This window comes from Brienomyrus brachyistius, unplaced genomic scaffold, assembly GCF_023856365.1.
Source record: "Brienomyrus brachyistius isolate T26 unplaced genomic scaffold, BBRACH_0.4 scaffold73, whole genome shotgun sequence".
NCBI classification, from domain to species: Eukaryota; Metazoa; Chordata; class Actinopteri; order Osteoglossiformes; family Mormyridae; genus Brienomyrus; species Brienomyrus brachyistius.
Window position 1 is genome coordinate 660,231 of NW_026042348.1, and position 52,168 is coordinate 712,398.

General features: G+C 48.9%; 1 protein-coding gene and 1 long non-coding RNA gene across 9 annotated transcripts; one reads left to right on the forward strand and one right to left on the reverse strand.

Moving 5' to 3' along the window:
• The first annotated feature begins 1,713 nt into the window (after window positions 1–1,713).
• Window positions 1,714–24,646, forward strand: LOC125726504 (NACHT, LRR and PYD domains-containing protein 12-like). 8 transcript variants are annotated; one of them, XM_049002887.1, is made up of 11 exons: window positions 1,723–1,769; window positions 3,240–3,277; window positions 7,250–7,407; window positions 8,955–9,061; window positions 9,277–9,359; window positions 11,649–11,916; window positions 12,062–12,103; window positions 12,342–14,052; window positions 22,835–23,008; window positions 23,385–23,558; window positions 24,266–24,646. In XM_049002887.1, the coding sequence occupies exons 5-11, from the start codon at window positions 9,336–9,338 to the stop codon at window positions 24,486–24,488; spliced, it is 2,616 nt and encodes an 871-aa protein (XP_048858844.1). In that variant the 5' UTR covers window positions 1,723–1,769; window positions 3,240–3,277; window positions 7,250–7,407; window positions 8,955–9,061; window positions 9,277–9,335; the 3' UTR covers window positions 24,489–24,646. The 8 variants fall into 8 exon arrangements, with proteins under 8 accessions (XP_048858843.1, XP_048858845.1, XP_048858844.1 ...); XM_049002886.1 differs by lacking the exon at window positions 3,240–3,277 and having other exon boundaries at window positions 1,714–1,769; XM_049002889.1 differs by lacking the exon at window positions 7,250–7,407.
• Window positions 9,508–10,359, reverse strand: LOC125726522 (uncharacterized). Its single transcript, XR_007388224.1, has 3 exons — window positions 9,989–10,359; window positions 9,686–9,786; window positions 9,508–9,584 (listed from the first exon to the last, which is right to left on the reverse strand). It is a non-coding gene; the product is annotated as an uncharacterized LOC125726522 (long non-coding RNA).
• Window positions 24,647–52,168: the final 27,522 nt, after the last annotated feature.

Sequence of the window (52,168 nt, forward strand, 5' to 3'; positions counted from 1 at the left end):
TTCAGTTTTCCAGTCCTGCATTACATACCTCTGTACCAGTGACAATATTGGATCTTTTGCTGTCCACACTGGTTTGCTTTGCCATCACTGGAGAATTTGACAGTCTCCAATTTATCCTGCGGCCCTCTCATCCTTTCCCAGAAGAAAAGTCATTCCCAGGAAATATCAGACCCATCTGCTAAGGTGTGGCGGTTACATTTACCCACAACCCCCCCCAGCCCTTTGTTTCACTCAACAAGCCAACTTAGAGCAGGTGGGAAGTGAAACTACCCAGGAGGATAGATATGTGGACACTGACAACCTTCCTCAGACTGAAGAAGCTGCTTGGATAAGCAGTGAAACTTTCTACCTTTCAGAGAGAAGTCCAGTTGCCATGGCTTAACCACTAGACAAGCAGTTCACATTTGTTCACATTGACCGTGAGACACATACTCCGCCCCTAATAGATGTAATCTCACTTGAGACTTTTGAAGTAACTTGAAGGTTCTGGATTTGGCTGCTTTTACCAAACACATAAAGACACACTGTATGACTATGTAATGTGTCACTTTTTTTCTGAAAGAGAGGATAAGCTTAATTTTCCATTTGAATAAGGTGGACAGGAACTCCCTCGGTTTCATGTACCCCATCCTGCTCTCTGTGTAAGAGACAGCCTTTGGGGTCAGAGCCCAGGGTTGGCCAGCATGCAGCATCCCTGGGGCAGCTGGGATTGAGACTCAAAGGTTCAGCTTTTATATGATTACTCAGATAGCCACAGGATTCAATCCCACAACCACCTGGGCACTGACATAGATCTCAGTCCTGCTTTCTATGTGAGACACAGCCTTTGGGGTCAGAGCCCAGGGTTTGTCAGCATGCAGCACTCCTGGGGCAGCTGGGATTGAGGCTCAAAGGTTCAGTTTTTATATGATTACTCAGATAGCCACAGGATTCAATCCCACAACCATCTGGACACTGACATAGGTTCCAGTCCTGCTTTCTGTGTGAGACACAGCCTTTGGGGTCAGAGCCCAGGGTTTGCCAGCATACAGCACTCCTGGGGCAGCTGAGATTGAGGCTCAAAGGTTCAGCTTTTATATGATTACTCAGCTGGCCACAGGATTCAATCCCACAACCATCTAGGCACTGACATAGATCCCAGTCCTGCTTTCTGTGTAAGACACAGTATTTGGGGTCAGAGCCCAGGGTCGGCCAGCATGAAGCGCCCGATGAGCAGCTGGGATTAAGGCTCAAAGGTTCATCTTTTATATTATTACTCAGCAGGCCACAGGATTCAATCCCACAACTTTCTGGACACTAGCACTAATCATGGTCCTGTTATCTGCCCCCCCACTTTTCCTCACAGCTGCAGACCCTTTGCTGGACAGGCGATTGGGCCAGAGACAGATAATGTGACCCCTACAAAACTGCTCATTTCAGCCAGTTGTTAAGTTTTTGTAACATACTAAAATAAATTGTATCTCATAGCAAAGTAAAGCATTTTTTTTCCTTCAAGTATAAGAAGAGCAGCTCTATAAAGCAAGACAAAATAAAGTACAAAAAGAAAGCAGTACAAAGTAAAGTATAAATTCGAAATATAACTTTTTTAAAAATTATTTTATTATTAAAATAAAAAGTATTTTAACTTTTTAACCCAATAGTGTTTGTTGCTGCTCCGCCCCTTACCTGCAGAATAAGGAAATCGCTGCACCTTAACAGTTGTGATTCTCTCTACAACGCCAGTCACCTACATACTGTACATCTGCCTCCCCAGCTGGTTACCATTCAAGGTAAGACTTAATTAAGAAAATTTTGCAAAATGACATCAGTTATTTTAATAGCCTTTATTGTTTTTAATTTGAGGGCTAGAAGTGTGGAATGCTGAAGATTCAAGTAACAAAAATGTTGAAAACTTTTATGAATTTATTTTAAACGACTATAATTAGTCAGATAAGAATGTTCCTATTAGCCATAACTCTCTTTGCGTGTGTGTCTCAGTGTTCCTCTGACAGCTGATTTGTAGGGTATTCTTACTTACACAGTACATTACTACATCAGGCAGTTCTAGACCCTATTTATGGGGGGTGCAGGTTCAGCTGCCTTGTGTTTTGTCTTAGCCCCCCCTTAAAAACAGTGATTCCTGTACAGAGTCTCGTATTTCTTCAGGATGGCTGAGCCCCCCTGAGTCAAATCCTTGAATCGCCCCTGAATAGAACAGTGTGCTGATAGTGACAGACAGAGGGGTTTCTTTTCTTCATGCTTATACATGTCACACATATATCCGTTGATAGAGAGCTTGCTGGACATGTCTAAACAGCCTGAGCACAGAATCCCAGCACGTAAGAGGACAGATGGTAGCAACAATGCATCAATCTATGTGTCATTCTGTCTGCCAGTCAAATTTATTTGTTTTTACCTGCCCTCTAAATTAAGGGAGTTCCCTTTAAATCCTCACACGAAACAACATACCTAAGTATCTGTATATACTGAGCGTTTAAACTTTGCGTTAATATTGTTGTCTTTATCCAGTATTCATGAATTATAAGAAAATGGTGAGATTTTCTTATAATATATAAATGGTGACATTCCGTTTAGGGGTTCTGCCATTAATGTATAGGGATTTGCAGTCAGTAAATGGTAACATAACTTTAAATATTGGTATTTTACAGTTTTTCTTAATTGCTTCGACAAAATTTTCACATCAGGAATGGTAAATGTACTGCATTTATATAGCGCTTTCGAGTACTCAAAGCGCTTTACATTTTATGCCTCACATTCACCCATTCACACACCACATTCACACATATCAGGAATGTCATTCTCCTTACTTTCCTTACTCTTAACAATTTTCAAAGCAGTTATGCATTTCCTCACCCAAATTAGCATTTCACATTGTGTTTTTACACACTAAAGATGTTTTGTTATTGTGTTGTTGCATTACTTATCCTACTCATGGAAACAGGTTGTATTTTGGTCAGTCATAATTACAGATCACTCAGTCATCTTAATACTGTCCAGCATTGCAATGGTGTTTTTAAATAAATCACTTTAAACTGTTTTCAGATACGAATGTATAAGCAAAGCCAATTACACACTATCAGGGTTAGTAGTAAATTGTCCTTCGATTGAAAGAAAACAGAAGCAGAACAGGCGTAAATGAAACCAAAGGAAGCACACACTCTGAATCTTGTATTACTGGTGACTGTCATGGCACTGCAGTAATTACACAGAAGCTAATATGACGCTCATGTTTAACCCAGGGAACAGTGCAGAATATGGAGCAGGAGGAAGGTGTCAGGTAAAGAAGCGAGATTTGTGAGAGGACGTGGTGTCTGAATGTGTGGTATGTCAAGGGGGAGAGGAGCACACAGAGAACATGGGGCTCAGGGGCAGGAGTAAAGGGAGAGGAGCACACAGAGAACATGGGGCTCAGGGGCAGGAGTAAAGGGAGAGGAGCACACAAAGAACATGGGGCTCAGGGGCAGGAGTAGAGGGAGAGGAGCACACAGAGAACATGGGGCTCAGGGGCAGGAGTAGAGGGAGAGGAGCACACAGAGACCATGGAGCTCAGGGGCAGGTGTAGAGGGAGAGGAACACAGAGAACATGGGGCTCGGCCAGGAGTAGAGGGAGTGGAACACAGAGAACATGGAGCTCAGGGGCAGGAGTAGAGGGAGAGGAGCACACAAAGAACATGGGGCTCAGGAGCAGGAGTGGAGGGAGAGGAGCACACAGAGAACATCGGGCTCAGGGGCAGGAGTAGAGGGAGTGGAACACAGAGAACATGGGGCTCAGAGGCAGGAGTAGAGGGAGAGGAGCACAAAGAGAACGAGGGGCTCAGGGGCATGAGTAGAGCGAGAGGAACACAGAGAACATGGGCCTCAGGGGCAGGGGTAGTGGGAGAGGAGTATACAGAGAAAATGGGGCTCAGGGGCAGGAGTGGAGAGAGAGTAGCACACAGATAACATGGGGCTCAGAGGCAGGAGTAGAGGGAGAGATGCACAAAGAGAATGAGGGGCTCAGGGGCATGAGTAGAGGGAGAGGAACACAGAGAACATGGGGCTCAGGGGCAGGTGTAGAGGGAGAGGAGCACACACAGAACATGGGGCTCAGGGGCAGGAGTTGAGGGACAGGAACACAGAGAACATGGGGCTCAGGGGCAGGAGTAGAGGGAGAGGAGCAAAATAAGAACATCGGGCTCAGTGGCAGGGGTAGAAGGAGAGGAGCACACAGAGAACATGAGGCTCAGGGGCAGTAGTTGAGGGAGAGGAACACAGAGAACATGGGGCTCAGGGGCAGGAGTTGAGGGAGAGGAAAACAGAGAACATGGGGCTCAGGGGCAGGAGTAGAGGGAGAGGAGCACAGAATGAATATGGGGCTCAGGGTCAGGGGTAGAGGGAGAGGAGCACACAGAGAACATGGGACTCAGTGGCAGGGGTAGAGGGAGAGGAGCACACAGAGAACATGGAGCTCAGGGGCAGGAGTAGAGGGAGAGAAACACAGAGAACATGGGGCTCAGTGGCAGGGGTAGAAGGAGAGGAACACACAGCAAATATGGGGCTCAGGGGCCGGGGTAGAGAGAGAGGAGCACACAGAGAGTATGGGGCTCAGGGGCAGGAGTTGAGAGAGAGGAACACAGAGAAAATGGCGCTCAGTGGCAGTGGTATAAGGAGAGGAGCACACAGAGAACATGGAGCTCAGGGGCAGGAGTAGAGAGAGAGGAGCATACAGCGAATATGGGGCTCAGGAGCAGGAGTAGAGGGAGAGGAGCACACAGAGAATATTGGGCTCAGGGGCAGGAGTAGAGGGAGAGGAGCACAGAATGAATATGGGGCTCAGGGGCAGGAGTTGAGGGAGAGGAACTCAGAGAACATGGGGCTCAGGGGCAGGTGTAGACGGAGAGGAGCACACAGAGAACATGGGGCTCAGGGGCAGGAGTTGAGGGAGAGGAACACAGAGAACATGGGGCTCAGGGGCAGGTGTAGAGGGAGAGGAGCACACAGAGAACATGGGGCTCAGGGGCAGGTGTTGAGGGAGAGGAACTCAGAGAACATGGGGCTCAGGGGCAGGAGTTGAGAGAGAGGAGCACACAGAGAATATGGGGCTCAGGGGCAGGAGTAGAGGGAGAGGAGCACCTGTGCCGCCTCTGTCACCTGCCTGCGGGAACGATCTGCCGCAAACTCCAAACCTGAGAAGGTCATGCAGGCTGTAGATGTTGTCGGCTCGGCAAAATGTAGGAGAAGTAGCAATACTATCACACACTTCCACATGAAACACTGAAATGAAGAGCACCGAGCCACTGCGCCCATGTGTGCCTGGTGGGAAAACTGCAGGGGGTCCAGCGGGTGTCCTGAGGCCTTCTTCAGATGGGCCAACACCAGACGTTCAAGCGACTTCATGAGCAGTGATGTCAGGGCGACAGCTCTGTAGTCATTCAGTCCAGTGATGAAGGCTTTCTTGCGAACCGGGATTGTGGTGGAGCGTTTGAAGCAGGTGGGAACTTCATACAGCTCCAGGGATCTGTTGAAGAGCTGAGTGAAGACTCTCATCGTTGGTATTATTCCGGATAACACTTCACTTGACATGGAGCGAATCATATACAGGGTTTCTGTGGGTCCATAAAAAGTCTGTAATCTAATCCTCTGAATTTTAGGCCTTATGTGCCAAATATGGTATTCACAGGTATTAAAATTCACTGCATTATTAATTTAGAGTTACAGTAGGGTCCATGGTTTCAATTATCTGCAGTTTACTGCAGTTTGAAAAAAAGTTACAAAATTTCAGAGCAGATCATAAGTTTAAAATCACGTGCCTCAAGTACAGGTTGTAAGTCAGTGAGTACCTACTAAAGGCTACCAGGCTATAAGCCAGTGAGTACCTATTAAAGGCTACCAGGCCGTAAGCCATTGAGTACCTACTAAAGCCTACCAGGCCGTAAGCCATTGAGTACCTACTAAAGGCTACCAAGCCGTAAGCCATTGCGTACCTACTAAAGGCTACCAGACTGTGAGCCAGTGAGTACCTACTAAAGGTTACCAGACTGTGAGCCAGTGAGTAGATATTAAAAGCTACCAGGCTGTGAGCCAGTGAGTACTTACTAAAGACTACCAGGCTGTGAGCCAGTGAGTACCTACTAAAGGTTACCAGGCTGTGAGCCAGTGAGTACCTACTAAAGACTACCAGGCCGTAAGCCAGGGAGTACCCACAGTACTAAAGGCTACTAGGCCGTGAGCCAGTGAGTACCTACTAAAAGCTACCAGGCTGTGAGCCAGTGAGTACTTACTAATTGCTACCAGGCTGTGAGCCAGTGAGTACCTACTAAAGGTTACCAGGCTGTGAGCCAGTGAGTAGCTACTAAAAGCTACCAGGCCGTATGCCAGTGAGTACCTACTAAAGGCTACGAGGCTGTGAGCCAGTGAGTAACTACTAAAGGCTATCAGGCTGTGAGCCAGTGAGTACCTACTAAAGGTTACCAGGCTGCTTTCTTATTTACAAAATCCATTCCACCTTAAATGGACATAATGCCTTATTCACAGCTGCTAAGAAAAATTTCACATTCATAAATTTACATAATGGAGCCAAAAAAATTACTTTTGCCAAATAATCTATAAAATGAGTTTTATATAATTTCAGCTTCGACGTCCTGCCAGGGTGCAGAAGGCAGGCATGGCTCCATGTTCATTGGTCTGTTTCAAGAAAGATGCTGCACTAAAAAAATACAGGTTGCACAGAGGCAGGCTGACGGTGTGGGGCTTGATCAGGGAAACATGGATCGTAGGATGGATTTGACACATGGACACTGGCACCTTCAGATGCACTGCAGTGGGGCTGACAACCTTCGTAATGGGGAATGGAACCACGAGACAGGGAGCCAGCTTGATATGACAGCAACGACTGATATGTGAAGGCAGGTTCCAAACCCACTGACCCACCCGAAAGGAGGGTTCCTGTGACAGGTCCCTGATGCAAAAGCTGCCATTTGCTGCTAAGAGAGCAGCAGTGACCTCCAAGCCAGTGTCCAGGTCCATTGATTGCAGTGCAGGAATTGATGAACTGACGGGACCATGACCTCCTCCTCCAATGCAGGGAACAATGGGGACTGGTAACCCAGACAGCACTGAAATGGGGACAGGCCTATAGAAGACACTGAGAGTGAATTATCTGCATATTCAGCCCAACGCAAGCAGAGATTCCGGGTGCTTGGAGAGTGGGAGGCCAGCCATCGTAGCATTCTCCCTAAATCCTGACTGACTCGCTCTGTTTGTCCATTAGTCTGAGGGTGCGACCCTGAAGAGAGACTGAGGGAATCACGAACAGTCTACAAGATCCCCTGCAAAACTGCGGACCCCTGTCAGAAACGACATCCGTCGGCAGACAAAGGAGTCGGAAAACATGATCAAGAAGGAGCTGAGCTGTCTCCTTACCTGAAGGTAACTTAGTTACACAAACTGTACAGCCTTTGAAGAGTGGTTCACCACTGTGAGGACCCCAATAATACCCCTGGATGGAGGCAATCCAATGATGAAATCTAGGGCAATATGGAACCACGGGAAGTGAGGTGCAGGAAGTGATTGCAGCAACCCGGCTGGAGCTCGACAGGGATTCTCATTTTGCACATAGATAGAACAGGCAGCAGCAAAGCTGCAGATAACCTGGAGCATGGTGGTCAACCAGAGACACTGTTCAAGCAGGGTTCAGGTTCACTGGATCCCGGGATGACAGGCGAAAGGGGAGGAATGTCCCCACTGGAGAGTCTGGATATGCAGGAACTCAGGAACGAAAAGCTGGTTTGGTGGGAATCCCACAGGAACCATGACAAATGCTGCACTGCCTTAACGGCTTCCTCTTTCCTCCAAGTGACATCTCCAGTGAAACAGCTGGCAGGCAAGACTGGACCTAGATCTTCTCCTCCGCCATCATCCTCAAACTGCCTGGCCATATGCATAACTTTCCATGTATGAGGGTCATTATGACTTAACAAGAGATGCAAAAGTCGAGGTTTAATGGGTTTGTCTTACTGAGTACTGTACATGCAAACTGAAAAACACAAATACGCAGATATTGACTTACATGTTTTATTTAGGAAATTGATTTGATCTGCTGTACTGGGACTGAACCTGCTCCTTTTTAAACTAATGACAACTTTTGAAAAGATACGGACACAAAGCACAGAGGTTGCTGGTAGAGCTAGATATCTATGGGCCAGTGTATGGAGATGGGGGATGTGCTTGCCAGTACACATAACCTTCATGGGCGGTTGTAAATGGAAATGCTCTCATACTGGAGACCTGGGTCTCTTGCTTACATTTTTCATATTTATGTACTGAATAGCTGTAATATCAAACACTATCGCAGTAAAAGCAACCAACGAAACAGCTGGAAGTACAAGACAGACTTATTTTTTACGTGGGAATGTAACTGAAACAATACAAAGGTGAAGGGCACTGTGTAAATAAGCACAGCATGCTTTATTATATGAGTCACCCTCCAAGGTAAAGCTCAGTGTGGGGCCTCCAAGCACTATTGCTTTGAAAACTCGACACGTGATTCAACATGGTGTATCGAGCAGCCCGTCCATAATGTACCCTCAAGTAAAATGTTACCGACTAATGTTCCTGATATACCATGCTTGATAACGGTGGGCTTCTAAATATTTAGTATAGTAAAAATCTGAGTATCAAATGAGTTCTTCTATCCCAAGCCACAGTCTAAAAGCAATGATACTGCCACCGATTACATCTGTTCTAGGGAGATGCACTCCTATTCCCACTAGGGGAGCTGTCACCTTCTCTCAGTCCTGATAAATAATGTAATGCCGTCTAGGAAACCAATTCAGTTGAATTAGATGCGAGAAAATGTGAGAAATGTTCTGTTAGACAACAAAGTTCATTTAAGAAGAATGATTCGTTTTCAAAATTTTAGGTGTGTGGAACCACTGTACATGATTCAAATGAGAAAAAATAATTTTTATTTTCAGTGTGGTTGGTTGAAACAAAATCGTCTGGATTTGTACATTGTGGACCTGCATCTTCCACCTCTGTTTGTAATGGAGTACTTTTGTGAGTATCTTCCCCAACACATAAGGTGAGTAATGAAACAGACAGGTGCAAACAATTCAAAGAACAAGGGAATTTCAAACTCAGATGAAGACAGGAGCAGTCTGGGTAATGTAGTCTGTTAATCCTGGCCTGTGACATATACAGCCCTACAGACCATATAGTTGGAAGGCTGCTATGGTTGACAGTTGGTGAACTGACTATTGAATATAAAGCTAACATTACTTTTGGTTTTTATTACAGAGTCAGATTGTGAAACAATCTGTGGAACCGGTTTATATACAACCATAATCATCTAAGCGATGGATCACCATTCCCATGGAGAGGTTTGGCTATAACATTTCAGTCTGTGATGCATGTTGTCCATGAATACCAGACACTGAAAGGCAGGAGAACTTAAGCTCAGTAACTGTTTTCAGCTGAAGGTTCTTGCAAATAACAGACAAAAAGTTCACTCTTTACAGTGCTCTTCCTCCAGCTACTTCCTTACTGCACTGCACCAAATGTTACAGATGGACTGTAACAGAACAGAATATCTTAGCAGACAAAACCTCACTCTCTACAGTGCTCTTCCTCCAGCTACTTCCTTACTGCACTGCACCAAATGTTACAGACGGATTGTAACAGAACAGAATAACTTAGCAGACAAAACCTCACTCTCTGCAGTGCTCTTCCTCCAGCTACTTCCTTACTGCACTGCACCAAATGTTACAGATGGACTGTAACAGAACAGAATATCTTAGCAGACAAAACCTCACTCTCTACAGTGCTCTTCCTCCAGCTACTTCCTTACTGCACTGCACCAAATGTTACAGATGGACTGTAACAGAACAGAATATCTTAGCAGACAAAACCTCACTGTCTACAGTGCTCTTCCTCCAGCTACTTCCTTACTGCACTGCACCAAATGTTACAGACGGATTGTAACAGAACAGAATAACTTAGCAGACAAAACCTCACTCTCTGCAGTGCTCTTCCTCCAGCTACTTCCTTACTGCACTGCACCAAATGTTACAGATGGACTGTAACAGAACAGAATATCTTAGCAGACAAAACCTCACTCTCTACAGTGCTCTTCCTCCAGCTACTTCCTTACTGCACTGCACCAAATGTTACAGACGGATTGTAACAGAACAGAATAACTTAGCAGACAAAACCTCACTCTCTGCAGTGCTCATCTTCCAGCTACTTCCTTCCTGCACTGCACCAAATGTTACAGACGGACTGTAACAGAACAGAATATCTTAGCAGACAAAACCTCACTCTCTGCAGTGCTCTTCCTCAGGCTATTTCCTTACTGCACTGCACCAAATGTTACAGACGGATTGTAACAGAACAGAATACCTTAGCAGACAAAACCTCACTCTCTGCAGTGCTCTTCCTCAGGCTACTTCCTTACTGCACTGCACCAAATGTTACAGACGTACTGTAACAGAACAGAATAACTTAGCAGACAAATAGCTCACTGCAGTGCTCTTCCTCAGGCTACTTCCTTACCATATCGCACTGCACCAAGTGTTACAGACGTACTGTAACAGAACACAATAACTTAGCAGACCAAAAGTTCACTCTCTACAGTGCTCTTCCTTCAGCTACTTCCTTACCATACCACACTGCACCAAATGTTACAGACGGATTGTAACAGAACAGAATAATTAAGCAGACAAAACCTCACTCTCTGCAGTGCTCTTCCTTCAGCTACTTCCTTACTGCACTGCAGCAAATGTTACAGACGGACTGTAACAGAACAGAATAACTTATCAGACAAAAAGCTCACTCTCAGCAGTGCTCTTCCCCAAGCTACTTCCTTAGCATACCGCACTGCACCAAATGTTACAGACATAATGTAACAGAATAACTCAATAATAAATATGTATAATAATATAGGATGCTGTGTTAGTGTATATTAGTCTATGCTGATTTTGCCATGGGGGCGGCATGGTGGTGCAGTGGTTAGCACTGTCGCCTCACACCTCTGGGACCCGGGTTCGAGTCTCCGCCTGGGTCACATGTGTGCGGAGTTTGCATGTTCTCCCCGTGTCGTCGTGGGGTTTCTTCCGGGTACTCCGGTTTCCCCCCACAGTCCAAAAACATGCTGAGGCTAATTGGAGTTGCTGACTTGCCCGTAGGTGTGCATGTGTGAGTGAATGGTGTGTGAGTGTGCCCTGCGATGGGCTGGCCCCCCATCCTGGGTTGTTCCCTGCCTCGTGCCCATTGATTCCGGGATAGGCTCCGGACCCCCCGCGACCCAATAGGATAAGCGGTTTGGAAAATGGATGGATGGATGGATGATTTTGCCATCATTGTGTTAATGTGATCTGTTGGGTCTTAAACTATTTTTCTTGCTGTCTATCTTGGACGCGTCTCTCTTTCAAAAGAGATTTTGAAAATCAGTGAGTCTAACCTGGTTAAATAAAGGTTTAATAATGATTCAGAACATAAACACACACATGTGCTTCTTATAGTGATGAATGAATCATAGCAGGTGTCTCCAGCAGCCACATAAGACTGTGAGCAGGAAACCTGCCTTCTGTTAACAGAAAGGACAGTGTATGTGTGGGAGTGACCATGTACAGGTTTGTGACATCTCACAAACACATCTCCAACTTCTGCAGACCCAGACCTCGCTCACTGACCTCTTGCTGGATTATCTAAAGGATCTCAGTGATGAAGAGTTGAAGGAGTTTAAATTGCGTCTCCCAGTGAATAAAGAGTTAAAGCCCCTTCCCAAGGGTCAGATGAAAACCTTGGGCAGAACAGACTTCGCCGAAATGATGATGAATTCCTACAGTAAAGCCGGGGCTATCAAAGTCATGCTTGAGATCCTGAAGAAGATGAACTTGAATGACCTTGCTCAGAGACTGAAGGAAGACCTGCAGAAGTGTAATGATATTTTTAACATTTCATGTAAAATGTAACATTTTTTAAGCTCTTGATAAACTAATATATTATATAGAGAAATGATGAAGAGTTTGTTTAATACTGATGTTGAAGAAAGAAATTAATTTGAAGTTCTTCCTTATTTCAGGTAAGCAAGCAGGAAGTGAGCAGAGTGACATGTTGGAGACGAGTAAGAGCTTTATGCTGTTCAGTGCGTGTATGTGGTGTTTCAGAAAGAAATATGTATGAGGTGAAGTTTCATTTATCACAGTGAAATAGTGCGTGTGTGTGTTTGTGTCTGTGTGTATGCGTGTGTGTGCGTATGTTTGTGTTTGTGTGTGTGCGTGTGTCTGTGTGTTATATATCCTTCCTCCCATTCTGGTCAAGATCGCGGTGAAAATTTGCATTTTCCTCTCATTTTTCTTCAGGGCAACTCATGTTGCACAAAATAAAATGTTCCTTGAAAGAGAAATTTGAGTGTGTGTATGAAGGGAAAGCTAAGGAAGGACAGCGAATACTTCTCAGTGAGATTTACACAGAACTCTACATAACTGAAGGTGGGACTGGAGCAGTCAATGAGGAACATGAAGTGAGACAGATTGAAACAGCATCCAAGAAAAGGCGAACAGAAGATACTACAGTCAAGTGCAATGATATATTTAAACCCTTATGTGGGCGTGAGACACCTATCAGAACTGTACTCACTAAAGGGGTGGCAGGTATCGGGAAAACAGTCTCTGTGCAGAAATTTATTCTCGACTGGGCAGAAGGAAAAGCAAACCAGGATGTTCACTTCATATTTGCTCTTCCTATCCGGGACCTGAATTTGATTAAGGGTGAATACAGTCTGATTAAACTGCTTCACCGCTTTGTCCCAGAACTGAAATCACTTGATTCCACTGAGCTGTTTAGGTACAAAGTCTTGTTCATCTTTGATGGTCTGGATGAGTGTCGCCTTCCTCTGGATTTTCGGAACAATGAGAGCTGGTTTGATGTAACAACAAAAATGTCACTGGATCTGTTGTTGACTAACCTCATTAAGGGGAATCTGCTCCCATCCGCTCTCCTCTGGATAACCTCCCGGCCAGCAGCAACCAATCAGATACCTGCTAAGTATGTCCATCAGGTGACAGAGATACGAGGGTTCAGTGATGCCCAGAAGGAGGAGTATTTCAAGAAGAGATTTAATGATCAGAGCCTGGCCAGCAGGATTATCACACATGTGAAATCATCAAGGAGCCTCTTCATCATGTGCCACATACCTGTGTTCTGTTGGATTTCAGCCACTGTGCTTAAGAGGCTTTTTACTGAGAATGACAGGGGAGAAATTCCAAGGACTCTGACTGAAATGTACACACACTTCCTGATTCATCAGGCAAGTTTTAAAAAAGACAAGTATATGAAAAACTATGAAAGCAAGCTAAATGAAAACAGCAAGGAATTCCTTTTGAAACTTGGTAAATTGGCTTTTGACAACCTTGAGAAAGGCAATCTCATATTTTATGAGCAAGATCTGACAGAGAATGACATTGATGTTACTGAAACTTCAGTTTACTCTGGAGTGTGCACAGAAGTCTTTAAAGAGGAGTATGGGTTGTACCAAGAGAAGGTGTACTGCTTTGTGCATCTGAGCATCCAGGAGTATCTCGCTGCTTTATATGTGTTTCTGTCAAACTCATCAGCTGACCTGCTGAAGACTGCAGTGGATCAGGCATTAGAGAGCAAGAATGGACACTTGGACCTCTACCTCCGCTTCCTGCTGGGCCTCTCAACAGACTCCAGTAAGACTCTGTTACAAAGGCTACTGGGGCCGACAAAAACCAGCTCACATAACATTAGGAGTACAGTGAAATACATCAGGGAGAAAATAAAGGAGAATTTATCTCCAGAAAGGACCATCAACCTGTTCCACTGTCTGACTGAACTGGGTGACAATTCTCTAGTAGAGGAAGTACAAAGATACCTGAATTCAGGAAACATTTCAGCAGATGACCTCTCACCTGCACAGTACTCAGCTCTGGCCTTTGTGATGCTGATGTCAGATGAGGAGCTGGATGTGTTTGATCTGAAGAAATACATCAGATCGGATAAACAGCACTGCAGGCTGCTGCCTGTGGTCAAGAACTCCAGGACGGCTCTGTAAGTGACATGGGGATGGGAAATCATGTCTGGTCTGGCAGTAATACATGAATATTGTTTGAAATGTGTAATATATATTATATATTTATCCTCATGGATTAATAAGTGGGTTTTATTTTGATAATCACAGCTATAGCTGTTTGTATAGCAGTAGCTAATCTTGACCACAGACTTTATAGTGACTGAAGGTAGTGATGTCACTTTTTGTTTGTTACTACATTTCCATTCCCATCCAGTCTGCCTTCTGATCACAGGCACAGCATCCTAACCTGTATAGAAACAGTGAGGGCTCTTTATCCACAGGGTGTATAAGTGGTATGTGAGTGTTATTGTCAGCAGGCGTGTTCATGTGATGGAGCCCAGAGCTGGGAGCTTCCGTATGACTGCTGTCTCTGGCTGCTCACTGGCGCCCTCTGCTGGCCTCAGCTGCACCTGGCTGAGGATGTGATGACACATCTAGTCCGGCAGACATAGAGAAACATTGTTTAAAATATAAAATTAATATGTATACATGTAATTTATTTCCCCTCTTTTATCAACAAGGTTCCTTTTTAATCTAGTTTATATTAACTGAAGGTAGTGATGTAGTAAAAACAAAAAAGACAAGATTTCCACGACCATCCTTTGTGTAACAAATAACCAAAGATACAGCATCATACAGAATGGTCCAGTTTTCATTAATAGTGGGAAAACCACTCATATTTGTTTCAGTTCTGGATGCTGTAGGAAGCATTTCTGTAAATACTGGGTGTGGTGCGTGACTCTTTGGGTTCGGACTCTGTGTCCATGAGCGGAAGGTTGCTGGTTCAGATCTCCTGGCCGGCAGAGTGATGTCATCGCTGAGTCCTTGAGCTGCAGGGGTGCTGGATGCTGGTCGATCCTGCGCTGCGACCCCCAAACTTCCTCTCACCTGAATATGTGTCGGCGTGTCTCTTGGAGAGCAAGATGGGTGGGGCGAAAAGACAATTTCCCCATGGGGGTGAATGAAGTATCAATATTCATAAATCATTCAAACAAACAATTTTTCTAAAAGCCTATTTCACAGGACTGATAGCTCTCCGATTAGTGTATTGTTGATTTGGGCTGGGCAATAAGTAAAAAAATGTGTATTTAGTTTAAACATATCGTAATAAATAATCATTTTGCCCCCCCCCCCCCCCCCGAACATTGTGGGAATGGAAATGAATGGAAATTCAGTTCAGTTCAGATTTATTTGTGTACTGTGTTTTCACAACATTGCATCACCTCAAAGCACTTTACAGCATCCCTGCCCAAAGCCCCCAGTGAACAAGTCAGGGGGGAGAGTGGTAAGGAAAAGCTCCATAGAAAGAAGAATCCTTGGGAGGAACCAGACTCAAAGGGGGAGCCCATCCTCCAGGGGGCAGCAGAGGAAGCCCTAACCCTAACCAGACTCAAAGGTGGAGCCCATCCTCCAGGGGGCAGCAGAGGAAGCCCTAACCCTAACCAGACTCAAAGGTGGAGCCCATCCTCCAGGGGGCAGCAGAGGAAGCCCTAACCCTAACCAGACTCAAAGGTGGAGCCCATCCTCCAAGGGGCAGCAGAGGAAGCCCTAACCCTAACCAGACTCAAAGGTGGAGTCCATCCTCTAGGGGGCAGCAGAGGAAGCCCTAACCCTAACCAGACTCAAAGGTGGAGCCCATCCTCCAGGGGGCAGCAGAGGAAGCCCTAACCCTAACCAGACTCAAAGGTGGAGCCCATCCTCCAGGGGGCAGCAGAGGAAGCCCTAACCCTAACCAGACTCAAAGGTGGAGCCCATCCTCCAGGGGGCAGCAGAGGAAGCCCTAACCCTAACCAGACTCAAAGGTGGAGCCCATCCTCCAGGGGGCAGCAGAGGAAGCCCTAACCCTAACCAGACTCAAAGGGGGAGCCCATCCTCCAGGGGGCAGCAGAGGAAGTCAAATGATCAAGATGGCAAAGTCCTAATTCACATTATCACTATCTTAACATTTCAGTCACGGGGGGCAGAGAGGTGATGACAGGCAAGTGCTGGAGCTGCTTCAGATGGAGGGTGAACAGTAATACGGCAGCAGGGTAAACAGGGAAGATGTCACAGGCAGAAGGGTAGGTAGGATATCTGGCAGGACATGGCAGCATAAGTAGGAGGGAGAGGCAGGTGGGAACGCAGGCATGGGGAGTCCCTGAATGTCAGCACTCCAGTTCCACAAGGGGGTGTGAAGCTAAAGTGACAGACTGACAGTTCAGTTTATCCAAAGCCAATGGCACCGATCCCCACCCAGCTCTACACCTCACACTATAGGTCTGACTGGGAGTGAGCAGTTATCTAGAGCTAGAACTAGTGTCCCTATAAGCTAAACTGAACAGGAGTGTTTTTAGTCTAGACTTGAATATTGAGAGTCAGCCTGAATCCCGCTCATCCACTGGAAGACTATTCCACAGCTGAAGAGCTCTATAAGAGAAAGCTCTGCAGCCTGCCGTAGCTCTTTCTACCCTGGGTACTAACAGATATCCTGCTCTTTATAATGTAAGAAAGCGAGGAGGGTTGTATAAGGCCAGCAGGTTACTAAGGTATTCTGGTGCAGGGCCATTCAGTGTTTTATAAGTCAATAGCAGTATTTTGTAGTTAATCTGAGACCTAACTGAAGCCAGTGAAGGGAGCATAGAACAGGGCTAATATAATCAATTTTTTTAGTGTTTGTAAGAACTCTGGCTGCTGCATTTTTTTTCAGCTGAAGTTTATGTGAGGATCCAGATGGGCACCCAGAAAGGAAGGCATTACAGTATCCAGCCTGGAAGTTATAAAGGTGTTAGTGTTTCCACTTCATGAAAGGAGAGCATCTTCCGAAGCTTGGCGAGGTTCCGTACAGGATAGAACACAGCTTTAGTGATGCTTTTTATGTGAGCATCGAAACATAAATCTGAATCAACCAGAACACCGAGATCTCTGACCACTGTGTCAGGTTGGGTAGGAAGACCACCAAGGTTGAGGTTGTCAAACTTATTTCGAGCCGCCTTTGGACCAGTTAACAGTACTTCTGTTTTTCTGTCTTTAACATAAAGAAATTATTTGCCATCCAGCACCGGATATCTAGTCGACAGTCTTCTAACCGAGAGCTGTGATGCATCATCCGGCTTAACAGATATATATAACTGTGTATCATCAGCAAAACAATGAAACCCAACACCATGATTTCTGATAATGTGACCAATATATACAGTGTACAGTAGCGGGCCCAGAACTGATCCCTGTGGGACACCATTGTAGGAATTATTAGCTCAGGTAAATTTTAATATCTCCACCAATATGTTTTGAAATCAATTACATTTGAATTAATCATTATTTAATGATGTTTATTACCTAAATGTTATGCTGAATGGTTGGTTCCTCCAAACTCAATTGTGAATCCCCGTGAGTCGGTTAATGTGAGACTTACATGGGATTCACTAGTTACCAGTATCGCTTAGTAACCTGGGTTAGAAGGTTCGTCCAGAGAGCTGCATCACCAGGTAATGTAAACGATCGGTAGCGAAGCTCCCCTCACGGCCAATGACAGGGACCCTCGCGATATTTCAGGCGAGTTAGAGGTTTTAGAGCTCAGTAGCCAAATCGCACAGAGGCAGGGACTATTGTGAGCACTCAATGAACAGAGGCTGAAGTGGTGTAAAACTGGAGTGATTTTCTATCGGTTTGATACCAAACATGCCATACCAGCCTAGTGGTTCACACCGAATACCATCTGTAATGATTAATTAATGATTACTTATATTATGTCATTATGTTATATTACTCACACCAGTCCCTGGTCTAAGTGGTCTAGGTTGCACCTCAATCAGAGGTTACCCTTTATACAGACATTATATGACATATTCTCATGTCATCAGCACATCTTACCCTTAGATAGGCATGGTAGAATACAAAGATCAGATAAGGGCTGCTGAAGAATGTGGAAAAGAAAAGGGGGGGATGGTTTGTCAGTCAAAGAAAAAGAATCTTTGAAAGTTAGGACACATCACAAACATAACCTGTCTGTATATTGAGACTAGTAGTCATGGGTAAATAAATATACAGATATACAACAGCCAAACTTAAAAGAAACTTTCTTTAGGGTGTTGGGTGAGTGGTATGTAAGGCAGGATGTCTGGGGAGGGGGTTGTGTGCCAAGTCGAGGGACCCCTGTCCTTGAGGTCCACTCTGCTGTCTATAGGTCATTAAAACTTTGAGCAATAAAAGTTGGAGTGCTGGCCTCCCTTCTTATCTGTGTGTGTTTAAGTGTGTCTGTGTGTGTGGGGTCACTAACCCCCCTTTGATGCCTAGGCCAGCGAGTACCTCTGGTACCAGGGTAGGCCTTGTCTCAGGCCACCTGGAATTTAAGCTCTGTGCTATGTGCATGTGTGATCCTACACCAGATTTAAAATGAGTAACCTTAAAAGGGAAATACTGTTCTGCAAAGCAAGCACAGTTTGTGGAAACACGACCATAAAGTCATAAAGCAGGTTAACAGAACTGCTTAGGTTGTTAGAATGAAAGGAAGTTGGTTTACTTGTTTGCAGAGTGGAGGGGGTCTTGGCAGTATTAAATAATACCTGCTTATGTTTCTAGTAGAATAAATTACTGTAATGCCCTCTTGTCTGTTTCACATCTACTGTTTCACATCTACAACGGGCCCAGAATGCCGCTGGCGGAGTGTTAACACGCACCAGTCACAGGGATCACATCTACAACGGGCCCAGAATGCCGCTGGTGGAGTGTTAACACGCACCGGTCACAGGGATCACATCTACAACGGGCCCAGAATGCCGCTGGCGGAGTGTTAACACGCACCAGTCACAGGGATCACATCTACAACGGGCCCAGAATACCGCTGGCGGAGTGTTAACACACACCAGTCACAGGGATCACATCTACAACGGGCCCAGAATGCCGCTGGCGGAGTGTTAACACGCACCAGTCACAGGGATCACATCTACAACGGGCCCAGAATGCCGCTGGTGGAGTGTTAACACGCACCGGTCACAGGGATCACATCTACAACGGCCCCAGAATGCCGCTGGCGGAGTGTTAACACGCACCGGTCACAGGGATCACATCTACAACGGCCCCAGAATGCCGCTGGCGGAGTGTTAACACGCACCGGTCACAGGGATCACATCTACAACGGGCCCAGAATGCCGCTGGCGGAGTGTTAACACGCACCAGTCACAGGGATCACATCTACAACGGGCCCAGAATGCCGCTGGCGGAGTGTTAACACGCACCAGTCACAGGGATCACATCTACAACGGGCCCAGAATGCCGCCGGCGGAGTGTTGACAAGCACCAGTCACAGGGATCACATCTACAACGGGCCCAGAATGCCGCCGGCGGAGTGTTAACACGCACCAGTCACAGGGATCACATCTACAACGGGCCCAGAATGCCGCCGGCGGAGTGTTAACACGCACCAGTCACAGGGATCACATCTACAACGGGCCCAGAATGCCGCTGGCGGAGTGTTAACACGCACCAGTCACAGGGATCACATCTACAACGGGCCCAGAATGCCGCCGGCGGAGTGTTAACACGCACCAGTCATAGGGATCACATCTACAACAGGCCCAGAATGCCGCCGGCGGAGTGTTAACACGCACCGGTCACAGGGATCACATCTACAACGGGCCCAGAATGCCGCTGGTGGAGTGTTAACACGCACCGGTCACAGGGATCACATCTACAACGGGCCCAGGATGCCGCTGGCGGAGTGTTAACACGCACCAGTCACAGGGATCACATCTACAACGGGCCCAGAATGCCGCTGGCGGAGTGTTAACACGCACCGGTCACAGGGATCACATCTACAACGGGCCCAGAATGCCGCTGGCGGAGTGTTAACACGCACCGGTCACAGGGATCACATCTACAACGGGCCCAGAATGCCGCTGGCGGAGTGTTAACACGCACCGGTCACAGGGATCACATCTACAACGGGCCCAGAATACCGCTGGCGGAGTGTTAACACGCACCAGTCACAGGGATCACATCTACAACGGGCCCAGAATGCCGCTGGCGGAGTGTTAACACGCACCAGTCACAGGGATCACATCTACAACGGGCCCAGAATGCCGCCGGCGGAGTGTTGACAAGCACCAGTCACAGGGATCACATCTACAACGGGCCCAGAATGCCGCTGGCGGAGTGTTAACACGCACCAGTCACAGGGATCACATCTACAACGGGCCCAAAATGCCGCTGGCGGAGTGTTAACACGCACCAGTCACAGGGATCACATCTACAACGGGCCCAGAATGCCGCTGGCGGAGTGTTAACACGCACCAGTCACAGGGATCACATCTACAACGGGCCCAGAATGCCGCCGGCGGAGTGTTAACACGCACCGGTCACAGGGATCACATCTACAACGGGCCCAGAATGCCGCTGGCGGAGCGTTAACACGCACCAGTCACAGGGATCACATCTACAACGAGCCCAGAATGCCGCCGGCGGAGTGTTAACACGCACCGGTCGCAGGGATCACATCTACAACGGGCCCAGAATGCCGCTGGCGGAGTGTTAACACGCACCGGTCGCAGGGATCACATCTACAACGGGCCCAGAATGCCGTTGGCGGAGTGTTAACACGCACCAGTCACAGGGATCACATCTACAACGGGCCCAGAATGCCGCCGGCGGAGTGTTAACACGCACCGGTCGCAGGGATCACATCTACAACGGGCCCAGAATGCCGTTGGCGGAGTGTTAACACGCACCGGTCGCAGGGATCACATCTACAACGGGCCCAGAATGCCGCCGGCGGAGTGTTAACACGCACCGGTCGCAGGGATCACATCTACAATGGGCCCAGAATGCCGCTGGCGGAGTGTTAACACGCTCCAGTCAGAGGGATCACATCTACAACGGGCCCAGAATGCCGCTGGCGGAGTGTTAACACGCACCGGTCGCAGGGATCACATCTACAACGGGCCCAGAATGCCGCCGGCGGAGTGTTAACACGCACCGGTCGCAGGGATCACATCTACAATGGGCCCAGAATGCCGCTGGCGGAGTGTTAACACGCACCAGTCACAGGGATCACATCTACAACGGGCCCAGAATGCCACCGGCGGAGTGTTAACACGCACCAGTCACAGGGATCACATCTACAACGGGCCCAGAATGCCGCAGGCGGAGTGTTAACACGCACCAGTCACAGGGATCACATCTACAACGGGCCCAGAATGCCGCTGGCGGAGTGTTAACACGCACCAGTCACAGGGATCACATCTACTACGGGCCCAGAATGCAGAAGGCAGTAATTTACTGATTATTGCTAAAACCCGGCTGGGGAGGGAGGGGGCAGCTTTTAGTCACTATGAGCCCAAACTCTGGAACTCTCTCCCAGAAAACCTGAGAGCTACTGAATGTCTAAGTACTTTCAAAACTAGGCTGAAAAGGCATCTTTTCACCACCGCATATTATAATCTATGATAATCAGTTTTATTATTTTATGCTTTTATTAATATCAGTAATTGTGGGGGGGGCGGGCGGGCGGTCGCTTCCCCCAGAAGACATAGGGGCTAGAGGCCCCTTTGAGGAGGGGCCCTTAAAGAGGACATGGGTAAGTCCTTTATGATGGTTTTTAATTTTATTTTTTTAAAACATTTTTACTCTATTTTTATTTCTTTTGCGCTTATTGTTATTTATTCTGAGCTTATTTGAATTTCTTTTTATTCTTTTTAAATGTTTGCAAAATTCTTTATAAACGCTGTGGCTAAAATGCGCTATATAAATAATGATTGATTGATTCAGATAGATAGATGAGAGAGATAGTTTACTTTTAACCACCTTTATTAAACAGTTAGCAACCAATCCTAATCACAGCCCTGGCGGGGTCAGGGACACACTTAAAGCCGTGCCTGAGACTAAGACACGAAAAACTGAGTTGGGAAGCTCAAAATTCCCACCAGAAAGCTGCACTTGAATGACTGACATTCTGGCTGCTGACTCAGAGATAGAAGTTGGTGATGTGATAATACTGAACTTACAAGAATGGCGAACGCATGGTTACTGCAAGGGACAATGCTTGTGAAATTCTGTGCAATGTTTCTTTTTAACTGCTTCAGAATCTTTGGCTAGAAAGCTGAACTGAAAGCAAATCATGAATCTTTCTTTTATCTTGCTTTGTATGTAGCCTAAGCGCGTTTCCTCAGCAAAGATGATAATCGCCGGTTAGTCACTGTCAGATATCGACACCGGCATACTTGTCTGATTACGCTCATTACCGATAATATCGTCATATCACCCAGACGTAATTGGTGATTTGACATGTTCCCAGGTATAACAATACAGGGAGAAAAAGGATTTTACTCATGGGATCAGGAATCCAAGTGCCAGTTGCTGCTGCATTAGCTGCTGGGAATGTTCACATCTCCTCCTTTCAGTGATACGTGTCGAGTGTAGGGACACCTGGCAGAAAGATGGCTAAGGACTGCACTGGGAACACTGGTCTGACTGTTATGGGAGGTTCACGTCCATCTTGCTGTTGATGTGTTCCTGTATATTCCTGTATTTTCTGTGATTTCAGGCTGTAGCTTGTACTTAATGTTTTTACCTCTAGTTTTGAGCAAAGATGCATTGACTCACAATCAGTGATCATATGACTGCAGCAGATTGTCAGGACGCACAGAACACTCCGCAGACTATAATTCATTTTGAAGTGTAAGCTGTGCTGCTAATTATAATGAAAACAAATGCTTATTGTAATGCTTTGTATTTTACTAATGTGTCGGATGTGTATATGTCTGTGTCTTAAAGTGTTTTCTGTTTCAGGCTGAACAGCTGTGATCTTATAGATAAACACTGTGAAGTGCTGTCTTCAGCTCTCAGATCAAACTCTTCCCCCCTGAGAGAGCTGGACCTGAGTGACAATAACCTGAAGGATTCAGGAGTGAAGCTGCTCTCTGCTGCACTGGGGGATTTACACTGTAAACTGGAGATACTGAGGTCAGTATTACTGGGTATTCCACACCACAAACTGGAGATACTGAGGCCAGTATTACTGGATATTCCACACTGTAAACTGGGGATACTGAGGCCAGTATTGCTGGGTATTCCAAACCACAAACTGGAGATACTGAGGTCAGTAATATTGGGTATTCCACACTGTACGCTTTAGATACTGAGGTAAGTATTACTGTGTATTCCACACTATAAAGAGGAGATAGTGAGTAATTAGCTAAGGGAAAGGGAGGAGGGGTCCTGCCTTGTCTTAGACACTAAACTGTAATACTGGAATTATTTATTAGAGCATCACATATATTTAATAATTATAATGGTGAGGTGATATTATTTACTGGGGAGTTTCTGTCTTTCCCTGCAGGCTGTCAGGCTGTAGAGTCACAGAAGAAGGCTGTTCTTCCCTGGCTTCAGCTCAGAGGTCAAACCCCTCACATCTGAGAGAGCTGGACCTGAGCTACAATCACCCAGGAGACTCAGGAGTGAAGCTGCTCTCTGCTGTACTGGAGGATCCCAGCTGTAAACTGGAGAAGCTGCAGTGAGTACAGAATATGCATTTTACACAAAAGTAACTGGACAGCAAGAAAACCCACGATGCCTTTCAGCAGTTACATAATAAACAAACACAAACAGCTTCTGTTTTCTTCTCCTACTTCCTTATATCCCACAATCTTATCAACCATCGATCCATGTTAGAAATAATTAAGCAGTGAAGCAGGAAACATCCATTCAACCATACTGTGACGTCCACTGAGCGGAGGAGCAGGCAGACAGAGCAGTGGAGCCATGAAGATGGGCAAACGGGGTTTATTAAGGGCAGACGAGGAAACACGGCTCACAACATCAATGACAGATCTAGGGAAACAGACCTGAACACAGACTGAAATACACAAGACAAGCTGAAATAACAGGAAACAGCTGGTCAGAATCGGGGCAGCAGACGTGGTTAATGAGGGGGCGTGGCACACGAAGATCACACGAGCTGGGTGTGACACATATAATCCATGCAAAACATTTGTGTTGGTTAGCAAAGTTAACAGCACTGTCACAGATAAACATGCCGACTTTAACGTATTATGGACAAAAAAATAATGGACACCAAACAGAATCGGAATGATTGTTAAAATTATTTTTTATAATTTAATTGTTTTCTGAAAATCCATTATGTCATGGCCCTTATTCTCCTCATTTGAATACAATGCTGCAGTGTAAAAACTGGATTTGAAAGTGTTTAATCTTTTTAAGGGTGGGCCGGTGTGAACTCACAGAGAAATGCTGTGAGGCACTGGCATCAGCTCTCAGATCAAACTCCTCACCCCTGAGAGAGCTGGACCTGAGTGACAATGACCTGCAGGACTCAGGAGTGAAGCTGCTCTCTGCTGGACTGGGGGACATACACTGTAAACTGGAGATACTGAGGTCAGTTTTACTGGGTATTCCACACTGTAAACTGGGGGTAGTGAGGTGAGTATTACTGGGTATTTCACACTGTACAGTGGAAATACTAAGGTAGAAAATAACTAATGATTTCAAAATAAAGCAGGAGTATCTAAGTCTAGGGGTTGACTTAAAAAATAACATTAGACTCGCTACAGTAAGTGGAATGTCGAAAGTAAGACTGCATTGGAGGCTAAGGACCTTAAAAGTTTCTTCCAATATTTTAACTCCAAAAGAGCTCTAAAAGCTGAAATCACTAATCTGCAGGATAGTAAGGGCCTTATAATTGAAAATGAAAACTGATATAGTAAATGAGTTTAATGATTATTTTACACGGGTGTTCACAGTAGAGGACATGCTTAACTTACCACCATTTTGAACAAATACAGTGTTGTATATAAACAATATACAGTCCCTCCACAATTATTGGCCCCCTCGTAAAGATTTGTAAAAAGGATTCGAAAAAAATCCACCTTTTGGTGAAGCAGCTTCATCTCACACTGAAAAAACGAGAAAAATCCAACCTTTCATTGAAATAAATTTATTCAAAGCAAAACAAATCCTTCATCAAGAAATAATTATTTTCAACAAAAACACATGTGCCACGATTATTGGCAGCCCTGCTTTTAATACTCTGTACAGCCTCCCTTTGCCAGTATAACAGCACTGAGTCTCCTATAACGTTTTATAAGGTTGGAGAATACAGAGCAGGGCATCTGAGAATATTCCTCTTTACAGAATCTCCCCAGATCACCCAGGGTCCTCGGCCCTCTCTTGTGCACTCTCCTCTTCAGCTCAGCCCACAGGTTTTCAGTGGGGTTCAGGTCAGGGGACTGAGATGGCCATGGCAGAAGCTTGATTCTGCGGTCAGCTGGCCATTTTAATGTTGATTTGGACATGTGCTTAGGATCACCGTCCTGCTGGAAGATCCAATGAAGGCCCAGTTTTTGTTTCCTGGCAGCAGCAGCAAAATTTTGATATAAAATGTCCTGGTATTTCATGGACCCCATAGTGCCATGTACCCTAACGAGGTTTCCAGGGTTTTTGGAGGAAAAACAGCTCCACAACATCACAGAACCTCCACCATATCTTACAGCTGGGATAAGGTTCATTTCATTATAACCATCCTTCTTTTTACGCCAAACCCACCTTGAATGTTTATTGCCAAAAAGCATTTTTGTTTCATCAGACAGTTGAATTTGATTCCAGTCAAAGTTGTATAATGTTTTGCAAACTCCTGGCACTAACATTTTAAGTAACTGACAGAAAAAGCTTCTTTCTGTCATAACTTTCAAAACGTCTGTTAGCATGAAGGGGGCGTCTGATGGTTTTTTGGAGACGTGGTAACCCCAAGGTTTTACTTTGTCTGGTAATTGACTAACAGTCATCCTTGGGGATTTTTTGTCTCTCTTACGATCCTCCTCACTGTATGTGGGGGCAAAATAAACTTGGGTCCTCTTTCAGGCAGGTTTCTAACAGTTCCAGTTAATGCCCACTTTTTAATTATTGCCCTAAGAGTAGAAATTGGCATTTTAAGGTGAGTAGCTATTTTTTAATCCACATTCCCTGACTTATGAAGGTCAGCACACTTCTCCCTCATTTGGTCTGTGTGTCTCTTATCTTTCCCATGTTGATGGATGACTAAGGGAATTTGGCCTCTGTGTCTCCTCATGTTTGTACCCCAGTTACTCAGGAAGTCATGGATTACAGCTTGAAGGCTCCTACTCACTCCAATCAACTCAAATATGTATAATTTACATGGGAAACATGCTTCAGTTACATTGTGTTCACTATAATTTGCAGGGCTGCCAATAATCGTGGCTCATGTGTTTTTGTTAAAAATAATTATTTCTTGATGAAGGATTTGATTTTTCTTCAGATAAATTGATTTTAATTAAAGGTTGGATTTTTCTCATTTTTTTCCGTGTGAGATGAAGCAACTTCACCAGAAGGTGGATTTTTTCTTACCCCTTGTACAAAGGGGTGCCAATAATTGCGTAGGGCATGTATGTATAACTGAGGCTGATGTGGTACAAAGCCTATAGCTAAGCTCAAAATAAATAAATCACAGGGTCCTGATGGCATCTTACCTATAGTTTTAAAATAAATGAGGGTTATTATTAGCCAACCTTTAACTTTACTGTTTCCGAAATCCTTATTTGCACGTGAGGTACCTTATGATTGAAAGTATGCTAATATAGCACCCATATTCAAAAAAGGGGATAGATGTAATCCAGCAAACTACAGGCCAATTACTTTAACTTGCATAACTGGAAAAGTTATGGATACAAATAACCTGGATACAAATAACATTCTGAGGGGTAGCCAAACTGGATTTAGGAGAAGTAGATCCTGTTTAACTAATCTACTTGAGTTCTTTGAGGAAGCAAAAATAGAACTTGGTCACAAAATGTATTTAGATTTGCAGAAGGCCTTTGATGTTGTCCCCCTCAAACAGCTCTTGCTTAAGCTCAAAGCTGCAGGGATTTTAGGAACTGTAGCAACTTGGATTGAAAACTGGTTAACTGACAGGAAGCAGCAGGTAGTTATTAGAGGCACAATGTCACAGTGGGCCTGCGGTCATAGTGGGGTACCGCAGGGTTCAATTTTAGGATCACTATTGTTCCTAATTTACATTAATGATATTGACACCAATACATAAAGTAAACTAGTTAAATTTACAGACGACACCAAGGTGGATGATGTAGCAAATACTGATCTAGCAGCGGAGAGGCTACAACGGGATCTTTATTTAATTAGCGACTGGGCTGATACCTGGCAGATTAAATTTAATATAGATAAATGTAAGGTAATTTATGCAGGGAGCAGAAATATAAAGTACAGATTTTTTATGGGTTTCACTGAAATAAAGGTTACTAATTATGAGAAAGCCCTCAGTCAGTATGTTGATGCTTCCATGTCCCACTCTCACCAGTGTGGGGAAGCAATTAAAAAGGCCAATAGGATGTTGGGTTACATCTCTAGGTGTTTGGAGTTTAATTTAAATGAAGTGATGCTAAGATTATACAATTCCTTGGTAAGACCCCACCTAGAATATTGTTTTAATGTGAGAGGGGGATATAGGGATGTCGAAGGAACAATGAGGTTCGCTTTGGTCCGTTCAGAAATATTTCTTAAAATATACACAAAATTATGATATATTTCATAAGCATTGATAGGTAATCGGGGGCAGCATGGTGGTGCAGTGGTTAGCACTGTTGCCTCACACCTCTGGGACCTGGGTTCGAGTCTCCGCCTGGGTCACATGTGTATGGAGATTGCATGTTCTCCCCATGTCGTCGTGGGGTTTCCTCCAGGTACTCCGGTTTCCCCCCACAGTCCAAAAACATGCTGAGGCTAATTGGACTTGCTAAATTGCCCATAGGAATGCGTGCGTGAGTGCATGGTGTGTGAGTGTGCCCTACGATGGGCTGGCCCCCCATCCTGGGTTGTTCCCTGCCTCGTGCCCATTGCTTCCGGGATAGGCTCCGTACCCCCCGCGACCCAGTAGGATAAGTGGTTTGGAAAATGGATGGATGGATGGATGATAGGTAATCCCACTAATTAATAAAATGAAAAAGTAGCCACAAGCCATCTACACTCGGACGTGCTATAATCACCCACCTTCACACACGGACTGGGGAGCCCCTTTCAGTCCTGGCAGGAGACCAACACGTGATTCCTGAGAAGTGCCGGGCGATGCGCGCTCTATCCCACGGCTGATCTCTGGTCAGTGCTGAGCTCTCCCACTTCCTTTATGCTAAATCTGGAGTGCTACTCATGCGGGGAGGGGGCGAGCTGGCCAGGGTCACCCCTCCCCTCAGGGACTGTGCTCTTTATTCTCCAATTCCTGTCCAGGTGAGGCTGTTTTGCGCTTGCGGTTACGAAGCATTTTGGGCAGGGCTTTCCCTTTTCCCCTGGGAGAGAAAAGATAAGCCTCCCTTTCCGCTGGGAAAGGCAAGATAGGTGTTCTAGCTCTTTCTGTGAGAAACAAGTTATATAAGTGATCAGTGAAAAAACATGTTTGTGCAGTTCACCTGTGGCACAACAATAATGTGGGTGAATCACGGTGGACGTTGTATTTGAATCCTGGGGTGTTTAGTCCAAACACGATCAGAATCAGTCCATACCTCAATCTCCTCATAGGTATGTCTGCTAGGTGGAGTTGGAGGTGCAGTATAATCCCGTTATAATGGACTCGCTTATAACGGAATATCATCTATAACAGATGAGGTCTGCTGGTCGTGCGCCTTTAAGAACCTCCAGAAAAAGCATCGGATATAGCGGACTCACATACAATGGAATTTCGCTTATAACGGACAAACAGTTTGGTCCCGTTTGTCATTTGCCGTGTGTCTGTGGCATGATACGCGTGTGTGAGAGTGTCTGCGGCAGGGTACGTGTGTGTGAGAGTGTCTGCGGCAGAGTACGTGTGTTTGAGAGTGTCTGTGGCAGGGTACATGTGTATGAGAGTGTCTGTGGCAGAGTACGTGTGTTTGACAGTATCTGTGGCAGGGTACATGTGTATGAGAGTGTCTGTGGCAGGATACGTGTGTTTGAGAGTGTCTGTGAAAGGGTACATGTGTTTGAGAGTGTCTGTGAAAGGGTACATGTGTGTGAGAGTGTCTGTGGCAGGGTACGTGTGTATGAGAGTGTCTGTGGCAGGGTACATGTGTATGAGAGTGTCTGTGGCAGGGTACGTGTGTTTGAGAGTGTCTGTGACAGAGTACATGTGTGTGAGAGTGTCTGTGGCAGGGTACGTGTGTTTCAGAGTGTCTGTGGCAGGGTACATGTGTATGAGAGTGTCTGTGGCAGAGTACGTGTGTTTGAGAGTGTCTGTGGCAGGGTACATGTGTGTGAGAGTGTCTGCGGCAGAGTACGTGTGTTTGAGAGTGTCTGTGGCAGGGTACGTGTGTGTGAGAGTGTCTGCGGCAGAGTACGTGTGTTTCAGAGTGTCTGTGGCAGGGTACATGTGTATGAGAGTGTCTGTGGCAGGGTACGTGTGTGTGAGAGTGTCTGCGGCAGAGTACGTGTGTTTGAGAGTGTCTGTGACAGGGTACATGTGTGTGAGAGTGTCTGCGGCAGAGTACGTGTGTATGAGAGTGTCTGTGGCAGGGTACGTGTGTGTGAGAGTGTCTGTGACAGGGTACATGTGTGTGAGAGTGTCTGTGACAGTGTACGCGTGTGTGAGAGTGTCTGTGACAGTGTACGTGTGTGTGAGAGTGTCTGAGGCAGGGTACGTGTGTGTGAGAGTGTCTGTGACAGTGTACGCGTGTGTGAGAGTGTCTGTGACAGTGTACGCGTGTGTGAGAGTGTATGTGACAGTGTATGCGTGTGTGTGAGTGTCTGTGACAGGGTACGTGTGTGTGTGAGAGTGTCTGAGGCAGGGTAAGCGTGTGTGAGAGTGTCTGTGACAGTGTACGCGTCTGTGAGAGTGTATGTGACAGTGTACTCGTGTGTGTGAGTGTCTGTGACAGTGTATGCGTTTGTGAGAGTGTCTGTGACAGTACGCGTGTGTGAGAGTGTCTGAGGCAGGGTACGTGTGTGTGAGAGTGTCTGTGACAGGGTACGTGTGTGTGTGAGAGTGTCTGTGACAGGGTACGTGTCTGTGTGAGAGTGTCTGTGACAGTGTACGTGTGTGTAAGAGTGTCTGCAGTAGGATACGTGTGTGAGAGATTGTCTGCAGTAGGATACGTGTGTGTGAGATTGTCTGTGGCAGGGTACGCGTGTGCGAGAGTGTCTGTGACAGGGTACGCGTGTGCGAGAGTGTCTGTGGCAGGGTACGTGTGTGCGAGAGTGTCTGCGGCAGGGTACGCGTGTGCGAGAGTGTCTGTGGCAGGTTACGCGTGTATGAGAGTGTCTGCGGCAGGGTATGTGTGTGTTAGTGTGTCTGTGGAAGGGTACGTGTGTACGAGAGTGTCTGCGGCAGGGTACGTGTGTGTGAGAGTGTCTGGGGCAGGATACGTGTGTGTGAGAGTGTCTGTGGCAGGGTAAGTGTGTGTGAGAGTGTCTGTGACAGTGTACGCGTCTGTGAGAGTGAATGTGACAGTGTACGCGTCTGTGAGAGTGTCTGTGACAGTGTACGCGTGTGTGAGATTGTCTGTGACAGTGTACGCGTGTGTGAGAGTGTCTGTCACAGTGTACGCGTGTGTGAGAGTGTCTGTGACAGTGTACGTGTGTGTGAGAGTGTCTGAGGCAGGGTACGCGTGTGTGAGAGTGTCTGTGACAGTGTACGCGTGTGTGAGAGTGTCTGTGACAGTGTACGCGTCTGTGAGAGTGTATGTGACAGTGTACGCGTGTGTGTGAGTGTCTGTGACAGGGTACGCGTGTGTGTGAGAGTGTCTGAGGCAGTGTACGCGTGTGTGTGAGTGTCTGTGACAGGGTACGTGTGTGTGTGAGAGTGTCTGAGGCAGGGTAAGCGTGTGTGAGAGTGTCTGTGACAGTGTACGCGTGTGTGTGAGTGTCTGAGACAGGGTACGTGTGTGTGTGAGAGTGTCTGAGGCAGGGTAAGCGTTTGTGAGAGTGTCTGTGACAGTGTACGTGTGTGTGAGAGTGTCTGAGGCAGGGTACGCGTGTGTGAGAGTGTCTGAGGCAGGGTACGCGTGTGTGAGAGTGTCTGTGACAGTGTACATGTGTGTGAGAGTGTCTGTGGCAGAGTACGTGTGTTTGACAGTATCTGTGGCAGGGTACGTGTGTATGAGAGTGTCTGTGGCAGGGTACGTGTGTTTGAGAGTGTCTGTGAAAGGGTACATGTGTGTGAGAGTGTCTGTGGCAGGGTACGTGTGTTTCAGAGTGTCTGTGGCAGGGTACATGTGTATGAGAGTGTCTGTGGCAGGGTACATGTGTATGAGAGTGTCTGTGGCAGGGTACGTGTGTTTGAGAGTGTCTGTGACAGAGTACATGTGTGTGAGAGTGTCTGTGGCAGGGTACGTGTGTTTCAGAGTGTCTGTGGCAGGGTACATGTGTAAGAGAGTGTCTGTGGCAGAGTACGTGTGTTTGAGAGTGTCTGTGGCAGGGTACATGTGTGTGAGAGTGTCTGCAGCAGAGTACGTGTGTTTGAGAGTGTCTGCGGCAGGGTACGTGTGTGTGAGAGTGTCTGCGGCAGAGTACGTGTGTGTCAGAGTGTCTGTGACAGGGTACATGTGTATGCGAGTGTCTGTGACAGTGTACGCGTGTGTGAGAGTGTCTGTGACAGTGTACGTGTGTGTGAGAGTGTCTGAGGCAGGGTACGTGTGTGTGAGAGTGTCTGTGACAGTGTACGCGTGTGTGAGAGTGTCTGTGACAGTGTACGCGTGTGTGAGAGTGTATGTGACAGTGTATGCGTGTGTGTGAGTGTCTGTGACAGGGTACGTGTGTGTGTGAGAGTGTCTGAGGCAGGGTAAGCATGTGTGAGAGTGTCTGTGACAGTGAACGCGTCTGTGAGAGTGTATGTGACAGTGTACTCGTGTGTGTGAGTGTCTGTGACAGTGTACGCGTTTGTAAGAGTGTCTGTGACAGTACGCGTGTGTGAGAGTGTCTGAGGCAGGGTACGTGTGTGTGAGAGTGTCTGTGACAGGGTACGTGTGTGTGTGAGAGTGTCTGTGACTGGGTACGTGTGTGTGTGAGAGTGTCTGTGACAGTGTACGTGTGTGTAAGAGTGTCTGCAGTAGGATACGTGTGTGAGAGATTGTCTGCAGTAGGATACGTGTGTGTGAGATTGTCTGTGGCAGGGTACGCGTGTGCGAGAGTGTCTGTGGCAGGGTACGTGTGTGCGAGAGTGTCTGCGGCAGGGTACGCGTGTGCGAGAGTGTCTGTGGCAGGTTACGCGTGTATGAGAGTGTCTGCGGCAGGGTATGTGTGTGTTAGTGTGTCTGTGGAAGGGTACGTGTGTACGAGAGTGTCTGCGGCAGGGTACGTGTGTGTCAGAGTATCTGCGGCAGGATACGTGTGTGTGAGAGTGTCTGTGGCAGGGTAAGTGTGTGTGAGAGTGTCTGTGACAGTGTACGCGTCTGTGAGAGTGAATGTGACAGTGTACGCGTCTGTGGGAGTGTCTGTGACAGTGTACGCGTGTGTGAGATTGTCTGTGACAGTGTACGCGTGTGTGAGAGTGTCTGTGACAGTGTACGCGTGTGTGAGAGTGTCTGTGACAGTGTACGTGTGTGTGAGAGTGTCTGAGGCAGGGTACGTGTGTGTGAGAGTGTCTGTGACAGTGTACGCGTGTGTGAGAGTGTCTGTGACAGTGTACGCGTCTGTGAGAGTGTATGTGACAGTGTACGCGTGTGTGTGAGTGTCTGTGACAGGGTACGCGTGTGTGTGAGAGTGTCTGAGGCAGTGTACGCGTGTGTGTGAGTGTCTGTGACAGGGTACGTGTGTGTGTGAGAGTGTCTGAGGCAGGGTAAGCGTGTGTGAGAGTGTCTGTGACAGTGTACGCGTGTGTGTGAGTGTCTGAGACAGGGTACGTGTGTGTGTGAGAGTGTCTGAGGCAGGGTAAGCGTTTGTGAGAGTGTCTGTGACAGTGTACGTGTGTGTGAGAGTGTCTGAGGCAGGGTACGCGTGTGTGAGAGTGTCTGAGGCAGGGTACGCGTGTGTGAGAGTGTCTGTGACAGTGTACATGTGTGTGAGAGTGTCTGTGGCAGAGTACGTGTGTTTGACAGTATCTGTGGCAGGGTACATGTGTATGAGAGTGTCTGTGGCAGGGTACGTGTGTTTGAGAGTGTCTGTGAAAGGGTACATGTGTGTGAGAGTGTCTGTGGCAGGGTACGTGTGTTTCAGAGTGTCTGTGGCAGGGTACATGTGTATGAGAGTGTCTGTGGCAGGGTACATGTGTATGAGAGTGTCTGTGGCAGGGTACGTGTGTTTGAGAGTGTCTGTGACAGAGTACATGTGTGTGAGAGTGTCTGTGGCAGGGTACGTGTGTTTCAGAGTGTCTGTGGCAGGGTACATGTGTAAGAGAGTGTCTGTGGCAGAGTACGTGTGTTTGAGAGTGTCTGTGGCAGGGTACATGTGTGTGAGAGTGTCTGCAGCAGAGTACGTGTGTTTGAGAGTGTCTGTGGCAGGGTACGTGTGTGTGAGAGTGTCTGCATCAGAGTACGTGTGTGTCAGAGTGTCTGTGACAGGGTACATGTGTATGCGAGTGTCTGTGACAGTGTACGCGTGTGTGAGAGTGTCTGTGACAGTGTACGTGTGTGTGAGAGTGTCTGAGGCAGGGTACGTGTGTGTGAGAGTGTCTGTGACAGTGTACGCGTGTGTGAGAGTGTCTGTGACAGTGTACGCGTGTGTGAGAGTGTCTGTGACAGTGTACGCGTGTGTGAGATTGTCTGTGACAGTGTACGCGTGTGTGAGAGTGTCTGTCACAGTGTACGCGTGTGTGAGAGTGTCTGTGACAGTGTACGTGTGTGTGAGAGTGTCTGAGGCAGGGTACGCGTGTGTGAGAGTGTCTGTGACAGTGTACGCGTGTGTGAGAGTGTCTGTGACAGTGTACGCGTCTGTGAGAGTGTATGTGACAGTGTACGCGTGTGTGTGAGTGTCTGTGACAGGGTACGCGTGTGTGTGAGAGTGTCTGAGGCAGTGTACGCGTGTGTGTGAGTGTCTGTGACAGGGTACGTGTGTGTGTGAGAGTGTCTGAGGCAGGGTAAGCGTGTGTGAGAGTGTCTGTGACAGTGTACGCGTGTGTGTGAGTGTCTGAGACAGGGTACGTGTGTGTGTGAGAGTGTCTGAGGCAGGGTAAGCGTTTGTGAGAGTGTCTGTGACAGTGTACGTGTGTGTGAGAGTGTCTGAGGCAGGGTACGCGTGTGTGAGAGTGTCTGAGGCAGGGTACGCGTGTGTGAGAGTGTCTGTGACAGTGTACATGTGTGTGAGAGTGTCTGTGGCAGAGTACGTGTGTTTGACAGTATCTGTGGCAGGGTACGTGTGTATGAGAGTGTCTGTGGCAGGGTACGTGTGTTTGAGAGTGTCTGTGAAAGGGTACATGTGTGTGAGAGTGTCTGTGGCAGGGTACGTGTGTTTCAGAGTGTCTGTGGCAGGGTACATGTGTATGAGAGTGTCTGTGGCAGGGTACATGTGTATGAGAGTGTCTGTGGCAGGGTACGTGTGTTTGAGAGTGTCTGTGACAGAGTACATGTGTGTGAGAGTGTCTGTGGCAGGGTACGTGTGTTTCAGAGTGTCTGTGGCAGGGTACATGTGTAAGAGAGTGTCTGTGGCAGAGTACGTGTGTTTGAGAGTGTCTGTGGCAGGGTACATGTGTGTGAGAGTGTCTGCAGCAGAGTACGTGTGTTTGAGAGTGTCTGCGGCAGGGTACGTGTGTGTGAGAGTGTCTGCGGCAGAGTACGTGTGTGTCAGAGTGTCTGTGACAGGGTACATGTGTATGCGAGTGTCTGTGACAGTGTACGCGTGTGTGAGAGTGTCTGTGACAGTGTACGTGTGTGTGAGAGTGTCTGAGGCAGGGTACGTGTGTGTGAGAGTGTCTGTGACAGTGTACGCGTGTGTGAGAGTGTCTGTGACAGTGTACGCGTGTGTGAGAGTGTATGTGACAGTGTATGCGTGTGTGTGAGTGTCTGTGACAGGGTACGTGTGTGTGTGAGAGTGTCTGAGGCAGGGTAAGCATGTGTGAGAGTGTCTGTGACAGTGAACGCGTCTGTGAGAGTGTATGTGACAGTGTACTCGTGTGTGTGAGTGTCTGTGACAGTGTACGCGTTTGTAAGAGTGTCTGTGACAGTACGCGTGTGTGAGAGTGTCTGAGGCAGGGTACGTGTGTGTGAGAGTGTCTGTGACAGGGTACGTGTGTGTGTGAGAGTGTCTGTGACTGGGTACGTGTGTGTGTGAGAGTGTCTGTGACAGTGTACGTGTGTGTAAGAGTGTCTGCAGTAGGATACGTGTGTGAGAGATTGTCTGCAGTAGGATACGTGTGTGTGAGATTGTCTGTGGCAGGGTACGCGTGTGCGAGAGTGTGTGTGGCAGGGTACGTGTGTGCGAGAGTGTCTGCGGCAGGGTACGCGTGTGCGAGAGTGTCTGTGGCAGGTTACGCGTGTATGAGAGTGTCTGCGGCAGGGTATGTGTGTGTTAGTGTGTCTGTGGAAGGGTACGTGTGTACGAGAGTGTCTGCGGCAGGGTACGTGTGTGTGAGAGTGTCTGCGGCAGGATACGTGTGTGTGAGAGTGTCTGTGGCAGGGTAAGTGTGTGTGAGAGTGTCTGTGACAGTGTACGCGTCTGTGAGAGTGAATGTGACAGTGTACGCGTCTGTGGGAGTGTCTGTGACAGTGTACGCGTGTGTGAGATTGTCTGTGACAGTGTACGCGTGTGTGAGAGTGTCTGTGACAGTGTACGCGTGTGTGAGAGTGTCTGTGACAGTGTACGTGTGTGTGAGAGTGTCTGAGGCAGGGTACGTGTGTGTGAGAGTGTCTGTGACAGTGTACGCGTGTGTGAGAGTGTCTGTGACAGTGTACGCGTCTGTGAGAGTGTATGTGACAGTGTACGCGTGTGTGTGAGTGTCTGTGACAGGGTACGCGTGTGTGTGAGAGTGTCTGAGGCAGTGTACGCGTGTGTGTGAGTGTCTGTGACAGGGTACGTGTGTGTGTGAGAGTGTCTGAGGCAGGGTAAGCGTGTGTGAGAGTGTCTGTGACAGTGTACGCGTGTGTGTGAGTGTCTGAGACAGGGTACGTGTGTGTGTGAGAGTGTCTGAGGCAGGGTAAGCGTTTGTGAGAGTGTCTGTGACAGTGTACGTGTGTGTGAGAGTGTCTGAGGCAGGGTACGCGTGTGTGAGAGTGTCTGAGGCAGGGTACGCGTGTGTGAGAGTGTCTGTGACAGTGTACATGTGTGTGAGAGTGTCTGTGGCAGAGTACGTGTGTTTGACAGTATCTGTGGCAGGGTACATGTGTATGAGAGTGTCTGTGGCAGGGTACGTGTGTTTGAGAGTGTCTGTGAAAGGGTACATGTGTGTGAGAGTGTCTGTGGCAGGGTACGTGTGTTTCAGAGTGTCTGTGGCAGGGTACATGTGTATGAGAGTGTCTGTGGCAGGGTACATGTGTATGAGAGTGTCTGTGGCAGGGTACGTGTGTTTGAGAGTGTCTGTGACAGAGTACATGTGTGTGAGAGTGTCTGTGGCAGGGTACGTGTGTTTCAGAGTGTCTGTGGCAGGGTACATGTGTAAGAGAGTGTCTGTGGCAGAGTACGTGTGTTTGAGAGTGTCTGTGGCAGGGTACATGTGTGTGAGAGTGTCTGCAGCAGAGTACGTGTGTTTGAGAGTGTCTGTGGCAGGGTACGTGTGTGTGAGAGTGTCTGCATCAGAGTACGTGTGTGTCAGAGTGTCTGTGACAGGGTACATGTGTATGCGAGTGTCTGTGACAGTGTACGCGTGTGTGAGAGTGTCTGTGACAGTGTACGTGTGTGTGAGAGTGTCTGAGGCAGGGTACGTGTGTGTGAGAGTGTCTGTGACAGTGTACGCGTGTGTGAGAGTGTCTGTGACAGTGTACGCGTGTGTGAGAGTGTATGTGACAGTGTATGCGTGTGTGTGAGTGTCTGTGACAGGGTACGTGTGTGTGTGAGAGTGTCTGAGGCAGGGTAAGCATGTGTGAGAGTGTCTGTGACAGTGAACGCGTCTGTGAGAGTGTATGTGACAGTGTACTCGTGTGTGTGAGTGTCTGTGACAGTGTACGCGTTTGTAAGAGTGTCTGTGACAGTACGCGTGTGTGAGAGTGTCTGAGACAGGGTACGTGTGTGTGAGAGTGTCTGTGACAGGGTACGTGTGTGTGTGAGAGTGTCTGTGACTGGGTACGTGTGTGTGTGAGAGTGTCTGTGACAGTGTACGTGTGTGTAAGAGTGTCTGCAGTAGGATACGTGTGTGAGAGATTGTCTGCAGTAGGATACGTGTGTGTGAGATTGTCTGTGGCAGGGTACGCGTGTGCGAGAGTGTCTGTGGCAGGGTACGTGTGTGCGAGAGTGTCTGCGGCAGGGTACGCGTGTGCGAGAGTGTCTGTGGCAGGTTACGCGTGTATGAGAGTGTCTGCGGCAGGGTATGTGTGTGTTAGTGTGTCTGTGGAAGGGTACGTGTGTACGAGAGTGTCTGCGGCAGGGTACGTGTGTGTGAGAGTGTCTGCGGCAGGATACGTGTGTGTGAGAGTGTCTGTGGCAGGGTAAGTGTGTGTGAGAGTGTCTGTGACAGTGTACGCGTCTGTGAGAGTGAATGTGACAGTGTACGCGTCTGTGGGAGTGTCTGTGACAGTGTACGCGTGTGTGAGATTGTCTGTGACAGTGTACGCGTGTGTGAGAGTGTCTGTGACAGTGTACGCGTGTGTGAGAGTGTCTGTGACAGTGTACGTGTGTGTGAGAGTGTCTGAGGCAGGGTACGTGTGTGTGAGAGTGTCTGTGACAGTGTACGCGTGTGTGAGAGTGTCTGTGACAGTGTACGCGTCTGTGAGAGTGTATGTGACAGTGTACGCGTGTGTGTGAGTGTCTGTGACAGGGTACGTGTGTGTGTGAGAGTGTCTGAGGCAGTGTACGCGTGTGTGTGAGTGTCTGTGACAGGGTACGTGTGTGTGTGAGAGTGTCTGAGGCAGGGTAAGCGAGTGTGAGAGTGTCTGTGACAGTGTACGCGTGTGTGTGAGTGTCTGAGACAGGGTACGTGTGTGTGTGAGAGTGTCTGAGGCAGGGTAAGCGTTTGTGAGAGTGTCTGTGACAGTGTACGTGTGTGTGAGAGTGTCTGAGGCAGGGTACGCGTGTGTGAGAGTGTCTGAGGCAGGGTACGCGTGTGTGAGAGTGTCTGTGACAGTGTACGCGTGTGTGAGAGTGTCTGTGACAGTGTACGCGTCTGTGAGAGTGTATGTGAGAGTGTACGAGTGTGTGTGAGTGTCTGTGACATGGTACGTGTGTGTGTGAGAGTGTCTGAGGCAGGGTAAGCGTGTGTGAGAGTGTCTGTGACAGGGTAAGCGTGTGTGAGAGTTGCTGTGACAGTGTACGCGTGTGTGAAAGTGTATGTGACAGTGTACGTGTCTGTGAGAGTGTATGTGACAGTGTACTCGTGTGTGTGAGTGTCTGTGACAGTGTACGCGTTTGTGAGAGTGTCTGTGACAGTGTATGCGTGTGTGAGAGTGTCTGAGGCAGGGTACGTGTGTGTGAGAGTGTCTGTGACAGTGTACACGTGTGTGAGAGTGTATGTGACAGTGTACGCGTTTGTGAGAGTGTCTGTGACAGTGTACGTGTGTGTGAGAGTGTCTGAGGCAGGGTACGTGTGTGTGAGAGTGTCTGTGACAGTGTACGTGTGTGTGAGAGTGTCTGCAGTAGGATACGTGTGTGTGAGAGTTCTATGGCAGGGTACGCGTGTGCGAGAGTGTCTGTGACAGGGTACGCGTGTGCGAGAGTGTCTGTGACAGGGTACGCGTGTGCGAGAGTGTCTGTGGCATGGTACGTGTGTGCGAGAGGGTCTGCGGCAGGGTACGCGTGTGCGAGAGTGTCTGTGGCAGGTTACGCGTGTATGAGAGTGTCTGCGGCAGGGTATGTGTGTGTTAGTGTGTCTGTGGAAGGGTACGTGTGTACGAGAGTGTCTTCGGCAGGGTATGTGTGTACGATAGTGTCTGCGGCAGGATACGTGTGTGTGCGAGTGTCTGTGGCAGGGTAAGTGTGTGTGAGAGTGTCTGTGACAGTGTACGCATCTGTGAGAGTGTATGTGACAGTGTACGCGTCTGTGAGAGTGTCTGTGACAGTGTACGCGTGTGTGAGAGTGTCTGTGACAGTGTACGTGTGTGTGAGAGTGTCTGAGGCAGGGTACGTGTGTGTGAGAGTGTCTGTGACAGTGTACGCGTGTGTGAGAGTGTCTGTGACAGTGTACGCGTCTGTGAGAGTGTATGTGACAGTGTACGCGTGTGTGTGAGTGTCTGTGACAGGGTAAGCGTGTGTGAGAGTGTCTGTGACAGTGTACGTGTGTGCGAGAGTGTCTGTGGCAGGTTACGCGTGTATGAGAGTGTCTGCGGCAGGGTATGTGTGTGTTAGTGTGTCTGTGGAAGGGTACGTGTGTACGAGAGTGTCTGCGGCAGGGTACGTGTGTGTGAGAGTGTCTGCGGCAGGATACGTGTGTGTGAGAGTGTCTGTGACAGGGTACGTGTGTGTGTGAGAGTGTCTGAGGCAGGGTAAGCGTGTGTGAGAGTGTCTGTGACAGTGTACGCGTGTGTGTGAGTGTCTGAGACAGGGTACGTGTGTGTGTGAGAGTGTCTGAGGCAGGGTAAGCGTTTGTGAGAGTGTCTGTGACAGTGTACGTGTGTGTGAGAGTGTCTGAGGCAGGGTACGCGTGTGTGAGAGTGTCTGAGGCAGGGTACGCGTGTGTGAGAGTGTCTGTGACAGTGTACATGTGTGTGAGAGTGTCTGTGGCAGAGTACGTGTGTTTGACAGTATCTGTGGCAGGGTACGTGTGTATGAGAGTGTCTGTGGCAGGGTACGTGTGTTTGAGAGTGTCTGTGGCAGGGTACGTGTGTGTTAGTGTGTCTGTGGAAGGGTACGTGTGTACGAGAGTGTCTTCGGCAGGGTATGTGTGTACGATAGTGTCTGCGGCAGGATACGTGTGTGTGCGAGTGTCTGTGGCAGGGTAAGTGTGTGTGAGAGTGTCTGTGACAGTGTACGCATCTGTGAGAGTGTATGTGACAGTGTACGCGTCTGTGAGAGTGTCTGTGACAGTGTACGCGTGTGTGAGAGTGTCTGTGACAGTGTACGTGTGTGTGAGAGTGTCTGAGGCAGGGTACGTGTGTGTGAGAGTGTCTGTGACAGTGTACGCGTGTGTGAGAGTGTCTGTGACAGTGTACGCGTCTGTGAGAGTGTATGTGACAGTGTACGCGTGTGTGTGAGTGTCTGTGACAGGGTAAGCGTGTGTGAGAGTGTCTGTGACAGTGTACGTGTGTGCGAGAGTGTCTGTGGCAGGTTACGCGTGTATGAGAGTGTCTGCGGCAGGGTATGTGTGTGTTAGTGTGTCTGTGGAAGGGTACGTGTGTACGAGAGTGTCTGCGGCAGGGTACGTGTGTGTGAGAGTGTCTGCGGCAGGATACGTGTGTGTGAGAGTGTCTGTGGCAGGGTAAGTGTGTGTGAGAGTGTCTGTGACAGTGTACGCGTCTGTGAGAGTGAATGTGACAGTGTACGCGTCTGTGGGAGTGTCTGTGACAGTGTACGCGTGCGTGAGATTGTCTGTGACAGTGTACGCGTGTGTGAGAGTGTCTGTGACAGTGTACGCGTGTGTGAGAGTGTCTGTGACAGTGTACGTGTGTGTGAGAGTGTCTGAGGCAGGGTACGTGTGTGTGAGAGTGTCTGTGACAGTGTACGCGTATGTGAGAGTGTCTGTGACAGTGTACGCGTCTGTGAGAGTGTATGTGACAGTGTACGCGTGTGTGTGAGTGTCTGTGACAGGGTACGCGTGTGTGTGAGAGTGTCTGAGGCAGTGTACGCGTGTGTGTGAGTGTCTGTGACAGGGTACGTGTGTGTGTGAGAGTGTCTGAGGCAGGGTAAGCGTGTGTGAGAGTGTCTGTGACAGTGTACGCGTGTGTGTGAGTGTCTGAGACAGGGTACGTGTGTGTGTGAGAGTGTCTGAGGCAGGGTAAGCGTTTGTGAGAGTGTCTGTGACAGTGTACGTGTGTGTGAGAGTGTCTGAGGCAGGGTACGCGTGTGTGAGAGTGTCTGAGGCAGGGTACGCGTGTGTGAGAGTGTCTGTGACAGTGTACATGTGTGTGAGAGTGTCTGTGGCAGAGTACGTGTGTTTGACAGTATCTGTGGCAGGGTACATGTGTATGAGAGTGTCTGTGGCAGGGTACGTGTGTTTGAGAGTGTCTGTGAAAGGGTACATGTGTGTGAGAGTGTCTGTGGCAGGGTACGTGTGTTTCAGAGTGTCTGTGGCAGGGTACATGTGTATGAGAGTGTCTGTGGCAGGGTACATGTGTATGAGAGTGTCTGTGGCAGGGTACGTGTGTTTGAGAGTGTCTGTGACAGAGTACATGTGTGTGAGAGTGTCTGTGGCAGGGTACGTGTGTTTCAGAGTGTCTGTGGCAGGGTACATGTGTAAGAGAGTGTCTGTGGCAGAGTACGTGTGTTTGAGAGTGTCTGTGGCAGGGTACATGTGTGTGAGAGTGTCTGCAGCAGAGTACGTGTGTTTGAGAGTGTCTGTGGCAGGGTACGTGTGTGTGAGAGTGTCTGCATCAGAGTACGTGTGTGTCAGAGTGTCTGTGACAGGGTACATGTGTATGCGAGTGTCTGTGACAGTGTACGCGTGTGTGAGAGTGTCTGTGACAGTGTACGTGTGTGTGAGAGTGTCTGAGGCAGGGTACGTGTGTGTGAGAGTGTCTGTGACAGTGTACGCGTGTGTGAGAGTGTCTGTGACAGTGTACGCGTGTGTGAGAGTGTCTGTGACAGTGTACGCGTGTGTGAGATTGTCTGTGACAGTGTACGCGTGTGTGAGAGTGTCTGTCACAGTGTACGCGTGTGTGAGAGTGTCTGTGACAGTGTACGTGTGTGTGAGAGTGTCTGAGGCAGGGTACGCGTGTGTGAGAGTGTCTGTGACAGTGTACGCGTGTGTGAGAGTGTCTGTGACAGTGTACGCGTCTGTGAGAGTGTCTGTGACAGTGTACGCGTGTGTGTGAGTGTCTGTGACAGGGTACGCGTGTGTGTGAGAGTGTCTGAGGCAGTGTACGCGTGTGTGTGAGTGTCTGTGACAGGGTACGTGTGTGTGTGAGAGTGTCTGAGGCAGGGTAAGCGTGTGTGAGAGTGTCTGTGACAGTGTACGCGTGTGTGTGAGTGTCTGAGACAGGGTACGTGTGTGTGTGAGAGTGTCTGAGGCAGGGTAAGCGTTTGTGAGAGTGTCTGTGACAGTGTACGTGTGTGTGAGAGTGTCTGAGGCAGGGTACGCGTGTGTGAGAGTGTCTGAGGCAGGGTACGCGTGTGTGAGAGTGTCTGTGACAGTGTACATGTGTGTGAGAGTGTCTGTGGCAGAGTACGTGTGTTTGACAGTATCTGTGGCAGGGTACGTGTGTATGAGAGTGTCTGTGGCAGGGTACGTGTGTTTGAGAGTGTCTGTGGCAGGGTATGTGTGTGTTAGTGTGTCTGTGGAAGGGTACGTGTGTACGAGAGTGTCTTCGGCAGGGTATGTGTGTACGATAGTGTCTGCGGCAGGATACGTGTGTGTGCGAGTGTCTGTGGCAGGGTAAGTGTGTGTGAGAGTGTCTGTGACAGTGTACGCATCTGTGAGAGTGTATGTGACAGTGTACGCGTCTGTGAGAGTGTCTGTGACAGTGTACGCGTGTGTGAGAGTGTCTGTGACAGTGTACGTGTGTGTGAGAGTGTCTGAGGCAGGGTACGTGTGTGTGAGAGTGTCTGTGACAGTGTACGCGTGTGTGAGAGTGTCTGTGACAGTGTACGCGTCTGTGAGAGTGTATGTGACAGTGTACGCGTGTGTGTGAGTGTCTGTGACAGGGTAAGCGTGTGTGAGAGTGTCTGTGACAGTGTACGTGTGTGCGAGAGTGTCTGTGGCAGGTTACGCGTGTATGAGAGTGTCTGCGGCAGGGTATGTGTGTGTTAGTGTGTCTGTGGAAGGGTACGTGTGTACGAGAGTGTCTGCGGCAGGGTACGTGTGTGTGAGAGTGTCTGCGGCAGGATACGTGTGTGTGAGAGTGTCTGTGGCAGGGTAAGTGTGTGTGAGAGTGTCTGTGACAGTGTACGCGTCTGTGAGAGTGAATGTGACAGTGTACGCGTCTGTGGGAGTGTCTGTGACAGTGTACGCGTGCGTGAGATTGTCTGTGACAGTGTACGCGTGTGTGAGAGTGTCTGTGACAGTGTACGCGTGTGTGAGAGTGTCTGTGACAGTGTACGTGTGTGTGAGAGTGTCTGAGGCAGGGTACGCGTGTGTGAGAGTGTCTGTGACAGTGTACGCGTGTGTGAGAGTGTCTGTGACAGTGTACGCGTCTGTGAGAGTGTATGTGACAGTGTACGCGTGTGTGTGAGTGTCTGTGACAGGGTACGCGTGTGTGTGAGAGTGTCTGAGGCAGTGTACGCGTGTGTGTGAGTGTCTGTGACAGGGTACGTGTGTGTGTGAGAGTGTCTGAGGCAGGGTAAGCGTGTGTGAGAGTGTCTGTGACAGTGTACGCGTGTGTGTGAGTGTCTGAGACAGGGTACGTGTGTGTGTGAGAGTGTCTGAGGCAGGGTAAGCGTTTGTGAGAGTGTCTGTGACAGTGTACGTGTGTGTGAGAGTGTCTGAGGCAGGGTACGCGTGTGTGAGAGTGTCTGAGGCAGGGTACGCGTGTGTGAGAGTGTCTGTGACAGTGTACATGTGTGTGAGAGTGTCTGTGGCAGAGTACGTGTGTTTGACAGTATCTGTGGCAGGGTACGTGTGTATGAGAGTGTCTGTGGCAGGGTACGTGTGTTTGAGAGTGTCTGTGGCAGGGTATGTGTGTGTTAGTGTGTCTGTGGAAGGGTACGTGTGTACGAGAGTGTCTTCGGCAGGGTATGTGTGTACGATAGTGTCTGCGGCAGGATACGTGTGTGTGCGAGTGTCTGTGGCAGGGTAAGTGTGTGTGAGAGTGTCTGTGACAGTGTACGCATCTGTGAGAGTGTATGTGACAGTGTACGCGTCTGTGAGAGTGTCTGTGACAGTGTACGCGTGTGTGAGAGTGTCTGTGACAGTGTACGTGTGTGTGAGAGTGTCTGAGGCAGGGTACGTGTGTGTGAGAGTGTCTGTGACAGTGTACGCGTGTGTGAGAGTGTCTGTGACAGTGTACGCGTCTGTGAGAGTGTATGTGACAGTGTACGCGTGTGTGTGAGTGTCTGTGACAGGGTAAGCGTGTGTGAGAGTGTCTGTGACAGTGTACGTGTGTGCGAGAGTGTCTGTGGCAGGTTACGCGTGTATGAGAGTGTCTGCGGCAGGGTATGTGTGTGTTAGTGTGTCTGTGGAAGGGTACGTGTGTACGAGAGTGTCTGCGGCAGGGTACGTGTGTGTGAGAGTGTCTGCGGCAGGATACGTGTGTGTGAGAGTGTCTGTGGCAGGGTAAGTGTGTGTGAGAGTGTCTGTGACAGTGTACGCGTCTGTGAGAGTGAATGTGACAGTGTACGCGTCTGTGGGAGTGTCTGTGACAGTGTACGCGTGCGTGAGATTGTCTGTGACAGTGTACGCGTGTGTGAGAGTGTCTGTGACAGTGTACGCGTGTGTGAGAGTGTCTGTGACAGTGTACGTGTGTGTGAGAGTGTCTGAGGCAGGGTACGCGTGTGTGAGAGTGTCTGTGACAGTGTACGCGTGTGTGAGAGTGTCTGTGACAGTGTACGCGTCTGTGAGAGTGTATGTGACAGTGTACGCGTGTGTGTGAGTGTCTGTGACAGGGTACGCGTGTGTGTGAGAGTGTCTGAGGCAGTGTACGCGTGTGTGTGAGTGTCTGTGACAGGGTACGTGTGTGTGTGAGAGTGTCTGAGGCAGGGTAAGCGTGTGTGAGAGTGTCTGTGACAGTGTACGCGTGTGTGTGAGTGTCTGAGACAGGGTACGTGTGTGTGTGAGAGTGTCTGAGGCAGGGTAAGCGTTTGTGAGAGTGTCTGTGACAGTGTACGTGTGTGTGAGAGTGTCTGAGGCAGGGTACGCGTGTGTGAGAGTGTCTGAGGCAGGGTACGCGTGTGTGAGAGTGTCTGTGACAGTGTACATGTGTGTGAGAGTGTCTGTGGCAGAGTACGTGTGTTTGACAGTATCTGTGGCAGGGTACGTGTGTATGAGAGTGTCTGTGGCAGGGTACGTGTGTTTGAGAGTGTCTGTGGCAGGGTATGTGTGTGTTAGTGTGTCTGTGGAAGGGTACGTGTGTACGAGAGTGTCTTCGGCAGGGTATGTGTGTACGATAGTGTCTGCGGCAGGATACGTGTGTGTGCGAGTGTCTGTGGCAGGGTAAGTGTGTGTGAGAGTGTCTGTGACAGTGTACGCATCTGTGAGAGTGTATGTGACAGTGTACGCGTCTGTGAGAGTGTCTGTGACAGTGTACGCGTGTGTGAGAGTGTCTGTGACAGTGTACGTGTGTGTGAGAGTGTCTGAGGCAGGGTACGTGTGTGTGAGAGTGTCTGTGACAGTGTACGCGTGTGTGAGAGTGTCTGTGACAGTGTACGCGTCTGTGAGAGTGTATGTGACAGTGTACGCGTGTGTGTGAGTGTCTGTGACAGGGTAAGCGTGTGTGAGAGTGTCTGTGACAGTGTACGTGTGTGCGAGAGTGTCTGTGGCAGGTTACGCGTGTATGAGAGTGTCTGCGGCAGGGTATGTGTGTGTTAGTGTGTCTGTGGAAGGGTACGTGTGTACGAGAGTGTCTGCGGCAGGGTACGTGTGTGTGAGAGTGTCTGCGGCAGGATACGTGTGTGTGAGAGTGTCTGTGGCAGGGTAAGTGTGTGTGAGAGTGTCTGTGACAGTGTACGCGTCTGTGAGAGTGAATGTGACAGTGTACGCGTCTGTGGGAGTGTCTGTGACAGTGTACGCGTGCGTGAGATTGTCTGTGACAGTGTACGCGTGTGTGAGAGTGTCTGTGACAGTGTACGCGTGTGTGAGAGTGTCTGTGACAGTGTACGTGTGTGTGAGAGTGTCTGAGGCAGGGTACGTGTGTGTGAGAGTGTCTGTGACAGTGTACGCGTATGTGAGAGTGTCTGTGACAGTGTACGCGTCTGTGAGAGTGTATGTGACAGTGTACGCGTGTGTGTGAGTGTCTGTGACAGGGTACGCGTGTGTGTGAGAGTGTCTGAGGCAGTGTACGCGTGTGTGTGAGTGTCTGTGACAGGGTACGTGTGTGTGTGAGAGTGTCTGAGGCAGGGTAAGCGTGTGTGAGAGTGTCTGTGACAGTGTACGCGTGTGTGTGAGTGTCTGAGACAGGGTACGTGTGTGTGTGAGAGTGTCTGAGGCAGGGTAAGCGTTTGTGAGAGTGTCTGTGACAGTGTACGTGTGTGTGAGAGTGTCTGAGGCAGGGTACGCGTGTGTGAGAGTGTCTGAGGCAGGGTACGCGTGTGTGAGAGTGTCTGTGACAGTGTACATGTGTGTGAGAGTGTCTGTGGCAGAGTACGTGTGTTTGACAGTATCTGTGGCAGGGTACATGTGTATGAGAGTGTCTGTGGCAGGGTACGTGTGTTTGAGAGTGTCTGTGAAAGGGTACATGTGTGTGAGAGTGTCTGTGGCAGGGTACGTGTGTTTCAGAGTGTCTGTGGCAGGGTACATGTGTATGAGAGTGTCTGTGGCAGGGTACATGTGTATGAGAGTGTCTGTGGCAGGGTACGTGTGTTTGAGAGTGTCTGTGACAGAGTACATGTGTGTGAGAGTGTCTGTGGCAGGGTACGTGTGTTTCAGAGTGTCTGTGGCAGGGTACATGTGTAAGAGAGTGTCTGTGGCAGAGTACGTGTGTTTGAGAGTGTCTGTGGCAGGGTACATGTGTGTGAGAGTGTCTGCAGCAGAGTACGTGTGTTTGAGAGTGTCTGTGGCAGGGTACGTGTGTGTGAGAGTGTCTGCATCAGAGTACGTGTGTGTCAGAGTGTCTGTGACAGGGTACATGTGTATGCGAGTGTCTGTGACAGTGTACGCGTGTGTGAGAGTGTCTGTGACAGTGTACGTGTGTGTGAGAGTGTCTGAGGCAGGGTACGTGTGTGTGAGAGTGTCTGTGACAGTGTACGCGTGTGTGAGAGTGTCTGTGACAGTGTACGCGTGTGTGAGAGTGTCTGTGACAGTGTACGCGTGTGTGAGATTGTCTGTGACAGTGTACGCGTGTGTGAGAGTGTCTGTCACAGTGTACGCGTGTGTGAGAGTGTCTGTGACAGTGTACGTGTGTGTGAGAGTGTCTGAGGCAGGGTACGCGTGTGTGAGAGTGTCTGTGACAGTGTACGCGTGTGTGAGAGTGTCTGTGACAGTGTACGCGTCTGTGAGAGTGTATGTGACAGTGTACGCGTGTGTGTGAGTGTCTGTGACAGGGTACGCGTGTGTGTGAGAGTGTCTGAGGCAGTGTACGCGTGTGTGTGAGTGTCTGTGACAGGGTACGTGTGTGTGTGAGAGTGTCTGAGGCAGGGTAAGCGTGTGTGAGAGTGTCTGTGACAGTGTACGCGTGTGTGTGAGTGTCTGAGACAGGGTACGTGTGTGTGTGAGAGTGTCTGAGGCAGGGTAAGCGTTTGTGAGAGTGTCTGTGACAGTGTACGTGTGTGTGAGAGTGTCTGAGGCAGGGTACGCGTGTGTGAGAGTGTCTGAGGCAGGGTACGCGTGTGTGAGAGTGTCTGTGACAGTGTACATGTGTGTGAGAGTGTCTGTGGCAGAGTACGTGTGTTTGACAGTATCTGTGGCAGGGTACGTGTGTATGAGAGTGTCTGTGGCAGGGTACGTGTGTTTGAGAGTGTCTGTGGCAGGGTATGTGTGTGTTAGTGTGTCTGTGGAAGGGTACGTGTGTACGAGAGTGTCTTCGGCAGGGTATGTGTGTACGATAGTGTCTGCGGCAGGATACGTGTGTGTGCGAGTGTCTGTGGCAGGGTAAGTGTGTGTGAGAGTGTCTGTGACAGTGTACGCATCTGTGAGAGTGTATGTGACAGTGTACGCGTCTGTGAGAGTGTCTGTGACAGTGTACGCGTGTGTGAGAGTGTCTGTGACAGTGTACGTGTGTGTGAGAGTGTCTGAGGCAGGGTACGTGTGTGTGAGAGTGTCTGTGACAGTGTACGCGTGTGTGAGAGTGTCTGTGACAGTGTACGCGTCTGTGAGAGTGTATGTGACAGTGTACGCGTGTGTGTGAGTGTCTGTGACAGGGTAAGCGTGTGTGAGAGTGTCTGTGACAGTGTACGTGTGTGCGAGAGTGTCTGTGGCAGGTTACGCGTGTATGAGAGTGTCTGCGGCAGGGTATGTGTGTGTTAGTGTGTCTGTGGAAGGGTACGTGTGTACGAGAGTGTCTGCGGCAGGGTACGTGTGTGTGAGAGTGTCTGCGGCAGGATACGTGTGTGTGAGAGTGTCTGTGGCAGGGTAAGTGTGTGTGAGAGTGTCTGTGACAGTGTACGCGTCTGTGAGAGTGAATGTGACAGTGTACGCGTCTGTGGGAGTGTCTGTGACAGTGTACGCGTGCGTGAGATTGTCTGTGACAGTGTACGCGTGTGTGAGAGTGTCTGTGACAGTGTACGCGTGTGTGAGAGTGTCTGTGACAGTGTACGTGTGTGTGAGAGTGTCTGAGGCAGGGTACGTGTGTGTGAGAGTGTCTGTGACAGTGTACGCGTATGTGAGAGTGTCTGTGACAGTGTACGCGTCTGTGAGAGTGTATGTGACAGTGTACGCGTGTGTGTGAGTGTCTGTGACAGGGTACGCGTGTGTGTGAGAGTGTCTGAGGCAGTGTACGCGTGTGTGTGAGTGTCTGTGACAGGGTACGTGTGTGTGTGAGAGTGTCTGAGGCAGGGTAAGCGTGTGTGAGAGTGTCTGTGACAGTGTACGCGTGTGTGTGAGTGTCTGAGACAGGGTACGTGTGTGTGTGAGAGTGTCTGAGGCAGGGTAAGCGTTTGTGAGAGTGTCTGTGACAGTGTACGTGTGTGTGAGAGTGTCTGAGGCAGGGTACGCGTGTGTGAGAGTGTCTGAGGCAGGGTACGCGTGTGTGAGAGTGTCTGTGACAGTGTACATGTGTGTGAGAGTGTCTGTGGCAGAGTACGTGTGTTTGACAGTATCTGTGGCAGGGTACATGTGTATGAGAGTGTCTGTGGCAGGGTACGTGTGTTTGAGAGTGTCTGTGAAAGGGTACATGTGTGTGAGAGTGTCTGTGGCAGGGTACGTGTGTTTCAGAGTGTCTGTGGCAGGGTACATGTGTATGAGAGTGTCTGTGGCAGGGTACATGTGTATGAGAGTGTCTGTGGCAGGGTACGTGTGTTTGAGAGTGTCTGTGACAGAGTACATGTGTGTGAGAGTGTCTGTGGCAGGGTACGTGTGTTTCAGAGTGTCTGTGGCAGGGTACATGTGTAAGAGAGTGTCTGTGGCAGAGTACGTGTGTTTGAGAGTGTCTGTGGCAGGGTACATGTGTGTGAGAGTGTCTGCAGCAGAGTACGTGTGTTTGAGAGTGTCTGTGGCAGGGTACGTGTGTGTGAGAGTGTCTGCATCAGAGTACGTGTGTGTCAGAGTGTCTGTGACAGGGTACATGTGTATGCGAGTGTCTGTGACAGTGTACGCGTGTGTGAGAGTGTCTGTGACAGTGTACGTGTGTGTGAGAGTGTCTGAGGCAGGGTACGTGTGTGTGAGAGTGTCTGTGACAGTGTACGCGTGTGTGAGAGTGTCTGTGACAGTGTACGCGTGTGTGAGAGTGTCTGTGACAGTGTACGCGTGTGTGAGATTGTCTGTGACAGTGTACGCGTGTGTGAGAGTGTCTGTCACAGTGTACGCGTGTGTGAGAGTGTCTGTGACAGTGTACGTGTGTGTGAGAGTGTCTGAGGCAGGGTACGCGTGTGTGAGAGTGTCTGTGACAGTGTACGCGTGTGTGAGAGTGTCTGTGACAGTGTACGCGTCTGTGAGAGTGTATGTGACAGTGTACGCGTGTGTGTGAGTGTCTGTGACAGGGTACGCGTGTGTGTGAGAGTGTCTGAGGCAGTGTACGCGTGTGTGTGAGTGTCTGTGACAGGGTACGTGTGTGTGTGAGAGTGTCTGAGGCAGGGTAAGCGTGTGTGAGAGTGTCTGTGACAGTGTACGCGTGTGTGTGAGTGTCTGAGACAGGGTACGTGTGTGTGTGAGAGTGTCTGAGGCAGGGTAAGCGTTTGTGAGAGTGTCTGTGACAGTGTACGTGTGTGTGAGAGTGTCTGAGGCAGGGTACGCGTGTGTGAGAGTGTCTGAGGCAGGGTACGCGTGTGTGAGAGTGTCTGTGACAGTGTACATGTGTGTGAGAGTGTCTGTGGCAGAGTACGTGTGTTTGACAGTATCTGTGGCAGGGTACGTGTGTATGAGAGTGTCTGTGGCAGGGTACGTGTGTTTGAGAGTGTCTGTGGCAGGGTACATGTGTGTGAGAGTGTCTGCAGCAGAGTACGTGTGTTTGAGAGTGTCTGCGGCAGGGTACGTGTGTGTGAGAGTGTCTGCGGCAGAGTACGTGTGTGTCAGAGTGTCTGTGACAGGGTACATGTGTATGCGAGTGTCTGTGACAGTGTACGCGTGTGTGAGAGTGTCTGTGACAGTGTACGTGTGTGTGAGAGTGTCTGAGGCAGGGTACGTGTGTGTGAGAGTGTCTGTGACAGTGTACGCGTGTGTGAGAGTGTCTGTGACAGTGTACGCGTGTGTGAGAGTGTATGTGACAGTGTATGCGTGTGTGTGAGTGTCTGTGACAGGGTACGTGTGTGTGTGAGAGTGTCTGAGGCAGGGTAAGCATGTGTGAGAGTGTCTGTGACAGTGAACGCGACTGTGAGAGTGTATGTGACAGTGTACTCGTGTGTGTGAGTGTCTGTGACAGTGTACGCGTTTGTAAGAGTGTCTGTGACAGTACGCGTGTGTGAGAGTGTCTGAGGCAGGGTACGTGTGTGTGAGAGTGTCTGTGACAGGGTACGTGTGTGTGTGAGAGTGTCTGTGACTGGGTACGTGTGTGTGTGAGAGTGTCTGTGACAGTGTACGTGTGTGTAAGAGTGTCTGCAGTAGGATACGTGTGTGAGAGATTGTCTGCAGTAGGATACGTGTGTGTGAGATTGTCTGTGGCAGGGTACGCGTGTGCGAGAGTGTCTGTGGCAGGGTACGTGTGTGCGAGAGTGTCTGCGGCAGGGTACGCGTGTGCGAGAGTGTCTGTGGCAGGTTACGCGTGTATGAGAGTGTCTGCGGCAGGGTATGTGTGTGTTAGTGTGTCTGTGGAAGGGTACGTGTGTACGAGAGTGTCTGCGGCAGGGTACGTGTGTGTGAGAGTGTCTGCGGCAGGATACGTGTGTGTGAGAGTGTCTGTGGCAGGGTAAGTGTGTGTGAGAGTGTCTGTGACAGTGTACGCGTCTGTGAGAGTGAATGTGACAGTGTACGCGTCTGTGGGAGTGTCTGTGACAGTGTACGCGTGTGTGAGATTGTCTGTGACAGTGTACGCGTGTGTGAGAGTGTCTGTGACAGTGTACGCGTGTGTGAGAGTGTCTGTGACAGTGTACGTGTGTGTGAGAGTGTCTGAGGCAGGGTACGTGTGTGTGAGAGTGTCTGTGACAGTGTACGCGTGTGTGAGAGTGTCTGTGACAGTGTACGCGTCTGTGAGAGTGTATGTGACAGTGTACGCGTGTGTGTGAGTGTCTGTGACAGGGTACGCGTGTGTGTGAGAGTGTCTGAGGCAGTGTACGCGTGTGTGTGAGTGTCTGTGACAGGGTACGTGTGTGTGTGAGAGTGTCTGAGGCAGGGTAAGCGTGTGTGAGAGTGTCTGTGACAGTGTACGCGTGTGTGTGAGTGTCTGAGACAGGGTACGTGTGTGTGTGAGAGTGTCTGAGGCAGGGTAAGCGTTTGTGAGAGTGTCTGTGACAGTGTACGTGTGTGTGAGAGTGTCTGTGACAGTGTACATGTGTGTGAGAGTGTCTGTGACAGAGTACGTGTGTTTGACAGTATCTGTGGCAGGGTACATGTGTATGAGAGTGTCTGTGGCAGGGTACGTGTGTTTGAGAGTGTCTGTGAAAGGGTACATGTGTGTGAGAGTGTCTGTGGCAGGGTACGTGTGTTTCAGAGTGTCTGTGGCAGGGTACATGTGTATGAGAGTGTCTGTGGCAGGGTACATGTGTATGAGAGTGTCTGTGGCAGGGTACGTGTGTTTGAGAGTGTCTGTGACAGAGTACATGTGTGTGAGA

What these genes read in the sequence shown, in the direction of transcription:
- LOC125726504 (XM_049002884.1), top strand. Translation starts at nt 11,586, where the DNA reads ATGTGTGGGAGTGACCATGTACAGGTTTGTGACATCTCACAAACACAT. An exon ending in GAAGGAAGACCTGCAGAAGT is followed by an intron (nt 11,917 to 12,061) that starts GTAATGATATTT and finishes TCCTTATTTCAG; the next exon opens with GTAAGCAAGCAGGAAGTGAG. An exon ending in GAGTGACATGTTGGAGACGA is followed by an intron (nt 12,104 to 12,341) that starts GTAAGAGCTTTA and finishes ATTTTTCTTCAG; the next exon opens with GGCAACTCATGTTGCACAAA.